Source organism: Convolutriloba macropyga, chromosome 13 (assembly GCF_964194025.1).
Source record: "Convolutriloba macropyga chromosome 13, txConMacr16.3, whole genome shotgun sequence".
Classification (NCBI taxonomy): domain Eukaryota; kingdom Metazoa; phylum Xenacoelomorpha; order Acoela; family Convolutidae; genus Convolutriloba; species Convolutriloba macropyga.
Genome location: NC_134480.1, coordinates 34175973 through 34248061, shown reverse-complemented (window position 1 = coordinate 34248061; position 72089 = coordinate 34175973). Strand labels below are relative to the sequence as shown.

General features: G+C 37.4%; 1 protein-coding gene across 1 annotated transcript; it reads right to left on the bottom strand.

Annotated features, from left to right (window-relative positions):
- Positions 1-22984: 22984 nt before the first annotated feature.
- LOC142351703 (chymotrypsinogen B-like) lies at positions 22985-65763 on the bottom strand. The gene is made up of 3 exons (XM_075403847.1): positions 65420-65763; positions 38769-38865; positions 22985-23318 (listed from the first exon to the last, which is right to left on the bottom strand). Exons 1-3 carry the CDS (start codon positions 65697-65699, stop codon positions 22985-22987), a joined length of 711 nt encoding a protein of 236 aa, XP_075259962.1. The 5' UTR covers positions 65700-65763.
- Positions 65764-72089: the final 6326 nt, after the last annotated feature.

Genomic DNA, 72089 nt, shown 5'->3' with positions numbered 1-72089 from the left:
TGACTAATTTTGTGACCCTCTTTTGAACATTTTGGATCAGTTTGACGTTTTTTCATAAGCGGGTACCAAATTTGATTGCAATATTCAAGATGAGGTCGAATGACCGACTTGTAAATACTGCTGAACATATCTCATGTGATGTTGCAGAAGCATTTTTTCATTAGGGCAGGGATTCCATTGGCTGTTTTAAGCTCTCAAGGCGAAAACCCACACAAATTTTGGATCTATTCTGTTTTGCGCCCATCCATATTATTAGGCCAATATCTTTTACACCTCAAGGCGCATATGCATTTTTTTTACATATTACAGAATATAATTTATAATTTGTTCCTGGGGCGTAAGAAAACACTCAGGGGAGACAGAATATATCCAAAGATGCTCTGTCGTAACAATAGTTTCACATGAATCAATCCTTTTAATACATGCACAACATATAAGAAATGATTGGGTTGTTAGAAAAAGAGGCAACATAGCTGACTCTACGAACGGTATTATTTCACTTTCAGCTAGGGGCATCTGCGACAATAGGAACTTCCCCTGGCATTGTGCAACGAAATAGATTTCCTTCAATGGCAAGCAAAGTCTTCAGTGGACGATTTAATTTCAAGCTCACCGAGTCGAAGAACTGCAAGACCAAGCAATAATGGAATAGACTAGCTGAAAAAACAACTCAAACAAACGACATGCCGATTTCCATTCTTCTGTGCCCGAGGGAAGTGTCCTCAGGCCATTAGCTTTCTAATGTTAAAAAAATTTCGTTTCGGCCTCCAATCACATTATACTTCCGCTAGTTACAGAGCACGTGTCATTAAATAGTAAATCATTTTGTAAAAATATGGCACGTGCGTCTGGGGGTGCAAATACTTTGCACCCACTAACATTGGGGGCGGGGACACAAACGGAAACTATCCAAAAAATTATTTTCCATATCGAGATTTCCTTTAGCCTATTCTGCTACACGGTTCCTAATTAAAGGAATTCTTATCTATAGAGTAAAACAGTTTCTTAAACCACAAATCAACAATGATTCCGATGATTGATTATCTCAGCTGAGTTTTTTGAAAATTCTGACGAATACAATGGCAACACTATCCGGATAGCTAAAGAGAGTTAAAGTCGATATAAAATTGTTAAATTACTCGAACGTTTTTGCAGTAACTTGCATCGTCAGGAGTTTAAAATTTGTCAAAAAAAATCTACAAATATGCATAAAAACAGCAACATGTCTTGATTATCAATTTACATATTCGAACTTTTCTAAAATTCCAACACGTTTCTACCTTAGTTTGTTAAAATGTAAACGAACTTTAAAACTTTTAATATGAGTCGTATTCTGTGTGTTTTGAATAGATTTACGTTTTGATCAATAATACAAAATTGCTCACATGGCAGTTGAAAATTTTTTAGGCAGAACATGCTTTCTGCACCTAATATTTCGAAATTAAATCCCTGCTTTTGTAGTTGTCCCGCGTATTGAGTTGTTGCATGCGTCTACTAATGTGTTGAGCTTCTATGGTGATAAGTTCTTCGGTATGTTCTACCGGTGAATCGGTTTTTTGATGCTCAGAAATTTTCATGGGCGAATGACGACACGTTTGTTCGACATAGGTGGAATTTCATCCACAACATCGGAGTTCATAGACCACATGAGGCTTCAAATTGCCATCAAAACAAGATTTCACGGACATTAGGCATGTACGTAGTTTTTTGGCGTTGTCAAGATGGTTTTCAATTCCCGCGTTCTTTCCAAATTTCGCTTCAATTGCAGGCTGATGTTACCTTGATACTGCAGGAACAATAAAGATGTGACATCTTTTGCTGGCGGTGTTTATCCCGTCTGTTGTACCTTCTCGCCTCCTTTATACTGTTGTACCTTATCTTGGAAGTCCAACCTTCAGGGTCTGGATAATTTTGTGAAAATTTCGCCATGTGCTAGTGGTTGGCGGTGAACTGTACCTTCAATGTTCTTCTTATGTACGATTGGCGCACAGCTTTTGAAATTCAATACAACTCCCGGATCGGTTGGTTTCTTGTACCACTCGCAATTAATTTCCCTACAGTTATTTACTTTGTTTACAGCTATTTACACTATATCTGGATTTCAAAAAAAATTGAAAAAGACTGTCATGCGAAAATTCTCGAAAATTGGAAGATACGGTCAATTGTTTGCAATCACTGAAATTAGATGGTCTTGGTTGCACAGAGACAAAAAACGAAATGCAGTTTCAGGTTTTAACTAATTTGGAAAAAACCATTGGAGTTGCACTGGGAAATGTACTGCGCCTACTGCTGTTTTTTATTGTCCCCAAGTAATTCCCAAAAACACCGACAAGCAAACGCTTGGGATAAACTGATGGCTATAAATTCAATTGAGCAAAATATGTTACTTATAGAATGATCAAGGCAGAGTCTGGAAAATTTGCACAGAAAAGCTGAAAGATCTGAAGTTGAAAGCACCTAACTTGAAAGGCCGGACAAATTTCAAAGGTTTCTACAAGATTAGCTTTCCCAAGAGGTGAAACATAAAATCAGAAAAAGAGTGTAAAAATCTTTGAAAAGGGTTTATCAAATTTATTGAATAGCTTCAGATTAATAAAAAAGAATACGCGGGGCAGCCATGGTGGCCCTCATTCTCATTGATTCCTGAAAAAACTTATCACGACGATATATTGATTATCTTTACCCAGATCCTTGGATTAACTTACAGTCAGGACGTTATACCTCAACACTATGGTCATCAATCACCTTCAATCAACCTTATTCCTTTCAACTTAAATAATAATATTTATATCTTCACCTGTCATCTGCCAACGCGAAAGAATGTCTCACATCTTCGAAAATCTTCTAAAGGCTCTGAACTGCTACGTAAACGACGTGACAAAGCACATTATTAGTGCCTCTGAACAAACTGACGTGTTGGTATTAGCAGAATACCGAGAGCTTCATCAGCATGCAAACGTTGAACTGCGAAGCTTGGCATCAGTGCTACAATATTACCCAGATATCAAGCGAATCCATACGACACATGGTATGAGGTGACAATCTGCTAGCGGACGCCGAGAAACCAAGCGAAGAAAACTCAAGATCAGGCAGGCGTGCTTATCGAGTCTCTAGCTCTGAGCCTCTACTAGTTCTTGCTCGTATGAGAAACTATCAAATTTTTAGGACGCGCTCCTTGAGTCGTTGGCTCTGAGCCCCTAGAAGATGTCAAAACACAAAACTCGCTATCGAATCAATTCACTTTCTGATTGTTGCCCTGCATGTGCCGAGAGAAATTTGAAATATGAAAGCTCTTGTGACTGTTTTTTTTGTGGATGCGCCTAACTATGAAATGCACTGGTCTAAAGGAAACGGCAATGAAAGGGGTCTTGGTCCTTGCTAAAATTGCTTTACTGCTTTGTAACGCCAGCTTTGAAAAGAAACACCTAAAAAAACTTACTGATACACTTCAAGAGCAAACGTTGGTAAAGGAGCACCAGAAAAACCAAATGAAAAACCTTGAGAGCGAAATGACCGACTTAAAGAAAGCTGTCTTCGAGATCAAATCATTCCTCACAAGCTAGTCCCTATAGAAGCAATCCCCGCTGCTGTACCACCTCCAATATCTGAAACGCCGCCAAAATCTGTTGAAAAAATTGACGGCATACGAATATGTGCAATTCCTGAATCAAACGAAAAAGAAGTTAGGCTACGTCAGGAACTTGATCTTGCCCAGGTTCAAAAGTTACTGGCGCACGTCGATGTTAAAGGCGATATTGGAGACATGATAAGAATGGGACGGCAAGAGAAGGCAAAACAAGAACAATACCTTTAACGATACCGACTGCTTATCAACAACGAATGATTTTGTTCTCTGCGAACATACTGAAAACTTTCAGCCAACCTGTGTTTTTGAGTCCACAACTAAGGAAAAAAAGAAGCTGATCTTTAAAATCAATTTTTTTTGCGAAGACGTAAACTGATAAATGATGGCACAGAACCAAAGAATTTTCGAGTTTGTGACGGAAATTTGTTCATATGGCACGTCAAAAAAAGTATCAAGGAAAATACACTCGAAGTCCATGGGTCCTCCTGACTGATTGCCTTCTTGAAAATTTTTCTTCACAATGCCAGATGTATATTTGAATATGATCGACGTACATCTTTTTCCAATGCCATTACAGAAGCAAATCGTTACCAAATCATTTGCCTAACAGAAACGCGGCTGATAGAGACTTGAAGAAACGCGTTTTTACTTAAATGAACCATAATTTTTGAACAACTCAATAGCCGGGTTTTATGCGAAACCTTGGACAATTTTATCTTAAATCTTTTGTTATTATTATTATTATTATTGTTATCATTAATTTTGTAGTAACACACTTGACCTTGTTAGGTTAACATAACCCAGGATGCGATAAAGCTCTAAAAATATGCTCATATTTTTACATGATATTATTACATGATGGAAACAAACGTCTCCAAAGTATTTCCTTAGGCAGTGAATAGAGACTCAATATAAGACTGTCATAGCAAAAGTTTCTTTGATCAGTTTTCTGAAGGACTGCAAAACACAAAAAAAACAATTGAGCCCATAAAAAGGCAGCTCAAAGAATAGTACGAACGAATGATGTCACGTTCAACTAGGGTCATCTGCGACAACTTAAATTGCTTCTGACTTTGTGCATTAAATTACATGTCCTTCAATGTCCAGAAAAATTGACAGGGGACAATTCAACTTCAAATGCGCGGACTCAAAGAAACTTAAGACCTCGGGATAGTGTAATAAAGCGGAAAATCAGCTCGCACTAACGATAAATCGATTTACACCGCGAAAATATTTTTTTTATTATTCGAAGATGTCATCTGTCGTGTCCCAGTGAAGATTCTTTGAGCCATTACCTTTTCTCATTTTTTGAAGGGAATTACCTGATGTGATTAATTACGGCTTTTACTATTTATACGCCGACGATCTAAAAATCTCATATAGGGTAATGTACTGAGTCTATTGCGGTTCATCAATTTCTTCAAATAATTCCCAAAGATAAAAATAAAAACGCTTTGGATATGCTGATGGCTCCAATTTCAATTGAGCAATTTCATCTAAACATCAGAATGATGAAGGGAAATTCCGGAGATGGTGCACAGAAAACATGGAGGATCTGAGGTAGAAAATCAAAGCACTAAATGCATAAGGCCAGACAAATTTCGATTTGGACCAGTTTGCACAGATTATCTATCCCATAAGAGGGAACTTAAGGTCTTTGTGGTAGCCGATTCACTTAGAGAGATCAACCACACATGCAAAAAATCTCTGAAAATGTTCCACATGATGAAAAACAACGATCTCCGAAGCGCAACCTGAGACAGTGATGAGAAACTCAAAATAATTTTGTACCAATGGGTTCACAGAGATATGGGGAGACAGAATAGATCCAAAGATGCTCTGTCGTAACAATAGTTTCAGATGAATCAATCCTTTGAATACATGCACAACATATAAGAAAGGATTGAGTTGTTAGAAAAAGAGGCAACATAACAGACTCTACGAATGGTATTATTTCATTTTCAGCTAGGGGCAATTGCGACAACAGGACCTTCCCCTGGCATTGTGCAACAAAATGCATTTCCTTCAATGGCCAGCAAAGTCTTCAGTTGACGATTTAGTTTCAAGCTCACCGAGTCGAAGAACTGCAAGACCTAGCGATAATGCAATAGACTAGCTGAAAAAGCAACTCAAACAAACGACATGCCGATTTCCATTCTTCTGTGCCCGAAGGAGGTGTCCTCGGGCCATTAGCTTTCTAATGTTAAAAAAATTTCGTTTCGGCCTCCAATCACAATATACTTCCGCTAGTTACAGAGCACGTGTCATTAAATAGTAAATCATTTTAGTAAAAATATGGCACGTGCGTCTGGGGGTGCAAATACTTTGCACCCACTAACATTGGGGGCGGGGGCCCAAACGGAAACTATCCAAAAAATTATTTTCCATATCAAGATTTCATTTAGCCTATTCTGCTATACGGTTTCTAATTAAAGGAATTCTTATCTATAGAGTAAAACGGTTTCTTAAACCACAAATCAACAATGATTCCGATGATTGAATATCTCAGCTGAGCTTTTGAATATTTTGACGAATACAATGGCAACACTATCTGGATAGCTAAAAAGAGTTAAAGTCGATATAAAATTGTTAGGTTACTCGAACGTTTTTACAATAACTTGCATCTTCAGGAGTTTAAAATTTGTCAAGTAAATATCTACAAATATGCATAAAAACAGCAACATGTCTTGATTATCAATTTACATATTCGAACTTTGCTAAAATTCCAACACGTTTCTATCTTAGTTTGTTAAAATGTAAACAAACTTTAAAATTTTTAATATGAGTTGTATTCTGTGTGTTTTGAATAGATTTACGTTTTGAACAATAATACAAAATTGCTCACATCGCAGTTGAAAATTTTTTAGGCAGAACATGCTTTCTGCACCTAATATTTCGAAATTAAATCCCTGCTTTTGTAGTTGTCCCGCGTAATGAGTTGTTGCATGCGTCTACTAATGTGTTGAGCTTCTATGGTGATAAGTTCTTCGGTATGTTCTACCGGTGAATCGGTTTTTTGATGCTCAGAAATTTTCATGGGCAAATGACGACACGTTTGTCCCACATAGGTGGAATTTCATCCACAACATCGGAGTTCATAGACCACATGAGGCTTCAAATTGCCATCAAAACAAGATTTCACGGATAACAGGCATGTACGTAGTTTTTTGCGTTGTCAAGATGGTTTTCAATTCGCGCGTTCTTTCCAAATTTCGCTTCAATTGCAGGCTGATGTTAACTTGATACTGAAGAATAAAGATGTGACATCTTTTGCTGGCGGTGTTTATCCCGTCTGTTGTACCTTCTCGCCTCCATTATACTGTTGTACCTTATCTTGGAAGTCCAACCTTCAGGGTCTGGATAATTTTGTGAAACTTTCGCCATGTGCTAGCGCTTGGCGGTGAACTGTACCTTCAATGTTCTTCTTATGTTCGATTGGCGCACAGCTTTTGAAATTCAATAAAACTCCCGGATCGGTTGGTTTCTTGTACCACTCGCAATTAATTCCCTACAGTTATTTACATTGTTTACAGCTATTTTCACTATATCTGGATTTCAAAAAAAATTGAAAAAGACTGTCATGAGAAAATTCTGGAAAATTGGAAGATATGGTCCAGTGTTTGCAATCACTGGAATTAGTTGGTCTTGGTTGCACAGAGACAAAAAACGAAAAGCAGTTTCAAGTTTTAACTCATTTGGAAAAAACCATTGGAGTTGCACTGGGAAATGTACTGCGCCTACTGCTGTTTTTTTGGTCGCCAAGTAATTCCCAAAAACACCGACAAGCAAACGCCTGGGATAAACTGATGGCTATAAATTCAATTGAGCAAAAACATGTTACTTATGGAATGATCAAGGCAGAGTCTGGAAAATTTGCACAGAAAAGCTAAAAGATCTGAAATTGAAAGCACCAAACTTGAAAGGCCGGACAAATTTCAAAGGTTTCTACAAGATTAGCTTTCCCAAGAGGTGAATCATAAAATCAGAAAACGAGTGTAAAAATCATTGCAAAGGGTTTATCAAACTTATTAGATAGCTTCAGATTATTAAAAAAGAAAACGCGGGGCAGCCATGGTGGCCCTCATTCTCATTGATTCCTGAAAAAACTTATCACGACGATATATCGATTATTTTTACCCAGATCCTTGGATGGAATTACAGTCAGGACGTCATACCTCAACACTATGGTCATCAATCACCTTCAATCAGCCGTATTCCTTTCAACTTAAATAATAATATTTATATCTTCACCTTTCTATCCGTATGATTAAAATAATTGCGGCGAGTTCTGTTTATCATTCTATCAGCAATTGAAAAAACATCAGAACAAGAGAAACTTTCTGACATTGTTTTTTCTTACCCTGGCCATAATCTAGACCCAAACAAATCAAACTATTGTTACAATTATATTACGTCAAAAAAAGGCAACATTATTCTTTGACACGACCTCTTGAACATAAATATAATCTCACATCCCAGGAAGAAAAACAGACGGCTGACAAACTGATCGAAGCTTTGAAGACTAAACCCAATCTCCTCTGTGTTGTCATCTGCCAACGCGAAAGAATGTCTCACATCTTCGACAATCTTGTAAAGGCTCTGAACTGCTACGTAAACGACGTGACAAAGCACATTATAAGTGCCTCTGAACAAACTGACGTGTTGGTATTAGCAGAATACCGAGAGCTTCATCAGCATGCAAACGTTGAACTGCGAAGCTTGGCATCAGTGCTACAATTTTACCCAGATATCAAGCGAATCCTTAAGACACGTGGTATGAAGTGACAATCTGCTAGCGGAAGCCGAGAAACCAAGCGAAGAAAACTCTAGATCAGGCAGGCGTGCTTATCGAGTCTCTAGCTCTGAGCCCCTACTAGTTCTTGCTCGTATGAGAAACTATCAATTTTTTAGGACGCGCTCCTTGAGTCGTTGGCTCTGAGCCCCTAGAAGATGTCAAAACACAAAACTCGCTATCGAATCAATTCACTTTCTGGTTGTTGCTCTGCATGTGCCGAGAAAAATTTGAAATATGAAAGCTCTTGTGACTGCTTTTTCTGTGGATGCGCCTAACTATGAAATGCACTGGTCTAAGTGAAATGGCAATGAAAGGAGTCTTGGTCCTTGCTAAAATTGCTTTACTGCTTTGTAACGCCAGCGTTGAAAAGAAACACCTAAAAAAAATTACTGATACACTTCAAGAGCATACGATGGTAAAGGAGCACCAGAAAAACCAAATCAAAAACCTTGAGAGCGAAATGACCGACTTAAAGAAAGCTGTCTTCGAGATCAATTCATTCCTCACAAGCTAGTCCCTATAGAAGCAATCCCCGCTGCTGTACCACCTCCAATATCTGAAACGCCGCCAAAATCTGTTGAAAAAATTGACGGCATACGAATATGTGCAATTCCTGAATCAAACGAAAAAGAAGTTAGGCTACGTCAGGAACTTGATCTTGCCCAGGTTCAAAAGTTACTGGCGCACGTCGATGTTAAAGGCGATATTGGAGACATGATAAGAATGGGACGGCAAGACAAGGCAAAACAAGAACAATACCTTTAACGATACCGACTGCTTATCAACAACGAATGATTTTGTTCTCTGCGAACATACTGAAAACTTTCAGCCAACCCGTGTTTTTGAGTCCACAACTAAGGAAAAAAAGAAGCTGATCTTTAAAATCAATTTTTTTTGCGAAGACGTAAACTGATAAATGATGGCACAGAACCAAAGAATTTTCGAGTTTGTGACGGAAATTTGTTCATATGGCACGTCAAAAAAAGTATCAAGGAAAATACACTCGAAGTCCATGGGTCCTCCTGACTGATTGCCTTCTTGAAAATTTTTCTTCACAATGCCAGATGTATATTTGAATATGATCGACGTACATCTTTTTCCAATGCCATTACAGAAGCAAATCGTTACCAAATCATTTGCCTAACAGAAACGCGGCTGATAGAGACTTGAAGAAACGCGTTTTTACTTAAATGAACCATAATTTTTGAACAACTCAATAGCCGGGTTTTATGCGAAACCTTGGACTATTTTATCTTAAATCTTTTGTTATTATTATTATTATTGTTATTATTAATTTTGTAGTAACACACTTGACCTTGTTAGGTTAACATAACCCAGAATGCGATAAAGCTCTGAAAATATGATCATAGTTTTACATGATATTATTACATGATGAAAACAAACGTCTCCAAATTATTACCTTAGGCAGTGAATAGAGACTCAATATAAGACTGTCGTAGCAAAAGTTTCTTTGATCAGTTTTCTGAAGGACTGCAAAACACAAAAAAACAATTGCACCCATAAAAAGGCAGCTCAAAGAATAGTACGAACGAATGATGTCACGTTCAACTAGGGTCATCTGCGCTAACTTAAACTGCTTCTGACTTTAAGCATTAAATTACATGTCCTTCAATGTCCAGAAAAATTGACAGGGGACAATTCAACTTCAAATGCGCGGACTCAAAGAAACTTAAGACCTCGGTATAATGTAATAGAGTGGAAAATCAGCTCGCACTAACGATAAATCGATTTACACCGCGAAAATACTTTTTTTTATTTTTCGAAGATGTCATCTGTCGTGCCCCAGTGAAGATTCTTTGGACCATTACCTTTTCTCATTTTTTGAAGAAAATTACCTAATGTGACTAATTACGGCTTTTACTTTTTATACGGCGACGATCTAAAAATCTCATAGAGGGTAATGTACTGAGTCCATTGCGGTTCATCATTTTCATCAAATAATTCCCAAAGATAAAAATAAAAACGCTTTGGATATGCTGATGGCTCCAATTTCAATTGAACAATTTCACCTAAACATCAGAATGATGAAGCGAAATTCCGGAGATGGTGCACAGAAAACATGAAGGATCTGAGGTAGAAAATCAAAGCACTTAATGCATAAGGCCAGACAAATTTCAATTTGGACCAGTTTGCACAAATTATCTATCCCATAAGAGGGAACTTAAGGTCTTTGTGGTAGCCGATTCACTTAGAGAGATCAACCACACATGCAAAAAGTCTCTGAAAATGTTCCACATGATGAAAAACAACGATCTCCGAAGCGCAACCTGAGACAGTGATGAGAAACTCAAAATAATTTTGTACCAATGGGTTCACAGAGATCACTTTAGTTGAAAGCTGCAAAACATATAAGCAAAAATTTCGAGTTTTTACAAAAAAAGGCAGACCAATAAATACTGATATCCGATCACGGGCTCTCTGGCTGTCTATTGGACAAATATTTTAAGGTACAACTTTAGAACCAGAGTCACTGAGATTTCGAAAATGAAACACGGAATAATTGAAGTTACATCAACTAATTTTAATACTTTTCTACATCGCAAAAATACCTAACATGAGGTGCTCGAACCGAACCAGCTCTTATCAGACCGACCTGCTTCGTGCACGGGAGCAAATCGCGACTACTCCAATGCATTTATAACTCATGAACTCTTCAGAGTATTCAACTACCCTGCTACAAAACTTTGTAGCTCAATGATCTTTAAATACATAGGTACCAATCCCAAAACTTCGAATGTAACGGCTGCTCTCCTGTGTAAGACAAAAAATTTACTCCATCCAGTTCAATTCGGAGGTTTAGAGTCTGTCAGGATATTACGTTTTCGCAGTTAATTTTGTGAACATTGTTATGCACTATACTATAGATTACTGTTCCAATTTTTTGGTATTCAGTTAGTCCAAGCAACTAATTGGTCAGATTTTCTGAGTAATGAAATTGATTTTCTCAGTATACAAAGTGTACAAAAAGAATTCAATTTGGTACAATCAACTTTATCTTGAAATTTTTTTAACAACCCAAGATGTTATTCAGAAATACAAAATTGGCTCAGAACAAGTTACTAACTTTGCGTTTGACTAACAATGGCCCAATTTCTTGAATTCTCTATTCATAAGGGAGACGTCAGATTATACCCCAATTTTAAATATTCCAATTTATCTCCAAAACCAATGTCGTTTCTCAATTGGCTTGAAAGTACACCATGAACAAACTATGGTAGGCTAAGGTGATTTGCAGAAACAAGATAGGATAATAAGTAATTTATCGCTTAAGAATGTTGCTACGTCAGTGTAAAATGACCAATATCGCAAGTTTCAACTAACTTTTGTTGGTTTTTTAAGCTCTATTTATACTGCTGTACTAGTAATAATTAATAAAAAAAAATTTGACATGTTGAAAAAATCAATTTAGTGCCGATAGAAAGTAGCAATAGGTTTGGCTTGTCATGCTATTCTGACACCACTTCATGAATTGGCCATGAGTTGATTTTCTATTTTGTGAAGCTCAGTTTTAACATCCAAAATAATGTTTTTTTTGTGAATATCAAAAAAACATTAAAAGTAACATTTTAAGCTTCTCTGCTTGTTTCGTTGTTGAGATAGCTTGACCCTGGTAAATTGTATTCCTTGGAACTACCCTCATTTATGCGCAATTTTAGAACCACTTTTAGTGATTAAAGGATGCCAGAAGCAACTTTAAGCTGACTCAATCGGCTATTTAACGCTTCCGCCATTTCACTGAAACAGTAAAAATTGGAATTTCAGGTCTATCGGGAATAAAATTTAATGGGCATCAAATGAGTTCTTCGAATACTGTATAATAATTTTCAGAGCAAAATCAATAACTATATAATTTATTTGTCTTCACAAAACGTTTATAAACGCGAGAGCCTTTTTCCTTGAATTTCAACACAAACATTTTTTCGAATTTTTCTGATTGAATATTTTTAAAAACTACTATGAAACTTTCTTATAAGCAATATGTATGTTTCGCAGCTATATGATATTGGAGAGTTTTTAAAGATCAAAACGAACCACTCTACCTCTGTGGGGGCCCTTTTTAGCAATTAAAAAATCTAATCGTCTGCTGTCAACACCATTCCCATCTTCATTTTCCCGTGCAATAAGCGTGCACGTCTTCAAGTCATGCTTTTTCCTCAAGAAACCATTCTATTTTCAATTCATTTTTTTACTTTGCTGAAGTTAGGCAAAGGGCTGAATACGAGGTTCTATTAATTTTCTGCAACAGTTATGAAAGTCAGAGAGAGAGAGAGAGAGAGAGAGAGAGAGAGAGAGGAGAGAGAGAAAGAGAGAAAGAAACAAACTTTAAATTGTTCAAATATTTTACACTGAGACTGATTTATGCGAACAAGAAAGGGGAGTTAAGTTTAACTGTTTTTTTAAAAACTGATATAACAACTAGTAATCACAACACATTTACTTTCATGTTTAGGATAAAAACCTTACTAACTAGAGTCCTTCAAAGATTCAGAGTTATGTTTGGACAATTCCTGCTTTTTCACTTTTTGTGGCTAGCGAAATTTTGTCGAAAACTTTATCTTACTTATTAACCAAACGCACTATTCCAAATATAATTTTTCGTAAATTTTGAACTTTGTGACGCAAGTTAACTGCACAAGAGAACTAAACGAAATATTTCATCGTAATTTTAATTGAGTCTGTAGATGCACGTCAGTTTGATAGCAGAACATTTGAAACACGCATCAAATCTGTTAAAAACAGGCAGAACTCAAATTTTTTTATGGATTTTAATTAAAAACTGCAATTTTGAATGAATATATCAGCTTATGTACTCTATTAAATTTACTTTTTTTTAGTTCAGACAGCCTTTTTCTGTATACAAAAAACGGGCTGAACAAATAACTGTGCAGACAAAAATTAGTCTGAATTTTTGGCTGTCCAGATAAAAATCAGGGCATGACTCATCAAAATTTTATTCTGTGCATACCAATTCCATGCTATTTTTCTAGTCTGAAAAAAATCAAACAGTTTCTGAAATTTAAAATTATCAGGCTTTAAAATGCGCTGTTCAGAGTTCTTGAAATGGAAAAATTGTAATAAGAATTTACTGGTTCCGTGCTGAGTTTTTTTCGGATAAAAAGACGTAAAAATAGGAGCTAACTTTCTCCTCAATGCCCCCTACTCTCACCAAGTTTTTAAAAGAAATAGCTGATCGAGTTTCAAGGAAATTACAACATAATTGAGAAGTATAATAAAAAATCGTATTTGGAACTTTTGGTGCCTAGTGCTAGTGAAACAAAGAAATCTGACAAGCCATTTTTGTCACATTTTGTAGTTCTGAATCTTTTTTTGAAATGTTGATGAATATTTATTTTAGCCGACTTTAAAAACACTGATTTCTCTGATTTTTGTGATGAACTGTGGACATATTTTCTTCTGCAAGTTTTAAGAATTCGCTTCATTCTCTTAATCCCTTACTTTTACGTCGTTTTGGGGTGATTTTTTGGGGTGGGTGAATTACAAAATATCCCCTCATTACCCCCAATCCCCCAATTCTCCTCTTGCATCGTTTTGAAGATCCAAAATGCTCGATGATATTTTTGGATGATAAATTCTAAAAAGTCCCCGTATTCCCCTGGATTACCTCCTCTCCTACTTTGGGGGGGTAAATTCTGCCACTATACACCTCAATGTTCTCATTACCAGCTGTTTGTTCTTAAGATATAAGAAATTTGTTTTGTCGTCAATTCAAGGCCTGACCCAATGGTTGTCCGATTCATACCTCTACCAGATCACCTAGGCCCCTTCTCCCGTACTAACTCATACAATTGCTCTGCAGAGGAAAAAGAACATGTTTTTTAAAAATCAGTTGAATATCAGCAAAAACTGTTATTTGCACAGAAGTCATTAATTGTTTTTGTAATCCAGTGGCTGAAATAGAACAAATTGGTGAAATAACTTCCTCCATTGCAGTTTTCTTCATCTGTGATTCTCTTTTTGCGATGGTAGCTTCCAAGTCCCACCAAACACTCGTTATTGTAACCAGTACATCCTTTTCCAAAAGATCTTTTTTTGTTCCAGTTCATGAAAATATAAAAGTTTTTAGGCAGTAACCATGTTGAGAACTCGACTTTTGAAAAGATCATGCCCGACCAAAAACAAGAATTGGCATAAAGAGACCTTCATCGATCAAAAAAACTTTAATATGAGCTTTAGCTTGAATTTAGTGAAGAGCTGAACTTTGACTTGACTCACAATTTCATGCACGAATTTTGATGAGATCAAAATATTTGCGCTGTACTTTTACTCGACCCCAATAAACAAACTGGGCTATTTGGTATACTAAAATCCTTCACGCTGGATCTTAGCTTGATTCAAAATGGCTCGCTCAATTTATGCTTATCTGAATATTTTAAGTTACAAAAATTGGGTTAAGCTATTGTTTAAAATAGTCACGAAAAAATAGTTTCTTGGGTCTGGGTTTTGCCTCATAATTTTTAGGCGCCATTTTATAGCTCACTGATGTTTATAACGTAGTCAGCAAGTAATCTCTTCGTCTGTTACACTTCTGAGAAACTACAAATCAATTTAAAAATCTGCATCATTTTTTTAAATTGATGGAAAAATTTGGAAGGGGAAATAACTGATTCATAATGGATAATGGGAAGAAGACCGTTAGTATTAAGTTACCTAACTTCCTTAAATTAGTGTTTGATGTGACAAAATCGTGCCACGGCAATAACTGATTAATTTTATGAAATAATTTTTGTTTAAAATATTTTTACTGCACTCTAAAAAAGATACAGGTAAAATTACCTAAAATTTCAGGTAAATTTACCTGAACTGCGCATGTATTTTGGCATTCCTGCACACTACCTGCACGGTACCAGCACGTACCTGCAATTGCAGGTAATTTTACCTGAGATGTGAATGTAGTCCGCCTGCACAATTTACCTGAAAATTACCTGAACAGTTCAAACTTCAGGTAAAATTCTTTCAGGTAATTTACCTATACAGTGAGTGTTTACCTATACGCAATTTGTGTTTTCATTGTTTTGGTTGCTTTGTATATGTCAGAACATATACTTTAAGAGAGTCAGGGAGAACAGACCTAAAGTCATCCAGGGACCGTCTAAGGCAAGACCCTGGGCCAGACCGACTTAAACATGTAGAATCAGTGTGGTACAATAGTACATTTTAGTTTGAGTTCATTAATTTGGTGCAACCAATTTAGTTCAATTTCTGTTTAACTTAATTTAGTCAATTTCCTTATTTTAATTTGTTCATTTATTCAGTTTAATTTTGAAGATCAAATCCGATGATTTCATACTTGTTAATTTGTTTATATCCTATGCATGATCTTTTGTCTGTTCACCTTGTCTCGTGATTGTCAGTTACCGCAATTTAGTAATGTTATCTTGTGAACAAATTGTGAAGCAGTTTTGTTAATCTTGCCTAATTTCATTCTTCTCAATTTCGTAATTCAAAATAGTTGACTCTCTCTCTCTTAACTAGATTTCAATTCGCCAAAGTCTAAATTCAGACGCATCAAAAATTTGGTATCTTTCGCTAAGCGAAATACCCGATAATTAGTCGAACGTGATTTCGCTCCGCCAAATCAACCTAAACTTTGTAACTCAAATAGTCAATATTTGAATAACAAAACAAAGCCTGAATTCGCTCCGCCAATTCACTCTTAAATTGGCCGAAGTAAAGAACGCTAATTGGCGCTACGAAAAAATTCAAATCTACAGATTGCAAATCTGTATGACATGGCGCAGTCAGCTCGAGAATCGAGAAAAACACCGCTGTCGATAGAGCCATTTTGGGAACGACCAACCTCAGACCCACCAATCAGATGGGAGAAATGGAGAATTCAATTAAAACTAGCGATTCTCGCTCGCGAGAACATAACTATAGACACATTGCTTCAACCCAAACCATCGACAGTTCGCCTGCCAGTGGAACCGAAGTACGAATTGCCGATTGACGACACAACCGAGGAAGCAGAAAGAGAACGTAGAGTAAGAAACAACCAGCTGAAGCTACAATGGGAACTAAAGTGTCAAAAAATAACCAAAGCGGGAATACTATGTGGGGAGCGCCCTTGGAATTTGTGCGATCAGAAATGCGTGTCTCTGTTGTACCTCAGTATTGGTACTGAAGGAAGACGACTATTAACACAAAAATTCCCGCACGACAACATTTACGATTTGACTACTCTAAAACTCTGGGAAATGATGGAGATTGCCTTTATCCGCCCAAGAAACATCACATTCGATCGATTTGTGTTCTGCTCTCGAAAGCAAAAGAAGGGCGAGACTGTAGAGCAATTCTACAGCATCTTAAAAGAACTAGCTGAAAATTGTGACTTTGAAAACCGTGAAGAAGCCATCATCAGGAACATTTTCATCACTAACATGCTAGACGATGACATTCAGCGAGAGCTTCTAAGGGACACAGTCGAACCAGAGAGGGCACTCAGCATTGCAGAAAACATGGAAATGGGTAATCAGAATCAGCAAAGAATTTCATCTAATAAGGGAGCAACTGGCAGTACGGTAAACACAGTACACCAATTCAATCGATTTCGCGGCGCGGGAGTACGAGGACCTCAATCAAGCAGAACAGTCACAAACCGTGCATCCATTGGTCAGTGCCGTGGTTGTGGTCAAGTCTGGACACCTACACATCGTCAGGTTTGCCCCGCTATGGGTAAGAAATGTAATCACTGTGGTTTGCAAAACCATTTCGCTAAAATTTGTCGTCGAAGACTTAATTCTACAAGAAACACTCAACAAACTAATCGCATTAACAATATAGATACGGCAGAAACATCTAATCAAAATTCTAGCCAGGAAAGTCTAAACGTCAATTATATCAATTATAATGCGCAAATCAATTCAGACTATGATTTTCGGATGATAATTACGTTGCCACTATTGAAAATACGAGTTCCCCAAATTTGACACTGAAAAATTTAACATTAACATTTGGAAACACAAACTGCGATTTACTTCTAGACTCTGGTAGTGGTTGTACCATTATTAATATGTCACTCGCAAGAGAAATAATGTTCAATTGCACTCAATCACAATGGTCGGAGAAAAGACCATTGGAATTGAAGTCATTTTCGAATGATATCGTCCAACCCCTTGGCACTTTGAAAACGCCGGTAAAATGCAATGATTGGAGTATACAGAAGGCAAAAATAACAGTTGTATCCGATGGATTTAGACCAATATTGGGACGGGACCTTTTTGACCAGTTAGGTATTACAATTTCTCAGAAGCCTTGCCCGCAATCTGAAGTTAATAATATAGATCCATCTTGTGCAATCAAGAAATCAATGGCAAAGGAATTTCCTGATTTGATCTCTCGAATTGGGAAATCAAAAACCACACGGTCAATTCAAAATTTCACAAAAATTATCGAGTAATACATCAAAAAGGACGAAAAGTACCCATTCACCTCCAACCGAAAGTGAAAAATGAATTAGAAAAACTGTTAAACGAAGGACATATTGAAAAGTTAAACAACTGTTCAGATCAATTTTTTATATCTCCGATTGTCATTACGGTAAAAAAGGACAAGTCAATCAAAATAGCACTTGATTCAAAAATCCTAAACAAAGCTATTCATAAAAACAAGTATCAAATGCCTAATATAGATTCGCTAATTCAAACGATTTCACAAACACTGTCAACGGCGCCGCAGGAGACCGCTTATTTCACAACTCTTGATTTGCAATACGCTTATAGTCAATTAAAGCTACACAGTGATACGGCCCGCCATTGTAACTTCAATATAGTCAGTGGTGATATGACTGGCACATATCGATTTAAAACTGGATTTTACGGGCTGACGGACATGCCGGCGGAGTTCCAAAAAGCTATTGATTGTACTCTTGCCGGTTTAGAAAATACTTTCTGTTTCCTAGATGACATTTTGATCGTTAGTAGAGGTGGAATCGACAAACATCTTCACTTAGTATGAAAATGTCTAATAAAACTGGATCAGGAAAATTTACGCATAAATCTGGCAAAATGTCATTTCGCAAAAGAGACGATTGAATGGCTCGGTCATAATATTACACAGTCTGGTGTAACCCCACTTTCAAGTAAAACAGATGCAATCGGAAAATTATCGGCACCTACTAATCTTAAAAAACTTCGCTCTTTTATGGGATCTGTACACCATCTTGGAAAATTTATTCCGAATTTGTCACAATTATGTTACCCCCTCCGACCATTGCTTAAGAAAAATTCGAAATTTCTCTGGACGGAAGAGCACGATAAACAGTTTTCTTTAATAAAAGAACAAATTACGGAAACAACTGAAAATAAACATTTCAACCCGGATTTGGAAACGCGAATTAAATGTGACGCATCGCGTAAAGGATTGGGATGTGCATTGGAACAACGAACACCTAATGGGTGGCATACTGTAGCATTCGCGTCGCGATTTTTGAACTCTGTTGAAGACAGATATAGCATAAACGAACTAGAACTTCTGGGTGTTGTTTGGTCAGTGGAACACTTTAAGTATTACTTATACGGCAAACCCTTTACTGTGATAACTGATCATAGAGCCCTTCTCTCTATTATGAGAGAAAACAGATCCAATAAATCATACAATAGTAGACTGACACGATGGGTAGATCGTTTACTACCATTTGAATTCTCGATTGATCACCTTCCGGGCACAAAAATGGGATTAGTGGATTATATATCTCGCGACCCGCATCAACAAGCTGCTAATATATCCACATACGACGAGCAATTCATTGTAGCTAAATTGGACATAATTAAACGTAGCGCGAAACGCTTCTTATTAAATGCTGAAAATTACGTCGATTTCGCAGCGCGAAATCAATCTACAAATTGCGTCGTAAATAATCCAAATTCCACTAATAACTTATGTAGTGATTTCGCACCGCAAAATCCAGAACATTCTACAAGCACGCAAATTGACGACTCAATTAGCGAATTAACGATAAATAATTTAAATTCCATCCCCAAAATCGAAACAACTAACATTCCTCACTCGCTTTTTGCCTTAAACCGACCCACCGAACAGTCACACTCTAATTTAAATCACTTTCAACGCATCGCAACAAAATTCAAGAACGTCTACATGATGTCTCAATCACCTTCTGACGACGACACACTGATGACTGTTAAACAATCGACCCCTTCGAGAGTCAGATTTGCAGAGGCGGGGCCCTCTACTGTTCAAGCGGCACCTGTGACCCCCATTACACCTACTACAGATACAACAGCCACTTCGCCTTCAGTAGACGACTTGTACATGGATTCCTTCAACTTCGCGCTTTCAAAAATCTTCTCAAGCTCTCTCATGGCCAGCCTGACAACAAAGGACGCGATCTTGAAAGAGATTCGCGACTGCATTTTGACGTCCAATGAAGACAGATGTAGACAAATCTCACCCTACATCCATTCCTTCTGGAAGGACTTACACGTGAAGAATGGGTGTGTCTGCATAGACGACAGAATTGCACTCCCACATGCTATCAAGGATGCGTATGTAGACGCAATCCACGCAACTCACCCTGGCACATGGGGAATGACGGATATGGCAACACACGCGTGGTGGCCATACATGCACAGGGATATTGCCAGCAAAACAGCAAAGTGCAACCCATGTGTCAAAATTGGTAAAAATTTAAAACCTATTATACCAGCAAATAAATGGGCACCATTAAAGCTATGTAAAGTTCCTAATGAAGAGATTCAAACTGATTTTGGAGGATCCATTTATAATGAGAAAAATCAAGAGATTTATTTTCTTGCATGTATTAATCGATTTTCGAAATTCCCAACAGCAAAGGTATTTGATAGAGCCAATGCAGATAATATTTTAAAGTTTCTTCAAGAATATGTTTTGCTACACGGTATACCCTGCGCGATTAGATTGGATCAGGCTAGATGTCAAACGGGGCATCGAATTAAAACATTTTGTAATCAAAATAATATACAGCTAATCGAGGCGCCAATACACGACCACAGAGCTATTGGTTTGGTTGAAAGACTCATTCAAACAATCAAGAATCGCTTAGCCTGTATTAAAACGGCGGCGCAAAATCAATTTAATATGAAAGCATCAATAAATTCAATAATTTATCAGTTACGAATATGTCGTCAAAAGACTATTGGAATATCACCTTTTGAGGCACATTTTGGCAGAAAAGCGAATACACCATTAAGCAATATAACGACTAATCCCGATTCCAAAAGTTTAACTTACAAAAATATTCTTAACAAATATTTAGATTTGGAGACCGTCAAATGGGACCAACTCATCACAGACGAAAATTGGAACAATGATGAGCGAAGCGACATAGAAATGGAAATAAACAAGGACAAACTGGGCAAAGAGGCAATGAAAAGACAGAGGGACGACCCAAACAAAGAATCGAGATTAATTTCTCATCCAGATGTTGGCCAACCGATACCAAGAACAGAATCGTCACTGGAGCTCAAATTGGCAAAGAAGGGACCACAAATAAAACGATCAAAGAAAAGTCTCGACGGTCTATACGACGTACTTGCACCAGGATCGTCAGTTATTAAAACAACCGAAAGCACCTCAGTAATCAAAGAACCGGGCAAGAGAGAGGTTACAATACGGAATTCTGACCTCGCAAAGTTCGGCACAAAGGCGGAACGCGAAACAGATTTGCAAATATATGCAAATAGACGCCCGAAACTCCCCACGGGAAAAACAACGGAGGAAATCATTCATCACCATGCAAAAGAACTGAGAAAAAAGTTAGAAGGTGGAAAGAAAATGAAACACAGAAAAGTGGCAGATGACGTCAGCACAGTGTCGTGCATTCACTCTAATGTAACACGCGCCCTCAGAGTAAGAATGCCGACCAAGCCAAAGAAACAACAGACAACAGCGCCGCCAAATCAAACCACAGAGTCAAATAACGATCTCGCAGTGCCAATGGAATTACCGACTTCAAGCATCATTATCGCGGAGCCACCAAGCAGACCGAAAAGAAAAGCAGCCACGAAAGCATCCGCAGCGCTAATTCCTTCAAAGAGAAAACGCTCTGCCATATCGACCACAGAATCGGATGAGTCTGTGAATCCAATTCAATCATGCCCTCCCACAACACCAAGTACTTCAGCAATTGGAAAACAGAAGAGACGGCAAAACATTAAAAAACAACAAATCGAAAACAAGTCCATAATCTCTGCAATACAAACGGCTGCAGCGCAATCCAATCAAGAGGAGTCAAACTTCACAGTCGGCCCATGCTCCCCAACAACTTCCTACCCCACTCAATTCTACGTCTCTCCGAATTACGAGGAACCAGAGTTGTCTATGACAGTTGGCGAAGCGGAGAGGTATTATGAAAGCCAAAGCGATTAATGAGTAAAACTGACCATTCAAAACTCTGTTTAAAGCATTACAGTATTAATTATTTAACAAGTACATATTTCTTACTAATTTTCTGATAAATAACATGTTATTTATTTCCGCCAAGGGGGAAATGTGGTACAATAGTACATTTTAGTTTGAGTTCATTAATTTGGTGCAACCAATTTAGTTCAATTTCTGTTTAACTTAATTTAGTCAATTTCCTTATTTTAATTTGTTCATTTATTCAGTTTAATTTTGAAGATCAAATCCGATGATTTCATACTTGTTAATTTGTTTATATCCTATGCATGATCTTTTGTCTGTTCACCTTGTTTCGTGATTGTCAGTTACCGCAATTTAGTAATGTTATCTTGTGAACAAATTGTGAAGCAGTTTTGTTAATCTTGCCTAATTTCATTCTTCTCAATTTCGTAATTCAAAATAGTTGACTCTCTCTCTCTTAACTAGATTTCAATTCGCCAAAGTCTAAATTCAGACGCATCAAAAATTTGGTATCTTTCGCTAAGCGAAATACCCGATAATTAGTCGAACGTGATTTCGCTCCGCCAACTCAACCTAAACTTTGTAACTCAAATAGTCAATATTTGAATAACAAAACAAAGCCTGAATTCGCTCCGCCAATTCACTCTTAAATTGGCCGAAGTAAAGAACGCTAATTGGCGCTACGAAATAATTCAAATCTACAGATTGCAAATCTGTATGACAATCAGAATAAAAAACGGAGTTGGGCTGTCTTGTGGGCTTTGATCAGTCCAAATAGTTTGTTGGGAGTCTGAATAGAGCTAACATTCTTCATTTTACCTCTCCAGAATTGTTAAAAAAACTTTTTCTAATCGCATGAAAATCGCATAAAAAAGATTTTTCCAATCACATGAAAACTAGGTATGTGCTTGGCCGTATTGCTATGAGTCAGAGCCAACAAGCCGAAATTAGGTATAGCACAGGGCCGAACATTCAATTTAGCTATGGGACAGACGGAGCAGCGGAACCGAAATTTTGGCCCGAAAGTTCGGTCGCAGCAGGCTCTCCCCCCCCCCCCTGTTCGCGATACAGGTCCGTCTGGCCCATACCTCTCTTGGTCGAGGGCCTCATCGTGGCTAACAGTACCAATTTATTAACGACAATTAACAGCCAAATTTATGTTTCGCTACTAAAAGATCTATATATGAATATTGATTTGCTTAAGCCTAAAAGATCCCTGGGTAAAAAAGTGGACCACCAGCGTCTCCTGCACAAGTATTGGTTCCATTTTCTACCGGATCCACGCAGACATTGTCCACATCACAGAACTCGATGTTCCAGATATTGGAATACTTGAATTTGGAATCGAGAAACTGCGCCTCGTGTAAGACAGAGGGGGTTTGGATCTCCATAGTAGAAGTAGAACCCATACCCCAAAAGTGTAACAGGGTTCCCTGAGGTAGCTCTTGGTTGCAGAGATTGACAATTCGGGCATTTGATGCGCGTGATGCCAGTCGTAAAAGCGCGATATCATTTGTAGGCCGGGGAAATTTGGTGAAGCTAAATTAAAAGATCATATGCATTAACTTTGTAACATAACATGGCGAAAAAGAGTGAATAAAAATTTTGCTAACGTAGCAAGATTCTACAAATCTTCGTACAATTATTAGACTTATAGATCTGCGGAACAAGCATTCAAATCAAATTGAAATAACAGACGACGTTGGCTACTCAATAGTTCTTACATCTACACTATACTAATAATACAACATTTTGAGTTCAAAACAGTTCTATAGTAACAGGAAGTTACGCTCTTAGTTTTTCTCGTATATGGCAGACAGTTTATGAAGTTTCAGACAAATTAATAAGGACATCTGAGTCAAGGTTTTGACAATTTTTCTTCCAATTTTTCCTAAATTTCTCTCGGTTTTTGTAATTCTTGCTTCACAATTGCCAACAAATTTTCAATTGCATTCAGATCTGAACTATTTGCCCACCATTCCAGTACCTCCCGCTCCTTTTCTTTGACGAGTTTGTTGACAATCTTTGCTTTAAGCACAGAAGCTTCACCTTGTTGAAAAATAAATTTTCGGAAAGGAAATTCTTTTTCGTAATTTTTCAACAATTCCAAGCAAACTAGGCCCTTTAGCTTTGTTTGATCACCTAACAAACAGTGTCCGCTCATCTAATGTTTTGTGCCCCACGAGATAATTGATTGATTATGAAAAATCGAAATGTTGCCCAGAAATCTCGTTTCATTTCTCCGAACAACTCGAACAATTCCTTCGCTAGAGACGCCCTGAGACTGTTAAATTTTTGTTGTAGCTTGTGTGCATACTGTATACCGACTTGCTACTGCTATCTTGGTTTTAGGCTTGTTTTCTGACAATCAAAATTGGACGTTTCCAATCGCAACAGCATTGTAAACAGTAAATTAAAAAAGCAGCTTAACATTCTTTTCTGTGTAAGCGGAGAAAATGAAAATGGAATCGCTTTAAAAACTTAAAATTTTCACGCTTTTCTTCACGCCTTTGCGACAATCAAACGCTTTGAGCAAAAGTAACGACTAAAGCGCACAAATTGTGCTGTACGTAGCTTTTTGGTACTATAGTGTATTTAACTCTATACTTTTTTTCTATTTTTTTCTACTACTGCTACTCATTTTTTAATTTTCTTCTACTATTCTTTAAAATTTTTTGATGAAAGTGCTGCTCATTATCTTTTTCCTTATTGTTGAGTTAAGTTATGTTTTATTACAAGCCGAGCAAATTCCGATGCCTTATCTGTCACTCTTGAGCTTATTAATATCTTCCTAAATAGCAATATAATTTAACTACATTGTTGTTTTAAACTTTTTCGTCACTTTTTTCGTCAAAAATATGCAAAAATTCTTGCATATTTTTACTTTTTTACCTTTAAACTTTTTCGTCATTTTTTTCGTTAAAAATATGCAAAAATCTCAAAAATTCTCAGCTATGTTTATAAAAGAAATGATATTTCCGTTTCACTGCATTTTTTTATTGCACCACTAAAATACAGCTCATTAACGTACATTTGTTATAGAGATTGAGTGCAACTCCTTAAAAACACTTTTTTGTAGATGCGACTGCTTTCTTAAACGCTTTATATTCCGCAGCTGCCTAAGTTGATATACGGAAGGAAATTTTTTCAGCATTTTTATGGCAATATTGTGACTTGCTCATAAAACAAGTACCACGAAGCTGCGATAAAATGCTCTGCCGACATTTTCAACTGCGGCAGGAGCGACTTTTCACAAAAGGAAAGATCAAACTTTGCACATTAGTCCTCGTTACTCAAAGTTTCTCGAAAATTGGTAAATGAAGCACTGCTCCAAAACTGCTAAACAACACAGTCATTTGTATCTCCAACTAACTCTAAGCCATCAAAGCCGTTCTAGATTGCTGACTAATGAAACAATTTCAAGATTAGCATATAAGGGAATGATTACGGTATGCAATCTGTTATTATAAATTATGAAACGCAACCCAATGTATACGATCTGAGAAGTCTACAAGAAACCATCCGCATTTTATTAAAAATTTTGTAAAGTTTCTCTAAGTTTTGGATAGACATATGAAGTTCAAGTTTTCTTTATGTAATCATTGCGTGGACAAAAGTACATTTGCCTGAGTATATATATTCAGTAATATCGCTATGTTCCGCACACATGTAATAAAATCAGGAAATTAAGCAAGTGCGAATAAGTCCGACACGCTCAAATCTTGGTATATAGGTTGGTAGATTTCACAGTAGATTTTACAGTGTGCGCAGTCTAGCGATAAATTTATTTGACTCCAATCGTTTGATCTCGTCGCCAACTATAATCTAGTTCTAGATTCGGGGGATTAGCCGCATATTTTGACATTGCTATTGACGCTAGAATGCGCATCAAGGGACGTAACCAAAACAGCGACACTGGAACGGGAATCTGGTCGGTGACGTTCGCTTTGTTGCTGATCTCGGAAAATTTCGTTGAAACGTCTGACCTTTGCCGTTGTTTTGAAATGTCATACATTTCAATTCAGAACATGATATGCACATAATAAATACAGTTGCTCAACGCTTTTCATAAACAAAATACCGAGAATCATAGCATGGCGCTCCAAGCAATTCTTGAATCGACCTAGATATGCTGAAACTCATCATAATTTATGGCGAAGAGCCACAATATATCAATGTAGATTACTGGGAGGTCTTTATACAATATATGATATTAACAGTTCGATAGACAAAAAAATTCAAAGAGCCGAGACAAACATCACAGATGAAAGAAACAGATAGGAAAATCAACAAAATCCTGAAAGTCAAACATCCTGAGCACCACGAGAAAAAAACAAATCACTTTAAAAAAACCGCCCAAAGTTAAGAAAGATAAAAACAAAGACCCCACTCCGACCCCACTCCGAACCACCGTACGACCCCACTCCGAACCACCGTACGCGTTCACAAAAGTCCACGCCAGAATTGGAAAAAAACCTTTTGTCCATATGGACAATGTATGCTGATACAAAACCCAAAGACCAGACAAAAAAAACTTCTATAAAGGCGGGAACTTCAACTTCTGGGGAAAATTATTCCGTAAATGTGGTGTGGAAAATTCTGCGCATCGAGCTCAAGTAGTAATAAGAAAAAACATCCAAAGTTAAGGGGATCCGGAAGCAAAAGATCAACTGCCTGTCACAAAACCAAGAACAATGAAAAAGCAGTGCCCCGCAAACATTGAACAGAGCCGGTAACCAAAAAAGAGACATCCCGGGCCAAATAAAACCAAAACAGGAAAACTGTCGTGGAACTGCGTTAACTCTCAAAACTACTATCAATTCCGAAGAGGAAAAAATGTTATTACATTAGTAGAACACGAAAATCCCGATGGGCAACAGCTCAATTTGAAAAGAGATTGTGGTACCTTTAACAGTGGGCATAATTTTTAACCACTATAACTACAAAATATGAAGAAGAAAATTGTTAAAGGACTTTGTGCTTGTATAGACAAAAGTAGAACATGTTGAACAACTCTGAAAGGACGAACCCGAAAAATTCTCTTTACCGGAAACACTCCTAAGTCAAAATACATATAACGCAAAAGTATTTTACAAAAATTTGGTATTTTTAGTCTAAGTTGGGATATATGACAGATTCCGGAGCGCCTCGAGATGCAGAAGAGAATGAGATGCATCGATTTCCGAAGATAACTTCATGGGAGAGAAAACAGAAGTCCCGATGACCCAACATTATAAAAACTAACAAAATTTGTAAATTGCACTCCAGCAAACCGCCGTTCAGAAAAAGTTAAAAAACTGCATTCCCAACATCCCTTTGAGTAAAAATCTAATACTAAAATGAGAAAGATTGAATTAGGACAGTTGAAACCACGCTATGATAGAAACCGAGAGCTTCAATTAGATTACCACGGTGGAATTCAGGAAAACAAAAATCTCTACGTAATAGCATCAATAGACGGCTGCACAAACTAGACTTACGCCAAAACGTTAAAAAAAAGCGTGAATAGAGACCCCAATTGATTTATTTGTAGAAATTTTGTGCCAGTGCCGACTAGCCAAAGCTATCAAAAATACACAAAAAAATCAGTAGATTTCGACTCAGTTATGGTATCAGATAGAATCAGGACAGCCTCGAGAACACATTGTTATGGTGGAGTACATTACTAGAAGCCAACAGAAAACGAAACCGCAGAGCACTGTAAGCTTCAGCTATCTTGATAATCGAAAAGTCTGGACCGAAGGCATTCCCGGACCCCAAAAATCGGACTCCTGAAAGTGAGGCAACACGTCAGTCTCGTAATAACTAGAGCTCTTTCAGAACTAAATATCATACTACTCAATTTTGCCCAACCAACGAGGTAGAACATAATGCCTCACTCACCTGAGATCCATCGAACTCCAAAAAGGACATTCCATTGGGGGAAGCACTAAACTCTGCGAGACATAATTTAAGTATTGATATATGGACTCATAAAAAATACTTTATTCTCAATCAAAGGTTTTTAGCTTCATGCATTTTGAGCAAAGGAGATAAGTGTCATGGCCTTGTAACTGCCTGACCTTCAATGTCGGTCTATTTCTACTTTGATAAGTCTGAAGCATATTTTTACGGAACCTGTCGTATTGATTTTTCATGCTGTCTTATGAAAAATACAGTTGCCCTTAAATTTCATTTAACAGTGAGATTTCTAACGAAGCTTTCCTCAATAAAACAAAAAATCACTTTGCTACGTTATGAACAAGTTCTCTCGCATTTTCTTTTTTAAACGATTTCATCTGTGGTTTCTTTGCTCAAAAACATGGCAGAACACATAGTTTTAAAATTGAGTTGAACTCCCGATTGTTATCTGGATTCGACTGAATGTGACCAACTGATTTGAGTAACGGAGACTAGATGCGTCTGATCGTCAGCGAGAAATTTAACATGAGAAGTGTTAGGTCGGAAAAGATTCAACCTTTCAAAGTCTATTCGTATTTTCTATTTTTTTTTGCTGATGTACATTTTGGATAATTAGGAATGTAAACTCTGACGGAAATAACAGAAGTTCGGAAAGTTTCAATTCAGCAACGTATAAGTATTGGTCATGTACAAAGCAACGTATTAAGCATTAATGTGATCAAGACAACGTATTAGTATTCGTAACGTTCATAGCAACAAGTGGAACTTAGACGGCAAGATTTTTTGTTGTTCATTTAACAGGTTTTTTCGTCTGATGTCATTGACGTCAAAATCAGTTCGTATTCAATCGGCAATTGTCTAGAAAACCTAAAATTATTAAGCCGAAAACCAGCTTATTCGATACATATAGTGGTTATATTTACTTAAAATTAGGTTAAAAGAACTTTTTCGGAACTTTCTACGTATATTAGAACGTATTTTATTAATTCAGAACGTACGCATTTGAATACTCAATTCTGATTGGCTAATAATCTCGCTTACTTATTTACTTCGTAACATCCTCCGGCCCGGAAGAAGATGTTGGGAAAACTGGTACAAGTTTTACAAGCGGGCGGACGAGTGAACCGGTCGGCGTGCGTAAAACGGCGGAGCGCGCGACGCCATCGGAGCCGTAACGGAGTTCCACAATCCGAGCGGTTGGGTAGTAACCCCTAGGGTTGGTTTCCTCAACTATCCAAACCAAGTCACCGGTCTTAAGGTGTTGCTCGGCAGGCGTCTGCCACTTAGAGCGTCGGTTCAGCGTGGGTACGTACTCTCTGATCCAACGGGACCAGATCGCATTAGCGTACGACTGCGCACGGGCGTAGCGTTTACGATGGTCAAGCTCATTATTGCCGACAACAGACGGAATACCGGTAGAGTATTCTCCTAAAAGAAAGTGGTTGGGCGTTAAAGCGTTCAAATCGCACGGATCGGCGCTTATGGGTGTAAAAGGACGCGAATTGAGAGCATTCTCCACGAGACAAAAGGTAGTATGCAGTACCTCATCCGTGAGGCGACGCGTGCCAAGAATAGTATACAACACGCGTTTGAAGCTGCGTACCAACCTCTCCCAGATACCACCTTGATGTGGTGCGCTGGGTGGATTGAACCTCCATTTTATACCTTTGTGAGCGAGCTCAGCTGCAATGTTGACAACGTTCCACTTTTCAATACTTTCTCGGAGTTCTTTCTCCGCTCCAATAAAGTTAGTGCCATTGTCCGACCAAATCATGGCAGGGGTACCCCTACGGGACACAAACCGCTCGACTCCCATAACGCAAGAACTGGTGTCCATGGATGTAACTATCTCGACATGGACAGCGCGAGTAGTGAGACAGGTGAAGAGGAAGCCCCACCTTTTCTCAGTAGTACGGCGGACAGTAACATAGAATGGCCCAAAGTAGTCAACGCCAGTGTTAGTGAAGGGAGGTGACTGGTAGGCGAGTCTCTCCTTAGGTAAGTCAGACATGATTGGTTGCATAGTTACAGCTTGGAATTCTCGGCATCTCAGGCAGTGTGCTTTGATGGAACGCAAGGATGATTTTAGTTTCAGTACTGTGTAGTGTTCCTGCACAATTGATCTTAGGTATTCAACGCCTTGATGAAAATGCTTTACGTGCGTGTGTTCAAGGAACAATTTTACAAACGGATGAAGTGCATCTAGGATGATTGGGTACTTTACATTAAACCCAACTTCGATTAACCGCTTGATGCGGCCCGAGGAACGGATTAGCCCATTTGGACTAATAAACGGTGAATGTGGAGCAATTCGGCTACTCCGTTTAACGAATTTATTGTCAAGAAGATCCTTTCTTTCGGCTTCAAAAGACTCTCCTTGCACCAAATACTGTAGATGACGCTCGGCTTCGTCAAGCTCAGTAGGGTCGGTAATGCTACCATCGGGGCTACGGTAGCCGGCATGTTTCAACAAAAGCCGGAGAACGTATGCGGCAATGCGCAAGTACTTTTGATAAGAACTAATCTTATCAAATGGGAATAACGACGGAACGGGAGTTGTCTGTTTTTTAACAGATGTAGCGAGAGAGACAGTGTCTTCTATGATGACTGCTTGGTTGACGCCAAGTTTGATGTTATTAATGACGTCTTTGTTCGGTGCGAAAGGGAAACTTGAGTTAGATAAGAAATGTGGACCATTGACCCAACTGCTTAGTTGCAAAACCTCAGCGGACATTCCACGCGTGCCAGCGTCAGCTGGATTATCCTTAGTTGCGACGTGGTTCCATTGGTCAACGCTGGTATACTCCAAAATTTCACAAACCCGGTTTGCAACAAAGATTGGTTGCTTTACATTAGAGTTTATCCACTGAAGAACGGTCGTGCTGTCTGTCCACATGAATACTTGGTTAACAGTTACAGTAAGTGCCTGAATAATTTCGTTCTTCAGCCGAGCGGCAAGTAGAGCTGCTTGCAATTCCAGTTTAGGGACAGTCATTACTTTCATTGGCGCCACGCGCGCTTTCCCCAAAACAAACGCAATCTCTGTTTTTATCTTGCCCGTAGGGGTTGTTACTCGGGCTCGAAGAAATGCGACGGCACTAAAAATATCCTGGGAACTGTCACCGAACATATGCAACTCTGTATTATCAAAGGGTCCACTAAAGTAACTTCGAGGAATTTTGATGTTTTCAAGCTTTGGTAAGTCCGCACTCCAGACCAAAAATCTTTGAACCATGTCCTGTGGGAGCTCGTCATCCCATTGCTGTCCTGTGACACGCCAGATGTCTTTTAAGAGCAATCGCGCACCGACGGTAAATGGTGCGACAAGACCAATGGGGTCAAAGACTTTCGAGACAAGACTTAGGACCAAGCGTTGCGTGAGGGACTTGGTGATAGCGCAGCTTGTACCCCTACTCACAACTAAAGTGTCATTAGTGTGATCCCACTTTAAACCTAGCACATGCGATGAATCCTCCTGACATGAAACAATAACCTTGGGCTCAGTAGATTGAGGCGAACCATCAATTCGATCAGCCAGATTTTGCACATTGCTTACAAACTTTGTAAGCTTGAACCCACCGAGATGGAGAAGATGTACCAATTCCTTCGATCTATTGATGGCTTTCTCAGGAGACTCCACTGAGTCAAGGTAATCGTCCATGTAGAAGTTTTCAAGGACGGCTTTTGCAGCTTCGGGGTAAAACTTGGCATTGTCTCTCGCAGTGCGTTGTAATGCATAGTTGGCGCATGTGGGCGAGTCTTTAGCCCCAAATATATGGCGCGTATATTGATACACTACAACGTTAGTTGTGGGGTCCTCCCGCCACAGAAAGCGAAGTGATGGTTGATCTGATGGTAATACGCCAACCTGTAGAAACATTCCCTCGATGTCGGCGGAGACGGCACATGGATGTTGTCGGAAGCGAAGAAGTACGTAAATAAGATTTTGGAGCAGATCAGGGCCAGTGAGCAAAGATTTATTCAGTGAGGCGCCATGAAATTTTGCTGCTCCATTGAGCACCCTACGCACCTTACCCGGTTTGTTTGGGTTTAAAACCGGATGGTGGGGTAGGTACCACTCTTTATCGGACCGGTTCTCAACCTTGTGAGCGTCCGGAACCTCAATTACATACCCCTTATTTAGGTCTTCCTTGATGGTACTAGTATACTTCTCTCTGAGGTCTTCATCCTTGGCCAAACGTTTTTCGAGCGATTTTAGTTGCACAAGGGAGGAGAAGTAATTATTTGGGAGCTGAATGTTCTCTGCTGCCCACAGCATTCCGACATCGTATCTCAGGCCATTGTGTATGGTGGTACTCTCAAGGATCTCGTAGGCCCTTGCGTCTGCTGCAGATCTGGAGTCGACCTGCTTGTTTGCCCCGAATGATTCAATGTCGTACCATGACTTTACTTGACTTGCTAACTCATTGTCATGTTCGATATTCACTTTAAAGCACGTTGAGGTTAAACAAGAACTTGATGGTAACGGACCGCTTAAGACCCAACCTATGGGTAAGCGTACGGCAACGGGTGAACGCTTCTCATCGGCAGAGAAGTATTCTAACGGGCGGATGGCATGATAGACATCTTGTCCGAGTATCATCTCAATGTCTTTACAGGAATATGTCACGGGATCAAGGACTGCTAAGTGTGGGTAAGTCTCTTGCAGGGCCTGTACATTAATTATATCTGAGCCGACGTTCATACTCTCCTTAACGAAAGGGTTGATGGTAAATTGTTCGAAATCTTGATGTTCTCTTGGTTTCAGAGTAACTTCAACAATCCTAGTGTCAACTACTTCTTCGGTATTAATACCCTTGACAGTTAGCTTTAGTGCTTTACCGTGCAAACCGAGTCTATCTGCGAGACTACCGGCCACCCAAGAGTTACTGCAGGCGGTATCACACAAAACTAAAGCCTTGGTATCTAAACCGGACGAATTGACCAACTGCAATTCCGTTACCTGAAGGAGCCCCTTTACATCAGTAACAGATGACATTGTTGTGGTCCTATTAGACGGCTGTTGACTAGTAATTGCTTTACTTTGAAATGTGTTGCCAGAAGACTGGATAGTATTGGAATTTGTCGACTGTTTTGTTGGGAAAACCCTATCTGCTCCATGCAATAGTGTGTTATGCGAACTATTACACCCTTCTGCTCGGCACTTTCGTGGTTGAGGACACTGGCGGAATGTGTGCTTATCACGTAAGCACGAAAAGCAAAGTTTATTATCGGCCACCAACTTAGCTCTCTGGGTTGGAGTCTTTTCCTTGAAAACTCGACACTCCCATAGCCGGTGGTTACCTTTGCATACAATGCACCGAGATTAAGTGTTTGTGGAAGAAGATGGCATTTGCTTCTTTGTTTCCCTTTGTTGTGAGTTTGATGCAAACATTTTTGAGGCTGTTTTTGTCTTTGTTACTGAAGTGATGTTCTCTTCAGGTTTGGCCTTGGTTGCGCTTTGTTTCATAAGATCATGGGCCTCAGCCTTTTCTTTAAGCCAATCGTTAAAATCAAGGAGGGTAGGCTTAACCCAGTGCTTCTTAACCGTTAAGAGTGACCATGACTCTTTCATGTTTGGTGGTAACTTCTGTACCGCTTGGTTAAGTAGGGAAGCGCTCTTCAAATCAGCATCATATGATAGTGACTTGAAAACCCCAACGAGGCTGGATATGGCTGCAGAATAGTTAATAATGTTATCACTATTGTGCATTTTAAGAGGCGGAAAGTTGCTTAGTTTATCCAAGTGTGCACTTACGACTGCCTGTGGCTGGCCAAATTTACGTTCCAAAGTCCTTAGTGCATCCTTGTACATTAAACCACAGTAAGCAAACTCGGCGATTGCAATCTTTGCTTTACCAGTGACGAGTGTCTTAAGGTATGTCAATTTAACGTCATCAGTGAGCGTTTGCGAGTCAATCGCGCTTTTGAATTGACCATACCATTCGTGCCATTGTAATGGATCGCCATTATACTGAGCAAGTTTCCATTCTGGCAAGGGGTCATTTTTCTTGCTGTTTATTGCGTCAGCCAACTCCTTAATCAATGAGGCATTGTCCGGTATCGGAGGGGCAGGTGCAGACACCTGCGGACCACTCCAACTCAACGGAGTGGGCCCAACATAAGGGTATGTTGGCTGAAAAACCGGAGTGGCCAGACCAGGTAATATATTACTTGTAGTTGCAATCGGGTTTTCCTGATGTGTGCCGGATGGTGATTGTATATCAATCAAAAGGGGTGAATTCGAATATATTTGTTGTGGAAAATTGATAACTGATGGTGCGATGTGTGCCTGTACATTTGGAGCAACATTATTTACGGTAGTAATGTCTTGGTTGACTAATGACGGTCTGTGCTGCGGAAAACGCCAATGACTCATATTTGGCACAAAACTTTGGCCGAGAGGGATATTGGGCATATTTGAGACAGGAGCAGCAACGGAACGTACAGCTTTGTGTACTGGGTTATTATTATTCTGGAAAGTGTTGTTGACAAGAGGAGGATTAATCAAAGGGGCGCGTGGGATGGGAGCAGTGAGGTTAGGTGCGAAGACTGGGTTCGGAATGGGGAGGACGTTAGGATGAGCGGGTTCGGAGTTGCGCTGTTGAATGTTCGGACTTGGTGGGGCGCTTGGGTGCAAGGGAACGTTTATTGCGGGGGCTGGATGATTTGTTGTCGGAAAAGGAGGAAGAGTGGCGTTTGGTGCTCGGGGGACAAAATTATATTGTTGTCGTGAGCATGTACTCTGGGCCGAATTATTCTTGGGCAGACTTGATGTTTCGGGTCCCCTGGATTGTGCGTGTGGAAAAAACTCGGACGCATTATTTTGATTTTCTTGTGGTGCGAACGTCTGTGGTGGAATGGGCTGTTGAATGGGTGGTGAAGAAGCCTTTGGGGCGTGTACAGAAGGCGGCTGACTATCCGCGGTTCCTTGGTTGGTTATGCTTGGGAGCGCCGTGCCTTGCTGGCCTGTTTGATTCATTTGCACCCTTAGGTGCGCCTGGTACAACGCCTGTGTGTTAGCAGCAGCCAAAAAATTTTCAGGTGGAGTATAATAGGGGTCGAATTGCTGCAAGGTCTCATTGCTTAAAATGTAATTGCCTCGACAATTTTTTGGAATGGAATGCCTTGAAATTTTAGTGTTCTGATCTTCCACTGTCTTGCCGTTGTTGTAGCTAGGACATTCTGGAGGGTCAATCATAACCTGTGGTTCACTAGTTTTCTCCTCATTGTGAAAACTTAAAGCAAGTGAGGTGTTGATCCAGTCTTGGACAGCCTTTTCACTTCTCATTGAGCTCCTAGCACTTGCAGTTGTTTCAGATTGGCTACCTTTAGAAACGGCGTCCAGCAATTCAAATTCTTGCAGAGTTGCCTCTGCCAACCGTTTCCTGTTGCTTTCCTCCAGTTCATCTAATTCCATTTGCTTTTTCTGTTTAGCAAGGCGAATGGCTGCCTCATTCTGTTTTTCAATTTCTTCGCGCTTCATTTTGGCAATTACGTAATCATGTTTACGCTGACTAGATGTTTTTGACGATGTCATAATTGAAGGAAGTCTAGAACGAATGGAAGCCCTTGTTTCCTGGAACTCACTCACTTTATCATCAGCAGAGTTGATGTAGTTTCGTGCTGAAGCGAGGATCTTGTCGTTCTTAGTTGTCATTGCCTCCAAGTAAGACTCTAATGAAGGAACAAGTGCACTTGGATCCTCCGTTCTTCCGGCAAATGCAATCAGGTCCTCATTTTTGTCTACAACGGTCATAAATGCTTCGTTGCACTTTGTTACTAGGCGTTCAACTTTCACTCGCCTACTTTGACTATTTATACAATGGAGGATATCTTCATGTATAGCATGCAATTCAACCTCACGCTTTGACCTGGCAGCGTACAACTTTTTGACTTTTTGATCAAGACTATTAGACATCATGATGTTATTATTTCCAAAGACCAGCAATCCTACCACTGCACACGGTTATATTTTATATGCACACTCCAAACAAACCTAATACACGCAAAACGAACCCAACGCAAAAGACACCAAACACAGCACACTGTAGACAGTCTGTAAAACAAACCACCCAAAGAGGAAATAAGGTCGTCGAGCACACTGTGCCCGACAAAAACAGAAGTGGAGCGCTGAACGCTATGCGCTCAACGCGGAGGGAGGCAAAGGACACACGGGAAGTCGAGCGAGCAACGCGCGACGAAACGGAGACGTTACGGACGGAAAGTCGAGCGAGCAACGCGCAACGCGACGGAAACGGGACAGACGAGAAGTCGAGCGAGCAATGCGCGAGAGAACGGAAACGGGACGTGCGGGAAAACGAACGAAACGGGACGGTGGGAAAGAACGGGCGGGAAATGAGTTCGGAAAGAACTATGTTAGCAGACCACAGCAAAAACTCAAGCAAACAACCTAGCCGTAACTCCAGAACAAACTTAAGTCACACCCCAGGAAGAAGGAGAGAAACTACTGCAAGACAATCTAACATAGTTCATAATGGGTTTATAACGACAAATTTAACGACAAACTAATTTACGGCAATGCAGTAGTACACTAAAAGGATGCAAAGGTCAAGAAATTTACTAGCCGTAACTCCAGAATAAACTTAAGTCACATCCCAGCAATACCCAAACCAAAACAACCGATCAACATACTAACGGTATTACACAAACTACAGCAAAATTGAATAAACTACAATAGTGTGTTTGTAGACTAAGATAGTTGGAAAAGTCAAGAAACACTCCAGCCGTAACTCGAGAATAAACTTAAGTCACACCCTAGAAGGCAACAAGACCAAACCAACCAGCAATCATACAGTTACACACAAACATACAGCAGCAAAATCAATATACTACAACAGGAAGGCTAGTAAATTAGTAGAGTTGAAAAGTCAAAGGCAACCCAGCCGTAACTCGAGAATAAACTTAAGTCACACCCTAGAAAGCTATAAGACCTAAACAACAAACCAGCATACTAGCATACTCAACATACTACAGCAAAACAACAGCATACTTCATCACATATGACATACTACAACGAAATCCGGAAAAGTAGTAGAAAACGAAAAGCGAAAACTTGGGAGAGCGACGTTCTTGAAAAAAACGGAACACGGAGAATTGAAAAGATAAAGGACGAAAAGGACGCGGACGAAACGGCACAAAAACCCAGCGACGAAAAAAATTCATAGGGATTCGATTTTCTATGTTTCAATTTTTTTTTTGTTGGCCGGAGGTTGTAAAAATTTTCACAACTTTTTTTTGTTTATTGAGTTTCACTCAATTTACGAACCTTATTGATGAGAAAAAGATTTTTTGACTTTGTCCAATTTTTTTACACTTTTGTTCAATTTTTTCTATTTCTGGTCAATTTTTTTGCTAATTCTTGTTAACGAAACGGTAATCTAGTAAACTGGACGGTTTTAAACACAAAAATACGCTTTATTAATATTCGGTATTAATTTTCTAAAGTTTTTTGAATTGACTCAAAATTGACCAAAAAATTTCAAAATTGAACAATTTAGCCTTATTTTCTCTCAATTTTCTCTATATCGGTGGTTATTTTTGGATATACAAACCGACTGTATCAATTTTTTTCGAATTTTTGGTAAATCTACCAAAAATTTTCAATATCGATGTTTTTTTGTCCCAAAAAATTGGTTGCGGTTAATGGTGACCTTTTATGGATCGGATATTTTTCAAGCAATTGTTTGATTTACCAGCCCATGCAAATCAAAAGTTCAATGGTTGGGTTTCTTGACGTCTAAATTAATCTTAAAACACTTCACTGCAAAAAAAAATTAACAACTTGGTTTTGTCTTACAGTTTCTGGTCATTCACGGCTATCAGCCTAGAGGGACTTCCTGTACCGTCTTTGAGGTGCATTGGGAATATCATCAGTTGTGCTCCGGGGGCAGTTTTTCCATCCCCTCCGACTTCACATTCTCAATGATGATTTGACCCCGCGGTTGAATCGTATAATGGAGGCGAAAACCTGATTCGTTATCCAAACATTCCGGAGTCAGTGCATCAATTCCGAATCCCAGCATGTCTGGTGCGTTCTCGAGGAACCAATCAACGCCTGATTCTGCTAAACAGGTTGCCTCGGCATAGTATTTGTCTCCTCCCGTCCAAAAGTTTTCACCCCACCCCGTGTTGTGTCAATAAATTCGCGGTACCAATGTAAACTCTGACGGAAATAACAGAAGTTCGGAAAGTTTCAATTCAGCAACGTATAAGTATTGGTCATGTACAAAGCAACGTATTAAGCATTAATGTGATCAAGACAACGTATTAGTATTCGTAACGTTCATAGCAACAAGTGGAACTTAGACGGCAAGATTTTTTGTTGTTCATTTAACAGGTTTTTTCGTCTGATGTCATTGACGTCAAAATCAGTTCGTATTCAATCGGCAATTGTCTAGAAAACCTAAAATTATTAAGCCGAAAACCAGCTTATTCGATACATATAGTGGTTATATTTACTTAAAATTAGGTTAAAAGAACTTTTTCGGAACTTTCTACGTATATTAGAACGTATTTTATTAATTCAGAACGTACGCATTTGAATACTCGATTCTGATTGGCTAATAATCTCGCTTACTTATTTACTTCGTAACAAGGAACTTGGGTTCCGTTAAAAAAAGCTGACAGCTTTGTGCAGTACTGAGGCATTTAGATAGTGCTTATAGTTTGGGTAACGTCTCCGAAGATATTCTTTATAATCAAAACCTCCCCTGAACAACTTTTATGGATAGCATATTGTGTATTAGCGAATTTTTGCGTGTTTGTGAAATTGTATATGTATTTTACGCGAGAACTGGAAGCAAAACCGATTAAACTCCGAAATACTTCTGAATATTCATGGGTATATAAAAACAATATAAAGGCGGACAGCATTAACAAAAAAACCGAGAGCTGTATTTTGTTCATAAATTGTTTTTATATAGCCGCGTGAGAACAAAACATTGCGCCGTTTTGCTCTGATAATTGTTTCATTAGCCTAATACGTGGTGGAAATAACCGTTAAAAATACCATAGATATACTACCATTACAAAGGTGTAAGCAGCTCCAAAAGTGCAAAATCGTACCCGTTATGTGTGAAGATAGCTCTGACGTTATAGCTGCGCCATCGAGATCTATTTGTGTGTCTTGTGAAGTCCCCCAACTTTACCAACATTTGATCAGCTGGAAACAAGCAAGCAAGGTACAAACAAGGCTACGCAAATGTATGCCATGTATTTGGCATAAATTTTCGTGTACCCGGGCGAGGAAAAATCGAAAAAATATGTAAGATAAGCGGTGAAAAGTTGTTTTTTCACCGCCAATTTTGTACGTAATTTTGCGGTGAAATTATGTAATTTATCCGCTAGAGTAGGCGGTAAACTTACAAAAACTGCACCACATTTCACCCTTTACTACAAATTAACTACCTTACAAGGGTTCGAACCTCTCATAACCCGAATGTCAGCCACTTCTTCTTCCGCTGTGCCACCTCACACTAACTTCTAGGACATTTTTTTGAATTTAAATCAAATTATTTCTACTTTCTGTAAGACATGAGTGTTGAATTTTTAGCGATTTCAAGCGGTGAAATTAAATATTTTAGCGGTGAAAAAGGTGAATTTTTGTAAGTTCACCGCTTGCGTTAGTGTTGACATTACATAAATTCAACGCTTAGAAGAAAGTGTTAAAAAGATGTAAGATTAGGAGGTCATTATAGGAGGGGGGGGGGGGGTAAAATTGAAAAATTCCTACCTTACTCTTTTTTCTATGCGGCGAATTTTTATAATTTTACCACTAAGTTAAGCGGTGAAATAATGTAATTTCAACGCTACCAGGCGATAATGTTTCTTTCGCCGCATTCACCCTCTAATTTATGTAATTTCACTGCATTCACTGCCTATGTTACAAAATTTTCCGCATTCACGGCTTATCTTACATAATTTTGCGTTGAATGGCGTTGACACCTCGGCCCGGTAATAATGGACACACTGTAGCTCATAATGAGGTGACACGTCAAAAAATTTCAACGCTTGGTTCTTCAATATTTCGTGTCACTAGCACAAATAATTTGAGGTTAAGCCTTAAAAAATTTTGTAAAACTACAGAGTTTTGCTTGAAACTGATTTTTTAAATGGAAACTGAAAAATAGAAAATTTTTAACAAGCCAAAAATATGCAGTGAGATGTTAACAAAAATTTGGGGAAACCGGATATGAAGATGGTTTGTTGAATGGGTTGAGGTACGTGAGAACAAAGACCAAAGATATATGTCCAGACCGAAGATGAACTCAAAAGGTGGCGTCATGTGTTCAAAATTACCGTCAGGAAACGCAAAAAAACTACATGAATGTCTGGAGGTGAACGCTCAGAACTTTCGACATGAAAGAAAAAAAATCTGGAGAAAACACATTGATGTGAACATAAGCACTTTTGGAATCCATCAAATGTAAGAAAATTTAAAAACAGTTTATAAAGGAAAAACATTCTATTATTCATAGTGTCTGTTTTTACTGTATCTCAAATATTTGGCTGCCTAAGAAAAGTAAATTTTTGAGCAGAAATGTTGCAAAACTGTCAATAGATTTTTTGAACAGATTTGACCCCTCTTGTAAATTTCTTCACTTTTTGTCCGTATGTATTCAAATCTCAAATTATAAATTAAAAGGATCAATGTTTTTGTTTTGTTTCGCTGGCCAAGAATAGTTTTTTTTCCAAAAATCTTAAAGTTCAACAGTTCAACAACAGCACAACAAGATCAAAGCTAAAAGTTGTATATTCTAAATTCATTTCTTTGTATAATTTCTTTTTAGTTCTCACACTTATATCGAGATTTGGCTCAAGTTTCTCAAAATCCGAGTGAAGAAGTTGTAAACAATTCTACAAGAACCGAATACAAAATGAAAGTCCTTGTTTTGAAAGTCCAAAAGGTTCTGCAGGTTTCAGATAAGCACTCTTTTGTTGCATCATAACTTTCGTTTCTCAAAAGGAGGATTGCACTCCTCAGAGCCTCGATTCACAGTAACTATGCCAAAGTTGCTGCTACATTTCCCGTCGAAGTTCTCTCAATTTACTGGGAGGGAATACAAGGATTTCCTTTCAGATAGCAATTGCTTGTATGTTAGAGTGGGAACCTGACATTTTATTCTAAATTTACCACGGCAGCTGTTGGAATTTTGAAAAGAATTTAGGGAACAGCTATGGGTGCCAGTGGTTTTAGCTTACACGCAAAATTTTAGAATGAATTGTTATCTTGCCAGTGTAGAAAGCATAAGAATAAACTCAATAGAAATTTCATAACCAGATAGCGCTAGTTAAATCAGATAATTTAGTTCAAGTTAGACAAGTTAATTAGGTGTTTGAAATAAGCGTTCTTTCGTAAAGTGTTATTGTTTCGAAGGCGCCAGAGACGAGAGTTGAGTGATATCTCTTAAACAAACAAATTGATGAACAAACGCATATTGAGCTGTCGTATATTTTGATTAATTAGCAAAGTTGTATTTGAGCATCAGGCCAAATTCCAAATGAGTGATTTAAATTTAGAAGAAAACTAGAGAGCAAAAATTTGAAGTGAACTAGATTCTTTGAACAGAATTGGAAATTCAATTTGAAGTAAAATGTGCTATTTTGAAGTGACAAAGATAAGGGGGGTAGCCGAACTTGGTGCCCTGCGACTTTGGGGGTTATATTAAGCGGACGCTTATGAAATTTTAATGTGAGGTACACCCAATAATCCTCTCAGGCTGATATACCTTTTGGGCCAATCCGACTACCCAACCCCGAGCTATTAACACCGGAAGTAGGGTGATTTGAAGGTTTTCGATATTTTGAGCGAAAAAATGACTGTTCGAGTATGATACACGGGGAACTAAGGGTTGCAATGGGTATTAAGTCCAGAGTAATATAGCCCATGATCATGGAAAGGGTTTAAGAAGTTGTGGGAGAAATTTACTAGCTTTTTGAAATAAGAATAGGCAGTTTTCACTAAAAATAGTTAACACTGAAATTGAAATAGTAATTTCTCTAAAAGTTGAAATCGGATTGACCTGAAAATTGGGGGATAGACTAATTTGGGTACGAGGAATCCAAATTTGAGGTCAGATTTGACCCCAGACCAACCTGCAGGGGACAAGCGCACACCGGTGCTGCGGAACGTAAAATTTGAATTGCTCGTGGAGTATTGGTAGAAGCCTTATAATTTTTGGAGGGCTAGTGTATTTTTTAAGGGCTTTCTAATGGTGCTATTTTCAAATTCCAAGTGCGACCGGAAGTCGGTGCTTCGGGACGACCCGAGTGCCGAAAACCGGAAATTGGCCTTTTTGAGCTGCCGAATGACTTTGAAATGGTTTTAATATGATAACCTGAGACATTTAGTGACAAAAAATAACCACCCCGGTCAATTTTGACGAACTCGGATTTTTCGGGTTTCGGCACCCACGACTCGTTAAAAATTTTCAAATTGCAAACGACTGGCAATGGCTGAACCGTTGGTCATGAAACTTGGCAGGCAAATTGGTGGCACCCTATAGTTACTAGAAAATTTTAGCCGGAGACGTTTTGACTACTACTTCGCAAGTTATTAAGTTTTGAAATTTGGGGTCATCCGGGAGGTCGATGAAAAGTGTGCGCAGTCATTGCTCGTGTTCTATTGGGAGTTAGATGATAAAAATTGGTGAGTAGGTGTAACTATGGTTGGACTTTCCAAGCCAATGGTTGTTTTTGCCAAAGTGACCCGTCATCTTTTGCTATTGACCCCTAACTGACCTCTAGAGGTCACACTTTTGAGCTTTTAGGAATATTAGAATTTTAGGTATGTATAACTAGAGGGAATTGCATGAAATGATTTCAAGATTGGAAATAACAATTTCTCTTGGTCTTTGGTTTAGGGTTGAGTTTGGTTATTTATTCAACACATAATTTTTGACAGGGATTGAGTGCAGCTAGTTAATTTGTTAGCGGAAATAGAGGTATGAGAACTTATCAGAGCAACGTTCAATGTTTACTAAGCGAACACTGATTGACATGTCAAGCACAAATATGAGATAAAGCGAAGTGGATTTGTTTACACATGAGTCCAAAGGTCGTTTACTTAAGATAAGGAGAATGTTGAACAATGGTTGGTAGCAGTTGAATGACAGAGCATAATTTGCTATTGGTTTGTTTGCATAGCAAACAAAGCCCTCCTACGGAATGTGACAGATTGCAAGTGTAAGTTGCAATGTTTACTTAAGAGATTAAGGTTTGTTTGCTTAAGATAAGAGCGTTTGGTAGAGTATAAATTGAAGTAACACACACACACATACAGAGAGAGAGAGAGAGAGAGAGAGAGAGACAGATTTTGGAGTTTTTGGGAGAACTTCAGAAGTTTGGTATTGATCAAGCGAGAGAAAGTAGTTAGTTTAGTGGGACTAAACTTTGAAAGATTTGTAATTGCAAGACCAGTTAGGATACTGTGAGCGTTTTGATTTAGTTCATTTGGGAAGTGAACCACGGATATTGGTAATATTACTTTAATTACTATTATAAATTGTCTTGAATTTGTCTTTTCCTTTGATGTGCAAGTAATTCTCTTACCGTTGTTATCCATATAACCAGAATTGATATTAGGAGCTCAGGTGTGAATTAACTTATTTCAAGGCAATCTAACTTGCAACAGCATACAAGAGTGGAAGAGGGGAAATTGCAGAGTAACAAAGTAACGCTTGCTTCACCAATTCGAAACCTTTGGCTTATTTTATTTGATCGATCTTCTGGGCGACAGAGTCCCCTCACTGTTGAGCCTGGCAGAAATTCAGAAGACGACAGTGGCGCTCCTGGGTGGGCTTCGTTTCTTTGTTACCTTTTGCTGTGGTTTATTTTCTGATTATTTGAAGAGTGTGCGAAATTTTTCGTCGAAGAAACTGCAGAGAGCAGACCGAAAGCTGACTTACATTTTGTACTTGGATTACTAAAAGTTTGATTATGTTTGGTTATCAGTTGGTGAAGCGTTTTCCTTCACCAGGCTACGAAATTTGGGAAGATTGGCGTGAACATTATTTGAGCACCGGCTTGAAGTTGGGATGGACGGAAGAAGAGATGATGAAGTGGTTGCCTACAAAATTGTGTGGGTGGGCCTTGAATGCAGTAAGTGATTTACCTAGAGGTTATTGGCGGTCGACTCCAGGGAAGCAAGCATGGACACTGACCGAGACGCTGTATCAGTTTGACATTCGATTGTCTGACAATCCACTTTTTTATGAGCGAAGCTACAGTTTGTTTATTAGAGGGAAAGCGGGAAATAGGACGGAAGTCACTGAAACCAGTGATACTGTGGATCAGAGAACGCGACAGCAGTGTTCTCAGAGGCAGGTGATTGATACAAGAAGTAGCCTTGGCATTTCTTTAATTGATCAATTTCGGCAACCTGGCAGAAGTTTTGAAGGGTTTGGCATTGGGTCCAGCTGTGGTTTGTTAAGAAGAGGAGCTTTCGGTAAAGATTTGTCTGGAGAAGTGGAAGATATGAGCATTGCTGAGAGTGGTAGTAGAATAAGAATTCTAGGTTACGGCAATGAAAGGCAAACTGGAACTGAGGTCGAGTTTACCGATAAAATTTGTGGTCAAACAAATCAGGAAGTTTTTAGAGCAGCGCTGAGCGAATATGAAAACAGTGGCAACGGAGAACTTCCGACAGAAGAAGAAATCATTGAGCGAAGAGTTGAGTCTTGTGGACCAGATGAGAATCATGCTATGGAAAAAGCTGAGCTAGGTGATGAACAGTCGGGTGATGAAAATTTGTTTGAAGATATTTCGGATACAGATTTTTCGGATGTAGAGGAACTTGATGTCAACTATGCCAGAAGCGAGACAAGTTTTGCCGCGAGTTTGAACTCAGTAGCATGCGACAACGTAACTGCAATAGCGAGCGATTTTGGTGGTGGTGGTGTCAAAGCTAGCAGAAACGATATGTTGGGAGCCGGGGCCTTGATGGAGTTAGAGGCAGGAGGTTTGGACCAGAAGTTCTGCAATACAATAAACGGGGCTGATGAGACAGAAATGTGTACAACCGACTGCACTGTGGACACTTTGGAGAATTGGACAAGTCCAGGAGGAGTTGATTGTCAGCTGGTATCTGAAGCACAAAAGGGTCAAAACGATAAGGCAGCAGGTGACCGAAGTAATTTTGCACAGTTGGGAAAGGAGCTGGAGGAATGGGTGCAATCGCAATTGCATGAAAGTCAGCTATGTGATAGTGTTTTGGTCGAACCAACGGATGAGCATCAAGGGGACAGTGTTGGAGTTGACGGAACAGGAAAATCTGATCAGAAGTCAATGGCTACAGTGTTGCAGAGATGGGTTCAGGATGATCAACAGCCTAGGAGGGAGGACTCTAGTTTGTTTCCGATGGAAGTTGAGCAAAAAGTGGAGAGAAGAAATGTATCGCGATTTCCGGAGATTGCCAGGCTATTGCTGGTGAATCGCTCGTTAAGCCGGAAAGAGAGGTGGAGCCGTTTGGAAGCATCAGGAAAGCAGTCATGGCAGCATTACAGGAGAAATGGTAGCTACAGTGGAAGAAGTAGACATCCATTCAAGCATCAGAGGAAGAAGGTTTTCATGTTCAGGTGCACGAGTGTATGATGAGGGACGTTGGCAGCTAAGTTATTCAAGCCTTTTTACCCAATTTTTGTCTACATTTTATTAATCTATTTTTCGGACAAGTTGATCAAGCACTATAGCCTTACAATTTTTTTTTTTCAAAATAAGATGATTTAGGGAAATGTGTTGATTTGGTAGATCTATTTTTAGATTTGATTTTTTACTGATTTTGGGGTTCCCTGGGTAGATGTATGTCAAAGGCAATAGGGTTTGGTCAAAAATCGATGTTGATGAATTTGGTAGGATATGATGAAATGTGAAAATGCAGGAGTGTGTTCCAATCTGATTTAATCAGCCGCTATTCAAACTTTGCTGCAGTTAGTTTGTATTAACCCGGAGCTAAATATAAGTGGTTCACTTCACTAGATCGACTATGGTTAAAGTACGTAGGAGTAAGTTAATCGGGTCAAAGGATAAGGCTTTGCAATTATTCGGGAGAATAATAATCTAGGAGGGAGGAGTGTAGAAAGCATAAGAATAAACTCAATAGAAATTTCATAACCAGATAGCGCTAGTTAAATCAGATAATTTAGTTCAAGTTAGACAAGTTAATTAGGTGTTTGAAATAAGCGTTCTTTCGTAAAGTGTTATTGTTTCGAAGGCGCCAGAGACGAGAGTTGAGTGATATCTCTTAAACAAACAAATTGATGAACAAACGCATATTGAGCTGTCGTATATTTTGATTAATTAGCAAAGTTGTATTTGAGCATCAGGCCAAATTCCAAATGAGTGATTTAAATTTAGAAGAAAACTAGAGAGCAAAAATTTGAAGTGAACTAGATTCTTTGAACAGAATTGGAAATTCAATTTGAAGTAAAATGTGCTATTTTGAAGTGACAAAGATAAGGGGGGTAGCCGAACTTGGTGCCCTGCGACTTTGGGGGTTATATTAAGCGGACGCTTATGAAATTTTAATGGGAGGTACACCCAATAATCCTCTCAGGCTGATATACCTTTTGGGCCAATCCGACTACCCAACCCCGAGCTATTAACACCGGAAGTAGGGTGATTTGAAGGTTTTCGATATTTTGAGCGAAAAAATGACTGTTCGAGTATGATACACGGGGAACTAAGGGTTGCAATGGGTATTAAGTCCAGAGTAATATAGCCCATGATCATGGAAAGGGTTTAAGAAGTTGTGGGAGAAATTTACTAGCATTTTGAAATAAGAATAGGCAGTTTTCACTAAAAATAGTTAACACTGAAATTGAAATAGTAATTTCTCTAAAAGTTGAAATCGGATTGACCTGAAAATTGGGGGATAGACTAATTTGGGTACGAGGAATCCAAATTTGAGGTCAGATTTGACCCCAGACCAACCTGCAGGGGACAAGCGCACACCGGTGCTGCGGAACGTAAAATTTGAATTGCTCGTGGAGTATTGGTAGAAGCCGTATAATTTTTGGAGGGCTAGTGTAATTTTTAAGGGCTTTCTAATGGTGCTATTTTCAAATTCCAAGTGCGACCGGAAGTCGGTGCTTCGGGACGACCCGAGTGCCGAAAACCGGAAATTGGCCTTTTTGAGCTGCCGAATGACTTTGAAATGGTTTTAATATGATAACCTGAGACATTTAGTGACAAAAAATAACCACCCCGGTCAATTTTGACGAACTCGGATTTTTCGGGTTTCGGCACCCACGACTCGTTAAAAATTTTCAAATTGCAAACGACTGGCAATGGCTGAACCGTTGGTCATGAAACTTGGCAGGCAAATTGGTGGCACCCTATAGTTACTAGAAAATTTTAGCCGGAGACGTTTTGACTACTACTTCGCAAGTTATTAAGTTTTGAAATTTGGGGTCATCCGGGAGGTCGATGAAAAGTGTGCGCAGTCATTGCTCGTGTTCTATTGGGAGTTAGATGATAAAAAATGGTGAGTAGGTGTAACTATGGTAGGACTTTCCAAGCCAATGGTTGTTTTTGCCAAAGTGACCCGTCATCTTTTGCTATTGACCCCTAACTGACCTCTAGAGGTCACACTTTTGAGCTTTTAGGAATATTAGAATTTTAGGTATGTATAACTAGAGGGAATTGCATGAAATGATTTCAAGATTGGAAATAACAATTTCTCTTGGTCTTTGGTTTAGGGTTGAGTTTGGTTATTTATTCAACACATAATTTTTGACAGGGATTGAGTGCAGCTAGTTAATTTGTTAGCGGAAATAGAGGTATGAGAACTTATCAGAGCAACGTTCAATGTTTACTAAGCGAACACTGATTGACATGTCAAGCACAAATATGAGATAAAGCGAAGTGGATTTGTTTACACATGAGTCCAAAGGTCGTTTACTTAAGATAAGGAGAATGTTGAACAATGGTTGGTAGCAGTTGAATGACAGAGCATAATTTGCTATTGGTTTGTTTGCATAGCAAACAAAGCCCTCCTACGGAATGTGACAGATTGCAAGTGTAAGTTGCAATGTTTACTTAAGAGATTAAGGTTTGTTTGCTTAAGATAAGAGCGTTTGGTAGAGTATAAATTGAAGTAACACACACACACATACAGAGAGAGAGAGAGAGAGAGAGAGAGAGAGAGAGACAGATTTTGGAGTTTTTGGGAGAACTTCAGAAGTTTGGTATTGATCAAGCGAGAGAAAGTAGTTAGTTTAGTGGGACTAAACTTTGAAAGATTTGTAATTGCAAGACCAGTTAGGATACTGTGAGCGTTTTGATTTAGTTCATTTGGGAAGTGAACCACGGATATTGGTAATATTACTTTAATTACTATTATAAATTGTCTTGAATTTGTCTTTTCCTTTGATGTGCAAGTAATTCTCTTACCGTTGTTATCCATATAACCAGAATTGATATTAGGAGCTCAGGTGTGAATTAACTTATTTCAAGGCAATCTAACTTGCAACAGCATACAAGAGTGGAAGAGGGGAAATTGCAGAGTAACAAAGTAACGCTTGCTTCACCAATTCAAAACCTTTGGCTTATTTTATTTGATCGATCTTCTGGGCGACAGAGTCCCCTCACTGTTGAGCCTGGCAGAAATTCAGAAGACGACAGCCAGATTATGCAGAGTTCTGGCAGTCATGCAAGACATTACGTTTTGTTCAAAAATCTTGACAGATTTGTTCAGATAACCGTTCATCTTTGAAATACAAAATTTAATAAATTAATCAAACAAGTATGAGCCCAGGGGGAAGACTGGATGGTCATCTTGTAAGATCTTAGAAGGTTCTTGCAAAAAAAATTCATTTGTAAAATCTTGTAAGACTCATATTTATCTGGTAAGATTATGTCCAAGTCTTGTAAGACAATGCATACTCTCGTAAGATTCTGTTACAACATAACCATTCAGAGCAGTCCCAGCATAAGGATGAGCTTATGCCGAGAAGGTTGTTTTCCATCTTTTTTTTTCAATAAAACTGCAGTATTTTTTTTGCGAAATAACTGCAGAGAAATGATTATTACTATTCATTTGCAGAAAGTAAATTATTTGTGGATAACTCAAAAAAAAATCAGAAAGCAGTCGACAATAAATAGTTAACACTTGTTTTGCTTACCCAAAATTGCTGTGTTCCGCTAAACTTTGATTACTTGGTCTAAAAGTTTTCATCATTATAGCTGTTTAAGCCCTCACAAATGTAACTGTTGAACTATGTGAACAAAATGAAAGATTATGCATCAAAAATAAAGATCTTGAGCAGAATGGGACTGAAGTAAACTTCCCGAAAAATGTGGGAATAAATTTCTGAATTAATGATGGAATTTTGCTAGCAAACTGAAAGATTTTTCGTCAAAAAGAAACATGAAGAGCAGAGTGAGTTTGAACCAAGATTCCGGAATAAATTTTAGGACTTTTACTTTTACTTTAACTTTAAGATAACCATCAGAAGAAACTTTAAGATAGCCATCGTCCTGCAAGATCTTATAGGATAATCAATCATCTCTGCCAAACTGCTACAAGAATATGCAAGATATCCTTCCTCTTGCGCAGGGCATCTTCGGGAAACTTAACAGAATAACGGGCGTCTTCTAAGCCATAAGCATAGGTGGGATAACCGGATATGCTGGTACGGGAATTTTAACTTAACTGCACTTTAAGACGGGTTCTTTTCAGTAAGTGGTCTAAAAAACAACACGATAACATTGTATTTGAAGTGGTAGATATTTCATTAAGCGGGAAAAAGCCAGTTATACGAAATAGTTAATTCAGACATACGCAATAAAAAGCGCAGTAATTTTTTAATTTAAAAATGTCAAGTTAAATGCAAGGATAATGTTGAAGTTTTGCAAAAATTTTGTGTAAAGCTCTATTTGCATCAATTTTTTTCAGCTCAAATTTCTTTGTGTGTAGTTTTTGAACCTAAAGTTTCACAAAATTTAAGGGATCGATAACTCAACTTAATTACGTATCTGCCCAAAATTTTAATATATATATATATATATATATATATATTTATATTTATATATATACATATATATATATATATATATATATATATATATATATATATATATATATATATTGAATATTTTAAATATATATATTAAATATATTAAATATAGCTGCAAATTGACAAGCTGATCTATTAGCAGAATTTGAGAACGACTTGAGAGGATCAATTTCGATAATAACAATCCAAAGAAGTGGAAGCACGACGCGATCTAGCATGGTATTTATAAAAACGTCAATTTGCTTTTCAAAGAATTGCAGCGGAAAATTATAATTTGAGTCAACGACATTCACCGTAAAAAAACATTAAAAAATATTAGCTATTCATTTGTTAAAAAAGATTTTTGTAATTTGCCTTTTATAAAATGGCAAATGATTAGGGTATATGATCCACGAAAAGTTTCGGTGTTATTAATGAGAAATTCTCAGTAATTTCGTAGAAACATTTTGTCATTGGAAGCTTGTCTATGGATTTCTCAGAGAATCCAACCCGTGAAATCTATATAGATCAGAAAAAAGAGCAAGATGACTTATTTCAATTGTGATGTCTTCTGAATTTCCTCTAGGCTGCACAGTAACTGGAATTTGTCGCCCAGAAGATCGATCAAATAAAATAAACCAAAAGATCAGAATCTGTAATGCAAGCAATATTTTGTTACTCAGGTATTTCCCCTCTTCCACTCTTGTACGCCGTTCAAAGTCAAATTGTCCAAAAAATAGTAGGTTCTTAATGAAGCTCCTAATATCAATTTTATCATAATGATCACAGAGTTGGGGCAAATTAGTTTCAATTCAACTCAAATAACAATCCCAACACAATATATAATAGTAATTACAATAAAAAGTAACTCAACATTCGAGGTTCACTTCCCAAATGAACTACGCCAAAATGCTCGCAGTATCTCAGCTGCTCTTGCACATAAAACCACAAAAATTCTTTCGAAACGTCTCTCTGCTTTACGAACTATTTTTGAAATATTAGTCCCACTAAACCAACTGCTCTCAGACTCCGCACTTTTCTCGGAAACTGCAACTCTCTATTTATAATCTAACTACATTTTTCTCGTTACGTGTGTTTCTTCAGTTTTAAGCTCAACCGACACTTGAACTTAAGTAAACTCTTAGTCACATAGACAAACAGTGCATCTTATTTTTCTAATCTGACAAAGTTCTTAGCAGGTCTTTTTTTGCTGTGCAAACAAATCAATGCCGAACTATTGTCTGTCGTTCAACAGCTGTCAACAATAGTTCACTTTCGCCTTATCTCAAGTGAACGACCTTTGTAACCTCATTTAACAAACCCACTTCATTTAGCACACACATTTCACATGTAATTTCGATTAGTTTATGCTAAATAAACAATGAAAGTTGCTTTCGAAAGCCCTTATTACTCCATTTCAGCTCTCAAAATCAACTAAATGTCATCTATCTTGGTCAAAAAAACCTTCGTCAACTAAATTAAACCCGAAAACTAAAAGAAAGCACCCTCAACTGTAATACAACCTGTTCATGCACTTCCCCAAGCTAAAACCGACCGAAAAGAACAATTTGTTTGTAAATTCCAAAATATGACCTCCACGGTTCAAGCTTCACGGTGAGAGAACAAGTTAATACAAGATAACTGATGTTGCGGAAAGTCCAGCCAGATGGGAAAGTCCACTAAATTTTGCTATCTAAATCAACCAAAAAGACTTCAGCCACAACTGCGCACAGGTTTCGTGTGTTCCATTTCGGATCAAATATTCAAAAGGTCATATCTTGTGTTCTGTTGCTGAACACCTCATAGGGTAAAACTATTTAGAAACTGTAGGGTGCCAGTTAGTTGCATGCAAATAATAATTGTCTTAGTGATATCGATTGCGAGTCGTTTGCGTTTTGAATTTTTTCAATAAGTCTTGATTGCCGAAACCCGAAAACTCTCAAAAAAACCCGAGTAAGCATATTTAACCGGGTTCGGTATTTTTATCACTTGCTGTCTTAGCTTATCATATATTTAAATTTTCAAAACTATTCGCCAGCTAAAAAAAGCTTTTTGTTTTTGGCTCTCAAATGAAGCCATCCACTGACTTCCAGTTGCAACTGGAAGCTGAAAAATCACCATTGGAAAATTTTTTGGAAGTTACACTAATCCTTCAGAAAATAAAAATATACAACAAATACTCCACGACCAAATGAAATCTTACGTGCCGCCGCATTGGCGTGCGGTAGTTGGGTGGGGGTAAACTGAGCTCAAATCCGACCTCAAAATCTGACACTCGAATCGACACTAGTCTCTCTACCATATTCAGCTCAATCCAGCAAAGGCTTTCCTAATTTTACTATTTTCAAAAACAAACGCTAATGAAACCTACTTGAAAAAGTTTTAATATTTTTTTCTGCATGAAAGAACTCGAAAACCACTGAGACATTTTTTCCTCGATTCTATTATGAATAACACAGAAAACTTGTCCGTTTTGCATCAAATCATTCACCTATTTCATATTGAGGTTGCCATTTTTTTCACAAAAACCTCAAAAACCTTCAAATCATGCTTTTTCCGGTCTTAGAGACGCCGAGGTGGGTCTGTTGACCCGGACCATATTCCAGCTTGAGAGGACCATTGACTGTACATGAGATTGTTTTTCGGTTAATGTCCGCTTATTGTAACTACCTAAAGAGGTTGTGAGTGATCGGCTTGGTGGTATCTTTATTGTGATTTCTTGTGTTTCTCTCTGGTAATAATTTATTTCTTCACTTCAAACTCAGGCTCTCTTCAAAATATCCAGCTGACTTCAAAATCAAAAATGTTCTCTAGTTGTCTATTTCAAAATTTTATCGATCAAACATTTATAATTTGGCCTGATGCCAATACACAACGTTTCTAAGTTACTGAAACTTTTTGACGATTGAATATGCTTTTAATTGGTAATTTGTTTCTCTAAGATATATCTTTCAATTCCACTCTCTGACGCCTCCCAAAAATTTGACTTATTAGGAAAGAACACTAAACTCGAATACCTATTTTAACTTAAACATTCTGATTTAACTCATCTAACATAATTGCTGTATCTGCACAAGGTGTAGAATGCACAAGTTTACGTTAAAATTGGCACTTTAACGTAAATTTATGCATTTTTCAATAAGTACACACACTCCTAGCACGACTTTTTTGTGAATGCTTTTCAATTAACATATAAAATTATAATAGGAGCTATGACATAATCTCTATAGCAATTTGATAAGACCGTAGTGCAGCACCTTATGCGTTTCAGATCAAAAAACACTGAACTTTTATCAAATAATTGAATTCCTTTTATTCTCTGATTAAAAATTTGAGGTTATTTTTGAGAGCTTGGTTTGAGATTTTACTGTTTTTCAAAAATTTGGTAATTTTTTTTAGACAAAATCTTATCTAATGCGATCTGACATATATCTTTCAACAGCTGGTTATTTTGTAAGTACTTACAAATTGAAGGATAAACTTGTGAGAACTTGGTTAATTGAATGGTTTTCGTGAAAAATTTTCACAAATTCGTTTTGTCGAGATTTGACCCCGTTTGGTTTTTCTAGAGCACGATAAAAAACTGACCCCAAATTTAGATAAACAAAATACATATTTAATGCCCGTTGTAATCAAAAATTTTTCTTAGACAATTTCCTAGAAGGTCTCTCTTTGTTGTTTAAAGAAACCAATGCGGACTATAATCTGTCGTTCAACAGCTGTCAAAAATACCTTATTTTTGCCTTACCTCAAATTAACGACCTTTGTAGTCTCATTTAAACAAACCCACTTCATTTATCACACACATTTCAGATGTCATTTCAATTACTTCTTGCTAGGTAAACAATGAAAGTTGCTTTCGAAAGCCCTTATTACTCCATTTCAGCTCTCAAAATCAACTAATTGTCATTAATCTTTGTCAAAAATCATTCATCAACTAAATTAAATCTGACAACTAAAAAAACGTCCTCAACTGTAATACAATCTTTTCATACACTTTCCCAAGCTAAAACCAACTGAAAAGAACAATTTGTTTGTAAAACCCAAAATATGAGCTCCACAGGTCATGCTTCACGATGAGAGGTCGAGTTGATAAAAAAATAACTGTTGTCGCGGAAAATCCACCCAGAGGGGAAAGTCCACTATATTTTGCTACCTAAATAATGCCAAAAGGACATCAGCAATAACTGCGCACAGCTTCGTTGTCTTCCACTTCGGATCAAATATTCGAAAGGTCATATCTCGTGTTCTGTGGGTCAGAACCTCATAGGGTAAAATTGATTAGAAACTGTAGGGTGACAGTTAGTGGCATGCTAATAATCATTTTCTCAGTAATATCGATTGCGAGTTGTTTGCGTTTTAAATTTTTTCCTAGGAGTTTTGATTGGCGACAAAATTTCAGAATGAATTGTTATCTTGCCAGCTTATGCAAGATTCTGATTGAGTCATGCAAGACATTACGTTTTCCTTCAAAAATCTTGACAGATCAGTTCATATAACCGTTCATCTTTGAAATACAAAAAATTTCTAAAGTAATCAAGTAAGAATGAGCCCAGAAGGAGACTGGATTGTCATCTTAGAGGATCTTAGAAGATTCTTGCAAACAAATTATTTATTAGATCTTGTGAGACGCATGTTTATCTTGTAAGATTATGTCAAAGTCTTGTAAGACAATGCATATTCTCGTAAGAGTCTGTTACAAGACAATCATTCAGAGCAGTCCCAGCATCAGGATGAGCTTATGCTGAAAAGGTTGTTTTCCATCATTTTTTTCAATAAAACTGCAGTATTTTTTTGCGAAATAACTGCAGAGAAATGATTGTTGCTATTAAATTGTAGAAAGTAAATTATTTGTGGATGACTCAAAAAATTTCAGAAAGCAATCGACAGTAAATTGTTAACTCTTGTTGGCGTACCCAAAATTGCTGTTTTCCGCTAAACTTTGTTTACTTGGTCTAAAAATTTTCATCATTATAGCTCTTCAAGCCTTCACAATTATAACTGTTGAACTATGAGAACAAAATGAAAGATTATGCATCAAAAATGATGACCTTGGGCAGAATGGGACTGAAGTAAACTTCCCGAAAAATGTGGGAACAAATTTCGGAATTAATGATGGAATTTTGCTAGCAAAATGAAAGATCATTCGTCAAAACGAATTATGGAGAGCAGATTGGGTTTGAAATAAGAGTCCGAAAAAAATTTTCAGACTTTAACTTTTACTTTAACAGGATAAACTTAAAGGATAATCAATCTTCTCTGCTAAACTGCTACAAGACCATGCAAGATATTCTCCATCTCTTGCGCAGGGCATCTTCGGGAATTTTAACAGAATAACGGGCGTCTTCTAAGCCATAAGCATAGGTGGGATAACCGGATATGCTGGTACGGGAATTTTAACTTAACTGCACTTTAAGACGGGTTCTTTTCAGCAAGTGGTCTAAAAAACAACACGATAACATTGTATTTGAAGTGGTAGATATTTCCTTAAGCGGGAAAAAGCCAGTTATACGAAATAGTTAATTCAGACATACGCAATAAAAAGCGCAGTAATTTTTTAATTTTAAAAAAAATGTCAAGTTAAATGCAAGGATAATGTTGAATATTAGCAAAAATTTTGTGTAAAGCTCTATTTGCATTAATTTTTTTCAGCTCAAACTTCTGTGTGTGTAGTTTTTGAACCTAAAGTTTCACAAAATATACGGGATCGATAACTCAACTTATATACGTATCTGCTCAAAATTTTTATTTTATATATATATATATATATATATATATAAAAAAATATATGTATATATATATATATGTATATATATTTATATATAAATAATATATATATGTATATATATATATATATATTAATATATATATATATATGTATATATATACATATATATATATATATATATATATATATATATATATATATATGTATACATATATATTTATATATATATAAATATATATGTATATATATATATATATATATATGTAAACATATATATATATATATATATTTAATATGATACTTATAAACCCTTAATCATTTTACATGACCAAAAGACAGCTGCAAATTGACCAGCTGATCTATTAGCAGAATTTGGGACAACTTGAGAGGATCAATTTCGACCAAAACAATCCAACGAAGTGGAAGCACAACGCGATCTAGCATGGTTTTATAAAAACGTCAATTTGCTTTTCAAAGAATTGCAACTGAAAATTATAGTTTGATTCAAAGACATTCACCGTAAAAAAACATTAAAAAATATTAGCTATTTATTTAATAATAAAAAAAAATTTTCAAATTGCTTTTTATAAAATTGCAAATGATTAGGGTATATGATCCACGAAAAATTTCGGTGTTATTAATGAGAAATTCTCAGTAATTTCGTAGAAACATTTTGTCATTGGAAGCTTGTCTATGGATTTCTCAGAGAATCCAACCCGTGAAATCTATATAGATCAGAAAAAAGAGCAAGATGACTTATTTCAATTGTGATGTCTTCTGAATTTCCTCTAGGCTGCACAGTAACTGGAATTTTTCGCCCAGAAGATCGATCAAACAAAATAAACCAAAAGATCAGAATCTATGATGCAAGCAATATTTTGTTACTCAGTTATTTCCCCTCTTCCACTCTTGTACGCCGTTCAAAGTTAAATTGTCCGAAAAATAGTAGGTTCTTAATGAAGCTCCTAATATCAATTTTGTCATAATAATCACAGAGTTGGGGCAAATTAGTTTCAATTCAACTCAAATAACAATCCCAAGACAATATATAATAGTAAATGCAATAAAAATAGTAACTCAACATTCGAGGTTCACTTCCCAAATGAACTACGCCAAAATGCTCGCAGTATCTCAGCTGCTCTTGCACATAAAACCACAAAAACTCTTTCAAAACGTCTCTCTGCTTTACGAACTATTTTTGAAAAATTAGTCCCAATAAACCAACTGCTCTCAGACTCCGCACTTTTCTCTATTTATAATCTTACTACATTTTTCTCGTTACGTGTGTTTCTTCAATTTTAAGCTCAACCGACACTTGAACTTAAGTTAACTCTTAGTCACATAGATAAACAGTGCATCTTACTTTTCTAATCTGACAATTTTGTTAGAAGGTCTCTCTTTGCTGTGCAAACAAATCAATGCCAAACAGCTGTCGTTCAACAGCTGTCAACAATAGTTCGCTTTCGCCTTTTCTCAAGTGAACGACCTTTGTGATCTCGTTTAAACGAACCCACTTCATTTATCACACACATTTCACATGTCATTTCAAGTACTTTTTGCTACGTAAACAATGAAAGTTGCTTTCAAAAGCTCCTATTACTCCATTTCAGCTCTCAAAATCAACTAATTGTCATCAATCTTTGTCAAAAAAACCTTCGTCAACTAAATTAAACCCGAAAACTAAAAGAAAGCGCTTTCAACTGTAATACAACCTGTTCATGCACTTCCCCAAGCTAAAACCGACCGAAAAGAACAATTTGGCGCCTCCGACCGAAAAGCTAAAACCGACCGAAAAGAACACTCTCTGGCGCCTCCGAAAATTTGACTTATTAGGAAAAACCACTAAACTCGAATACCTAATTTAACTTAAATATTCTGATTTAACTCATCTAACATAATTGCTGTATATGCACCAAATGTAGAATGCACAAGTTTACGTTAAAATTGACACTTTAACGTAAATTTATGCATTTTACACTCTGTACACAAGCTCATAGAGTGGCTTTTTTGTGAACGCTTTTTAATTAACATATAAATATATAAGAGGAGCTATGAAATAATCTCTATAATAATTTGGTAAGACCGCATTGTAACACCATATGCGTTCCAGATAAAAAAACACTGAACTTTAATCGAATAATTGAACTCCTTCTGTTTTCTAATTAAATTGATCAAATTTTTGAGATTGTTTTTGAGAACTTGGTTTGAGATATTACTGTTTTTCCAAATATTTGGTAATTTTTTTACTAGAAAAGATCTTATCTAATTCGATCTGACAAATTTCTTACAATAGCTGCTTTATTTTTGAGTACTTACAAATTGAAGGATAAATTTGTGAGAACTTGGCAAATTGGATGGTTTGCTTGAAAGTTTTCACAAACTCGTTTTGTCGAGATTTGTTCTTGTTTCTTTTTCTAGAGCACGATATTTAATTAACCCCAAATTCAGATAAACAAAACTCATATGTAAAGCGCGTTGTAATCAAAAATTTATCTTAGACAAATTTTTTAGAAGGTCTCTTTTTCTTGTGCAAACAAATCAATGCCGAACTATGCTCTGTCGTTCAACAGCTGTCAACAATAGTTCGGTTTCGCCTTATCTCAAGTGAACGACCTTTGTGATCTCATTTAAACGAACCCACTTCATTTATCACACACATTTCACATGTCATTTCAAGTACTTTTTGCTACGTAAACAATGAAAGTTGCTTTCGAAAGCCCTTATTACTCCAGTTCAGCTCTCAAAATCAACCAATTGTCATCAACCTTTGTCAAAAAAGCCTTCCTCAACTAAATTAAAACCGAAAACTAAATGAAAGCGCCCTCAACTGTAATACAACCTGTTCATGCACTTCTCCAAGCTAAAACCGACCGAAAAAAACAATTTGTTGGTAAATTCCAAAATATGACCTCCACGGTTCAAGCTTCACGATGAGAGGTCAAGTTAATACAAGATAACTGTTGTCGCGGAAAGTCCAGCCAGATAGGAAAATCCACAAATTTTTGCGATCAAAATCATGCCAAAAAGACATCAGCAGCAACTGCGCGCAGCTTTCGTGTGTTCCATTTCGGATCAAATATTCAAAAGGTCATATCTTGTGTTCTGTTGCTGAAAACCTCATAGGGTAAAATTATTTAGAAACTGTAGGGTGCCAGTTAGTGGCATGCAGATAATAATTGTCTTAGTGATATCGATTGCAGGTCGTTCGCGTTTTGCAATTTTTCAATGAGTCTTGATTGCCGAAACCCGAAAACTCTAAAAAAACCGAGTAAGCAGATTTAACCGGGTTCGGTATTTTTATCACTTATAACAATCGCTAATGAAACCTACTTGAAAAAGATTTTTCTTCTGCATGAAAGAACTCGATAACCATTGAGACATTTTTTCTCAATTCTATGATGAATAACACAGAAAACTTGTTCGTTTTGCATCAAATCATTCACCTATTTTGTATTGATGTCGCCATGTTTTTTTAAAAAACCTCAAAAACCTTCAAATCATGCTTTTTCCGGTCTTAAAGACGCCGAGGAGGGTCTGTTGACCCGGACAATATTCCAGCTTGAGAGGACCATTGACTGTACATGAGATTGTTTTTCGGTTAATGTCCGCTTATTGTAACTACCTAAGGAGGTTGTGAGTGATCGGCTTGGTGGTATTTTATTGTGATTTCTTGTGTTCCTCTCTGGTAACAATTTGTTTCTTCACTTCAAACTCAGGTTCTCTTCAAAATATTCAGCTGACTTCAATATCAAAAATTGTTCTCTAATTCTCTATTTCAAAATTTTACCGATCAAACATTTAGAATTTGGCCTGATGCCAAAACACAAATTTTCTAAGTTATTGAAACTTTTTGACGTCTCAATATGCTTTTGATTGGTAATTTGTTTCTCTAAGATATATCTTTCAATTCCACTCTCTGGCGCCTCCGAAAATTTGATTTATTAGGAAAGACCACTAAACTCGAATACCTATTTTAACTTAAATATTCTGATTTAACTCATCTAACATAATTGCTGTATCTGCACAAGGTGTAGAATGCACAAGTTTACGTTAAAATTGGCACTTTAACGTAAATTTATGCATTTTGCAATAAGTAAACACGCTCATAGCGTGACTATTTTGTGAACGCTTTTCAATTAACATGTAAAATTATAATAGGCATTATGACATAATCTCCATTACAATTTGGTAAGACCGTAGTGCAGCACCGTATGCGTTCCAGATAAAAAACACTGAACTTTTATCAAATAATTAAGTTCCTTTTGTTCTAATATTAAAGTTTTGAGACTATTTTTGAGAGGTTGGTTTGAGATTTTACTGTTTTTCAAATATTTGGTAATTTTTTCTATTAGACAAAATCTTATCTAATGCGATCTGACATATATCTTACAACAGCTGGTTATTTTGTAAGTACTTACAAATTGAAAGATGAGCTTGTGACAACTTGGCAAATTGAATGGTTATCGTGGAAAATTTTCGCAAATTCGTTTTGTCGAGATTTGATCCCGTTTGTTTTTTCTAGAGCACGATAAAAAACTGACCCCAAATTTAGATAAACAAAATACATATTTAATGCCCGTTGTAATCAAAAATTGTTTTTAGACAATTTCCTAGAAAGTCTCTTTTCCTTGTGCAAACAAATCAATGCCAAACTATGCTCTGTCGTTCAGCAGCGGTCAACAATAGTTCGTTTTCACCTTATCTCAAATTAACGACTTTTTTAATCTCATTTAAACAAACCCGCTTCATTTATCACACACATTTCACATGTCATTTCAATTACTTTTTGCTAGGTAAACAAAGAAAATTGCTTTCAAAAGCCCTTATTACTCCATTTCAGCTCTCAAAATCAATTAATTGTCATTAATCTTTGTCAAAAAAATCTTCGTCAACTAAATTAAACCCGAAAACTAAAAGAAAGCGCCCTCAATTGTAATACAACCTGTTCATGCACTTCCCAAGCTAAAACCGACCGCAAAGAACAATTTTTTTTGTAAAACTCAAAATATGACCTCCACGGTTCAAGCTTCACGATGAGAGATCAAGTTAATACAAGATGACTGTTGTCGCTGAAAATCCATTCGTCAACTAAATTAAATCTGGCAACTAAAAAAACAGTCCTCCGCTGTAATACAATCTGTTAATGCACTTCCCCTAGCTAAAACCGACTGAAAAGAACAATTTGCTTGTAAAACCCAAAATATGACATCCACGGGTCAAGCTTCACGATGAGAGGTCAAGTTAATAAAAAATAACTGTTGTCGCGGAAAGTCCAGCCAGATGGGAAAGTCCACTATATTTTGCTATCTAACTCATGCCAAAAAGACATCAGCAACAACTGCGCACAGCTTTCCATTGTGTTCCATTTTGGATCAAATATTCAAAAGGTCATATCTCGTGTTCTGTGGGTCAAAACCTTATAGGGTAAATTTTATTAGAAACTGTAGGGTGCCAGTTAGTGGCATGCTAATAATCATTTTCTCAGTGATATCGATCGCAAGTCGTTTGCATTTTACATTTTTTTCTAGGAGTTTTCATTGTCGAAACCCGAAAACTCACAAAAGAAACCGAGTCAGCAGATTTAACTGGGTTGGGTAATTTTATCACTAACTCTCTCAAATTTTCATATATTTAATTCGGCAGCTAAAAAGATTTTTTAGTCCTCCGGAAAAAATAAATATAAAACAAATATTCCACGACCAATTGAAATTTTACGAGCCGCCACATTGGCGTGCGGTAGTTGGGTGGGGTTAAGCCTGAGCTCAAATCCGACTTCAACATCTGACACTCGGATCGACACTAGTCTCTCTGCCAATTTTAGCTCAATCCAGCAAAGGCTTTCCTAATGTTATTAATTACATTAACCAACCCCAAGAAACCCTACTTGAAAAAGCCGTTTTTTCTGCATGAAAGAACTCAAAACCACTGAGACATTTTTTCGTTGATTCTATAAAGAATAACACAGAAAACTTGTTCGTTTTGAATCAAATCAAGCGCCTATTTCGTATCGAGTTTGCCATTTTTTTTTTTACAAAACCTCTAAAATCTTCAAATGATGCTTTTTCCGGTCTTAAAGAAGCCGAGGAGGGTCGGTTGACCCGGACAATATGCCAGCTCGAGAGGACCTTTGACTGTACATGAGATTATTTTTTGGTAAATGTCCGCTTATTGTAATTAACTAAGGAGGTTGTGAGTGATCGGCTTGGTGGTATTTTTATTGTGATTTCTTGTGTTTCTCTCTGGTAATACTTTGTTTCCTCACTTCAAACTCAGGTTCTCTTAAAAGTATCCAGTTTACTTCAAAATCAAAATTTGCTCTGTAATTGTGAATTTTTAAACTTTACCGATCAAACATTTACACTTTGGCCTGATGCCAATACACAACTTGACTAAGTTATTGAAAATTTCGACAGCTCAATATGCTTTTGTTTGGTAATTTGTATCTTTAAGATGTATCCCTCAATTCCCCTCCATGGCGTCTCCGAAACTTTGACTTATTATAAAAGTGCACTAAATTCGAATACCTATTTTAACTTAAATAATCTGATTTAACTCATCTAACGTAAATGCTGTATATGCACCAAATGTAGAATGCACAAGTTTACGTTACAATTGCCACTTTAACGTATATTTATGCATTTTACACTCTGTACACAAGCTCATAGAGTGGCTTTTTTGTGAACGCTTTTTAATTAACATATAAATATATAAGAGGAGCTATGAAATAATCTCTATAACAATTTGGTAAGACCGTATTGTAACACCATATGCGTTCCAGATAAAAAAACACTGACCTTTAATCGAATAATTGAACTCCTTCTGTTTTCTGATTAAATTGATTAAATTTTTGAGATTGTTTTTGAGAACTTGGTTTGAGATATTACTGTTTTCCAAATATTTGGTAATTTTTTTACTAGAAAAGATCTTATCTAATGCGATCTGACAAATTTCTTACAATAGCTGCTTTATTTGTGAGTACTTACAAATTGAAGGATAAATTTGTGAGAACTAGGCAAATTGGATGGTTTGCTGGAAAGTTTTCACAAACTTGTTTTGTCGAGATTTGATCTTGTTTCTTTTTCAAGAGCACGATATTTAATTAACCCCAAATTCAGATAAACAAAACTCATATGTAATGCGCGTTGTGATCAAAAATTTATCTTAGAGAAATTTCTTAGAAGGTCTCTTTTTCTTGTGCAAACAAATCAATGCCGAACTATGCTCTGTCGTTCAACAGCTGTCAACAATAGTTCGCTTTCGCCTTATCTCAAGTGAACGACCTTTGTGATCTCATTTAAACGAACCCACTTCATTTATCACACACATTTCACATTTCATTTCAAGTACTTTTCGAAAGCCCTTATTACTCCAGTTCAGCTCTCAAAATCAACCAATTGTCATCAACCTTTGTCAAAAAACCCTCCGTCAACTAAATTTAACCCGAAAAATAAAGAAGGCGACCTCCACTGTAATACAACCTGTTCAAGCACTTAACTAAGCTGAAACCGACCGAAAAGAACAATTTGTTTGTAAAACCCAAAATATGACATCCACGGGTCAAGCTTCACGATGAGAGGTCAAGTTAATAAAAAATAACTGTTGTCGCGGAAAGTCCAGCCAGATGGGAAAGTCCACTATATTTTGCTATCTAACTCATGCCAAGAAGACATCAGCAACAACTGCGCACAGCTTTCCATTGTGTTCCATTTTGGATCAAATTTTCAAAAGGTCATATCTCGTATTCCGTTGCTCAAAACCTCATAGGGTAAATATATTTAGAAACTTTAGTTTTCCAGTTAGTGGCATGCAAATAATAATTGTCTTAGTGATATCGGTTGCAAGTCGTTTGCATTTGCTTTTTTTCAATGAGTCTTGATTCCCGAAACCCAAAAGCTCTGTCTGACGTTATCATATATTTAAAATTTCAAAGTCATTAGCCAGTTAAAAAGATTTTTTTATGTTTTTTATGCTCTCAAATGAAGCCATCCACTGACTTCCAGTTGCAACTGGAAGCTGAAAAATCACCATTACAAAATTTTTCGAAAGTTTTACTAATCCTCCAGAAAATATAAATAAAAAACAAATACTCCACGACCAAATGAAATCTTACGTATCGCCGCATTGGCGTGCGGTAGTTGGGGGGGGGGGGGAACTGAGCTCAAATCCGACACTCGGATCGACACTAGTCTCTCTACCAATTTCAGCTCAATCCAGCAAAGGCTTTCCTAATGTTACTATTTTCTTTACAAAACGCTAATGAAACCTACTTGAAAAAACCTTTTTCTGCTTGAAAGAACTCGAAAACCACTGAAACATTTCTTCCTCGATTCTAAATGAATAACACAGAAAACTTGTCCGTTATGAATCAAATCACTCCCCTATTTTGTATTGAGGATGTCTTTTTTTTACAAAACCTCAAAAACCTTCAAATGATGCTTTTTCCGGTCTCAAAGACGCCGAGGTGGGTCGGTTGACCCGGACAATATGCCAGCTCGAGCGGATCATTGACTCTACATGAGATTGTTATTTTGTTAATGTCCGCTTCTTGTAACTATCTAAGGAGGTTGTGAGTGATCGGCTTGGTGGTATTTTCATTGTGTTTTCTTGTGTTTCTCTCTGGTAATACTTTGTTTCTTCACTTCAAACTCAGGTTCTCTTCAAAATATCTCACTGACTTCAAAATCAAAAACCGCTCTCTAGTTGTGTATTTCTAAATTTTACCGATCAAATATTTAGAATTTGGCCTGATGCCAGCACACAACTTTTCTAAGTTATTGAAATTTTTTGACAGCTCAATATGCTTTTGTTTGGTAATTTGTTTCTTTAAGATATATCCCTCAATTCACCTCCCTGGTGCCTCCGAAACTTTGACTTATTATGAAAGACGTAACGTAAATTTTTGCATTTTACAATCTGTACACACGCTCATACCGTGGATTTTATGTGAACGCTTTTGAATTAACATATTAAATTATAAGAGGAGCTATGACATAATCTTTATAACAATTTTGTAAGACCGTAGTACAACACCGTATGCGTTGCAGATCAAAAAACAGTAAACTTTTATCGAATAATTGAACTCTTTTTGTTCTCTGATTAAATTTTTGAGATTTTATTGAGAGCTTGGTTAGAGATATTTCTGTTTTTCAAATATGTGGTGATTTTTTTAATTAAAGAAATCTTATCTAATGCGATCTGACATATGTCTTAAAATAGCTGGTTATTTTTTAGGTACTTACAAATTGAAGGATAAACTTGTGAGAAATTGTCAAATTGAATGGTTATCTTGAAAAATTTTTACAAGTTTGTTCTGTCGAGATTTGATCCCGTTTGTTTTTTCTAGAGCACGATATTTAATTAACCCCAAATTTAGAAAAATAAAATACATATTTAATGCCCGTTGTAAGCAAAAATTTTTTATATGTTCATTTTAATTAAATTTTGATATTATTTTCGGCCAGTTTAATTAATATTTTTTTGCCAGATTCAAATACCAGTTTTTTATTCACCTGGAGGTTCTCTGTTGAACTTAAAAATATTGCTCTACGTCTTCAATATTATTCTTTAGCTCAAGCAGAGTGGTTGTCGTGTCAAAACTTGATATTTTAATCAGAATGTTAAAAATTATGACAAGATATACGCATATGGGTTGACGGGATAACATGTTTATTGTACGTCACTTGTAAACTTATCAGAAATAGTAAATCAGGTGATTCGAATGAAATAACTTGTAAGTCGTATATTAAACTTATATATACTTGTAATTTTTTTTGGAGGGAAATGTTGTAAGACATTGTTTCGCCTTATAAGAACTTGTAAGAATCTTATATGATCTTATAACTTAACGATCCGTCTCGACCCCGGTTCCTGAAATTGAGCTCTTATGATTTATGAGAGAACATGAAAACTTTTAACCACCTGGTTATCTTGTCTCATCTCATTTTTGGAGTTTGGAACCTCAGGAGAGGTGGGAATTACACGAAAAGGGTACCAACCAGGAACTATACTTCCATCGCTGAGGTACAAACAAAGTGCCACAGTTATTACCCAGTACTTGGCAATAACAGCACCCCCGCAAAACTTGTACCGAGCACTGAATCCAATATAAGCGAAGAAACGACTTTTACCGCTCGGGTATCCATTGATAATTAGCGTTTGAAAACGGTCTGAAATTTTTTGCTTCCGCAAACTTTGGTCCGTGTCAAACTCACGGCAGAAATATAACGAGAGTAGAGGTAAAAATAGAACTAATTGAACTTGTTGTGAAAGCAACATCTTTGTTGGTAAGATTCAAGTTTACGTCAAGATTCTAAGTTTGTCGTTGAGCTGAAGGCTATTGTGTGTTGATCATTCTTATTAATAGTGCCAACAGATCTAATTTATTCAGTCTATTATATTATTGCTGTTACTCTCCTGCACTTGATTAAGTTTATGTTGAGCTAATGCTCAATTTACTGATATATTTTGCATCTAAACTTATAAATTCCAAATACAAATATCGCTAAAAACTTTGAAAAATAAGCCCAGTAGAGGGTTTTTTCTGTGGGTTTTTTTCCGTGGTTTTATCCAAAACCGGAGTATGAAGATCAAGAAAAAATATAGAATGCTGAGACCATGAGAAGAAGTCGATACAGTGAGCGGATTTCCAAAGCAGGTTGAGTACCAGGCCAAAACTCCCTATGATCAGACGAAACAAGATTGAATTAGTGACAACCCAATATCTCCGCTCGGACTTTCGTTCACTCGAATCCATCACTAATCACGCTATCTTAAAATCCCACAAGTTCTGGGCCATTGCCCAGAATTTTATGTTACCCTGGTCTAGAAAACAATGGCAATGTCAATTTTAGATCTAACTCAGTTAACAGTTTTTCAAGATAAAAAAAACCGTTTTTATCATTTTGAAATTAACCCATCGTGCAGCATGGTCGGAAAAAAACACACAGAACTTTTATTTTTTTTCATATTGTATCAAGTCAATTCTTTACTCCAACCCAACCCTTATATCCCTATGTGTTAGCTTGAATATTAACTAAATAAGTGTGTTTGATCTTAACTTGTAGGTGGCATCTTAGCAGTAACTCATGACTTCAGTTCTCGGTTTTATAAGCAAAATTAGGAGGACTCAAAGGGAGCCGAAATGTTTGTAAATGATGCAGACTTTTCGTTTACTCGGCATTTTGTTACCAAATGCTTTATTAGTTTGTTTTTTGGCAGATTTGTTCCCAAGAGTACACAAGAAAAAATGATTAGTTTACCAATAAGTGCAAAATATTGGTTCGCAGCTGATCATTGTTGTTATTATCACTTCAGCTCAAAAAATGAACAGAATCGCTTCCGCAACGACTCACATATGATAAAACACAAAAATTTTGCGCTCCACTCTCAGCTGAGTGAGACGTCAAAAACCTATCAGCACTGATTGATCCCGCTCATTAGTTGACAAAAGTTTCACAGGACACTCCCCTGTAAAGCGTGGGATAAAGATACAAAGGTTTGCTCGCGTTTCATATTGGCCTCTATTCTAAGGTCTCATGCATTCAGCATGATTGCAGTCCCGCAAGTAGCTATAATGGAGACTGATTAGGATAACTTACTGAATGCTAAAGGTAACCAACAGACCTCAAGCTTCCTTTATCAGCCAGAATGGCGATTGGCTCAATGGTCTCACGAACTATCTCTTAAAATCTTCCGAATTATACGAAGGCCAAAAAACAAATTGAAATCCAACTTCGCTACATTTCTGAGCGCAGCTGACAAGGAGAACCCATTCTTCTCCGCCGCCTTAGTGATTAGGCTTGATTGCAAGGGAGAAGTAATGTTAAAACCTAAAGCTGCTGGCTGAGCTGGATTCCACACTGGTAAGAATATGGCGCCCTGTCTGGAGTGGTAGTCGGGCAGTGAACTGTTCTGCTCACGGATGGGGGGACAACTGGACTCACGGGCAAATTAATATGAATTGGTCTTATATACGATTGTGACGAGCCATTACATCTATAGTTCCAGATTTACAAATTGGACATTTTCTCGCGTTTTATGCAATTTATAACCCAGTCGATATCTAAAGGCAGCATGGGCAGCACTGAGACAGGGGCTGCGGATAACCAGGCACCTGATTGTAATAGAAAAAGGGAGAGCAGACGGGCTTTTACTCTATATGAGTTTTGTTTTCTCATGAAGTTGTCATAGGCTTTTTTAAATTTTCTGTGAGAGGGGTGCGTGGTCACCTTTTCATCTAAATTTCAATAGTCCTAATAAATGAAACGCCTTTAGAAGGGTTATGGGCCGTTAGTTTTCCTAACATAAGAGAGCATTGAAAAACATAACCAATGTATGTGGCCTGAACCTTGCCAACTGACCTTCTTATTCTAACACTGGTTTTGTTAATTCAAAGGCATTCTTTGTCCCGTGAAGTATTTGACAGTAACACTCTATAGAACTACTAAAAAGTTTTGATCTAAAAAAAGTCAAAATTTTGTCAGATCTTCTTCGATTTGTCTAAAGAGAAATGCGTCACACAGAGTAGCTTATTTTGAGGGCACCAGGGCAATAACGCAGAACACCAAGAGCGCATGGCGGATCGTCCATATATGATAAATTGACAAGAAAATCCTCTAAATTTCTTTCTATTAAATGAACAATATGAAACTAAAACATCAGATCTGATAGCAGCTCCTAAGACTTCAAGTCCATCAGCACTGTTCCTATTGATTAATCTATCAACTTCGTTTTTCCATTGGATTGACCACAATTTGGATTTGTACTAGGCACCAAAAACATTGATGAGCTGAGGATATTACTACGCTTGACTGATTTATATTTTTGTACGTGTATATTATATTACCCGATTGCTTGGTGCGTTTCGGTTTTAATGATCTCTGTGAACTTTTCAATCAAACCAACGTATTGGCTATTTTGTTTTTTATTTCTCAAAATTGATAGTGTTTCAGTTCTTAGTCGTCTTGCTATCCTATTCACGTTGACAGTTGTCTGTGCCAAGCTTGAAAATTTAATTTTAAATAATGATTTGATAGGGATCCTATTTTAACGATAATCATTCTTTTATATATTTTTTTTCCAAAAATTACCCCTGAAATTATTACAAACAAATCACCAGGCCATATTTAACTCTTGGAATCAATATCAGGCCATAAAAAAGATCTATGCGCGTCCTTCATAAGGCTTCAACGGGTTACAATATTTGGCTAGTGAGCTCCAATGGGTTTCGAAGAGGACTAGTTTTGAGGAATCAAACACCAGTAAGCAAAAATCAAAAAATCATTATTTCGCCTCGTAGAGACATCAGTTAAATCAAGAAGGGTTGTGCTTTGCTGCATTGGGAGATGAGTTCCCAGGCCTCGATTTGTGAAAAGACTTTAAAAGTCTAGTAGGGGGGCCAATATTGACTATAATTACACGGTCGAGCTTACTAGTTATTGACGAGCTAATATCTTTCACGGGACGAGCTTAAGTCTTTTTATGACGAAGGAGGTCCAGCTAAGGTCTTTTCATGGTTCCACCGTTAGTCATTTCATAACCAACAAACTCTAGTAAAGGTCTTTCATTGGTCCACCAGTAGTATTTTCAGAAGAAGCTTTTTTCAAAATCCGAAAATTTTTTTCATAATTATTTGCTTCTGTTTATACTGCTTCTGTTTATAAGCGGGAGCAAGACTAATTTGCACCAGAGCAGTCCACCTTAAGAAACAGTTGGAAAACTGCCTAAGGATTTAAGATCTTCGTTAAATCTTAAGCTAAAGAGTTATGGCAGCTCGAATATATTACCACATTAGTTGATTGAATGAAACCAGCTATATAAAGTGTATTGGTCTTAGTCCCATTAGCCATGACAAAATTTCAGCGTTATTCAGTTTATTTTCCCCTCTAAAGATTTGAACTACTTTTTAAAAAAATAATGCAGGTTTTCGAGGGATTAGGGTTTTTCTGAATAGTAAAAAATGAAGGAGCATACACGCTGACTACGTTATATGCAGTAGCTCACAGACATTTTTAATGGCAAAAAGCAGACTTATGAAAAGACCAATGATGGACCCATGAAAAGACTTTAACTCGAATTTGTTTGCAAACATTATGTCGAGCTTAAGTCCAGACCAAATATAGGGTCGAGCTAAAGTCTTTTGTAAAATTTTTGGTTCATCTAAAATCTTTTGTAAAAAAAATTTGAGTCGAACTAAAGTCCAGAATGTCTTAAGGTCCAGCTAAAATCTTTTCATAGCTCAAGTGAGTCGAGTATGGTCTTTTCATAGTTTATTTGGGTCGAGCTCTGTCTTTTCATATGTCTGTACGTAGTCCTGGGTTGCTCTTGTCTAATTCTGTTGGGAATTCTTTCTTGACTGGAGGTAAAACGATAGGTTGAGGCATGTGTGTTTGGCTCTCAAATCTGGAAGAATTTAAAATTATTTTTTAATTGTGTAAAATGCTGAAAAAATTGCTTTTCAGGCGCAAAAAATGTACAAAGATGCAACTGCAAAAATTTTTACCTGTGGAAGTGAAAAGAATATAAGGGTTCGAGTGCAATTGGCTTAAATGGGAGAATATTTTCTTCAATTGAAGCTCACTCCTTTCTTTAGTCAAACTTCTTTCTTAAGTAAAGTATTCATGCCAAGAAACTTCTGAAGGGATCCTCGCTGTGGAAGTGAAAAGAACATAAGGGTTCGAGTGCAATTGGCTGAAATGGGAGAATGTTTTCTTCAATTGAAGCTCCCTCAATTCTTTTGTCAAATTTCTTTCTTAAGTAAAGTATTCATGCCAAGAAACTTCTGAAGGGATCCTCGCTGTGGAAGTGAAAAGAACATAAGGGTTCGAGTGAAATTGGCTGAAATGGGAGAATGTTTTCTTCAATTGGAGCTCCCTCCCTTCTTCTGTCAAATTTCTTTCTTAAGTAAAGTATTCTTGCCAAGAAACTTCTGAAGGGATCCCCGCTGTGGAAGTGAAAGAATATAAGGGTTCGAGTGCAATTGGCTGAAATGGGAGAAGTTTTTCTTCAATTGGAGCTCCCTCCCTTCTTTTGTCAAATTTCTTTCTTAAGTAAAGTATTCATGCCAAGAAACTTCTGAAGGGATTCTCGCTGTGGAAGTGAAAAGAATAAAAGGGTTTGAGTGCAATTGGCAAAAATGGGAGAATGTTTTCTTCAATTGGAGCTCCCTCCCTTTTTTTGTCAAATTTCTTTCTTAAGTAAAGTATTCATGCCAAGAAACTTCTGAAGGGATCCTCGCTGTGAAAGTGAAAAGAATATAAGGGTTCGAGTGCAATTGGCTGAAATGGGAGAAGTTTTTCTTCAATTGGAGCTCCCTCCCTTCTTTTGTCAAATTTCTTTCTAAAGTAAAGTATTCATGCCAAGAAACTTCTGAAGGGATCCTCGCTGTGGAAGTGAAAAGAATAAAAGGGTTTGAGTGCAATTGGCTGAAATGGGAGAATGTTTTCTTCAATTGGAGCTCCCTCCTTTCTTTTGTCAAATTTCTTTCTTAAGTAAAGTATTCATGCCAAGAGACTTCTGAAGGAATCCTCGCTGTGGAAGTGAAAAGAATATAAGGGCTCGAGTGCAATTGGCTGAAATGGGAGAATGTTTTCTTCAATTGGAGCTCCCTCCCTTCTTTTGTTAAATTTCTTTCTTAAGTAAAGTATTCATGCCAAGAAACTTCTGAAGGGATCTTCGCTGTGGAAGTGAAAAGAATATAAGGGTTCGAGTGCAATTGGCTGAAATGGGAGAATGTTTTCTTCAATTGGAGCTCCCTCCTTTCTTTTGTCAAATTTCATTCTTAAGTAAAGTATTCATGCCAAGAGACTTCTGAAGGGATCCTCGCTGTGGAAGTGAAAAGAATATAAGGTTTCGAGTGCAATTGGCTGAAATGGGAGAATGTTTTCTTCAATTGGAGCTCCCTCCCTTCTTTTGTCAAATTTTTTTCTTAAGTAAAGTATTCATGCCAAGAAACTTCTGAAGGGATCCTCGCTGTGGAAGTGAAAAGAATATAAGGGTTCGAGTGCAATTGGCTGAAATGGGAGAAGTTTTTCTTCAATTGGAGCTCCCTCCCTTCTTTTGTCAAATTTCTTTCTTAAGTAAAGTATTCATGCCAAGAAACTTCTGAAGGGATCCTCGCTGTGGAAGTGAAAAGAATATAAGGGTTTGAGTGCAATTGGCTGAAATGGGAGAATGTTTTCTTCAATTGGAGCTCCCTCCTTTCTTTTGTCAAATTTCTTTCTTAAGTAAAGTATTCATGCCAAGAAACTTCTGAAGGGATCCTCGCTGTGGAAGTGAAAAGAATATCATGGTTCGAGTGCAATTGGCTGAAATGGGAGAATGTTTTCTTCAATTGGAGCTCCCTCCCTTTTTTTGTCAAATTTTTTTCTTAAGTAAAGTATTCATGCCAAGAAACTTCTGAAGGGATCCTCGCTGTGGAAGTGAAAAGAATATAAGGGTTCGAGTGCAATTGGCTGAAATGAGAGAAGTTTTTCTTCAATTGGAGCTCCCTCCCTTCTTTTGTCAAATTTCTTTCTTAAGTAAAGTATTCATGCCAAGAAACTTCTGAAGGGATCCTCGCTGTGGAAGTGAAAAGAATATAAGGGTTTGAGTGCAATTGGCTGAAATGGGAGAATGTTTTCTTCAATTGGAGCTCCCTCCTTTCTTTTGTCAAATTTCTTTCTTAAA

Excerpts from the sequence above, each read along its gene's own strand:
- LOC142351703 (XM_075403847.1), bottom strand. The coding sequence starts at position 65,699 with ATGTTGCTTTCACAACAAGTTCAATTAGTTCTATTTTTACCTCTACTC. Across the intron at positions 38,866-65,419 it reads CGATGGAAGTATAGTTCCTG|CTGATCAAATGTTGGTAAAG; the intron begins GTTGGTACCCTT and ends GCTTGTTTCCAG. Across the intron at positions 23,319-38,768 it reads GCTATCTTCACACATAACGG|CTTCACCAAATTTCCCCGGC; the intron begins GTACGATTTTGC and ends CTTTTAATTTAG.